At 38.0% G+C, this 67,626-nt stretch overlaps 2 protein-coding genes across 2 annotated transcripts; one reads left to right on the top strand and one right to left on the bottom strand.

The window, feature by feature from the left end:
- Positions 1-7,906: 7,906 nt before the first annotated feature.
- Positions 7,907-20,562, bottom strand: LOC121368508. Its single transcript, XM_041493245.1, has 4 exons — positions 18,888-20,562; positions 17,524-18,794; positions 10,208-10,299; positions 7,907-7,940 (listed from the first exon to the last, which is right to left on the bottom strand). The coding sequence occupies exons 1-4, from the start codon at positions 20,560-20,562 to the stop codon at positions 7,907-7,909; spliced, it is 3,072 nt and encodes a 1,023-aa protein (XP_041349179.1).
- Positions 20,563-22,638: 2,076 nt separating this feature from the next.
- On the top strand, positions 22,639-31,165 carry LOC121367557 (dual specificity protein phosphatase 6-like). Its single transcript, XM_041491808.1, has 3 exons — positions 22,639-23,388; positions 23,956-24,339; positions 28,950-31,165. Exons 1-3 carry the CDS (start codon positions 22,998-23,000, stop codon positions 29,318-29,320), a joined length of 1,146 nt encoding a protein of 381 aa, XP_041347742.1. The 5' UTR covers positions 22,639-22,997; the 3' UTR covers positions 29,321-31,165.
- The last annotated feature ends 36,461 nt before the right edge of the window (positions 31,166-67,626 follow it).

Below are 67,626 nucleotides of genomic sequence, written 5' to 3'. Positions count from 1 at the left end.
GTCGGAGGATAAAAAAGAAGAACATATCAGCATGCTGAGTAGAAGATTTATTGAGGTAGTGCATTTCCTCCTGGAAAAAACCCACCAAGTGGCTGCGTTAGAAAAAACGTAATTGGAAAATCATTTTAATAATTACAGTATATGTCGAGTGGCTTTTCCGGGAACCCGGAGACAGGGGACAGTGACACAGTCTGAGAGCCAGGGTTAACAACCAATATACTCAACGACTGTTTAGGACAATTTTGCAAAGTACGGGTGTACATAATTAAAGGAAACTATTTAATCAGATGCACAATGACACACATCCACTGCCTGTACACCCAGTTTTAAATTAAAGAAAAAAACATACCTACCCAACAGTAAAAGTTTGTTTTGTTTAACGACACCACTGGAGCACATTGGTTAATTAATCATCGGCTATTGGATGTCAAACATTTGGTAATTCTGACTTGTAGTCATCAGAGGAAACCCGCTTAATTTTTCCTAATGCAACAAGGGATCTTTAATATTACTTCCCCACAGACAGGAAAGCACATACCACATACCACGGCCTGAGTCCACTTGTGGTGCACTGGTTGGAACAAGGAAAAGCTCAAACAGTTGAATGGATCCACCGAGGTGGTTCGACCCTATATAACGGTGGATGAGCGACAAATCTCCTTGAGTAACTTTAGCCTCGTTCCGTTATAAATAGTTCTTATTTACAATCACGCCTCTCTCCCCCGACACCTCATTTCCGCTGCACTAGTTATATAGTGCATTTAATTGAACTATGTTGACCAAATAATTTATTACATGCACGCAATGATCTGGGGATTTTATATCATTCGAAATCAGCATTTCCAGTAACAAATTCCATAGTCGTTTTTATGAATGACAAGCACACAAAGCTTAGCGTCGATTTCCTGTGATATACCTGTCAGCGCACCGCCGCTTGAATGGGCTACATCCGGGGGTCAAGGCCCAGTGAAGCGAGGTTAACGACTGCAGCATAAGGTGTTTTCGACATTACTGTCTTCCCGGGTAGGACAAATATAGCGTGGCCTGGGGGAGAAGTTCGGTGCAGAAGTTATGATAACAGAGTTGCATTAAAGCATTCGGAACAGGTCATGGAATGCTGATTGGAGCATTCCACCTGTGTGCGTATTTACCTTTGCCTTAAAAATGTTTTGTTTTATATTTTATTGTTTTTGCCTCTCTCTCTCTCTCTCTCTCTCTCTCTCTCTCTCTCTCTCTTCTCTCTCTCTCTCTCTCTCTCTCTCTCTCTCTCTCTCTCTCTCTCTCTCTCTCTCTCTCTCTCTCTCTCTCTCTGTGTGTGTGTGTCTTTCTTGTGAGGGTTTTAAAAATATGTTTTAATCCAATCTAATTAAAATTAGCTCCACTATTACATGTGGATCTAACACCAGCCAGTTGGAGCTCATGTCCACCAATCAAAACCTTACTTGCAGAATCCTGCCAGTGATTTAAAAATAATTTGAAAACATTCCGAATTATCCTGAGGGTATACGATATGTTTCATGTGAATTACGAATGCCTTATTTAGACCAGTAGAACTAATTTTAATGCTAACAACACTGCGTAGTCCCCAATGTCCAGGTAACATTTCGTCTGTAAATAAAAATTTAAATATTGACGAATCACACTTCGCCTTTTATAACGTTATTTGGGAGCATACAAATTCTAAAAATATCGGGCGAGTCTATTTTAGTAGCCGCAGTACAGCGAACCATACCAATACGTACGGGGTGGGTTATCAGTCTTCAATTTTACATTAAAAATTATTTATTTATTTATAAAAAAAACCTAACTAAATCAGTCTTCAGTTTTACATTACAAATTATTTATTTTATAAACTAAAACATGTTTTAAGGCATTCGTAATTCACACGAAACATGTCGTATACCCTCAGGATAAGTCGGAATGTTTACAAATTATTTTTAAATCACTGGCAGGATTCTGCAAGTAAGGTTTTGATTGGTGGACATGAGCTCCAACTGGCTGGTGTTAGATCCACATGTAATAGTGGAGCTAATTTTAATTAGATTGGTTTAAATGCTATGTACTATTAGTAAAACTGAACAACAAAATCAATATCATATTCAAGCTCATATTGCCGCACAAAACAGAATCTGTAGGATATTTTCTCTTTAGAAAGGCTATTCATCCTTCCGTACACCTGCATGACAAAGGCGTACCGGTATTCTTCATGTCACATAGTTGAAGAGAGATTTTAATCGTCGATATGGCATGCACTCATTAATCACTGTCACTACTGTGATGATATCAGGTGTTTGCGAAAGGTAAGTGTATATTACCCCATAGGTAGTCTCAGAAAGCTGATTACGATAGACCACAGAACATTCATGTGATAACAACATGCCTAGTAAGTACACCGTGACCAGGTTCGATCCTGATGTCCCAGTGTGCGTTACAAGAGCGATTCACGACCACTGGCTAAAGAAGTAGAAGAAAAACGAAGAACACGGAGAAGGAGAGAAAAAGAAGAACTGGAAGGACATTAAACTGGTTTGGATGTTGATTCCATTCATATGCAGTAATGTATTATACTATTTTAAAATACGTCCAACAAAATGATAAAGTGAGGCAGAGAGGCATACAAAGCAATAGTGATTAACAAAGAAAACCCTCGCCTCCTTACCCTGTTACTATGTTGAATCGTATAAATACAATATGCTGTTAGGTGCTGTCTAGAACATTCTAAATGACACAATATTGCACGTCTGTAACAATGTCCTCTCCTTTATTCAACGCCAGGTGAACGAACAGGAAAATATCTGGGTTGTCATGATCTGGTTTCAGACGTAAGGTTTCAAACATCGATCACAGACAGACTTTTGTCATGGTCAGTTATAAAAATAAATCGTACAGACACTAATTATTTAAACAAAAAAACACTATTTGTTTTAGACAAACCGAGGCAAGGAAAAGACATGAATGGAATATGATTCTTTCGACACTTGCAATATGGCAACTGCAATAATTAGCTTAGACTGTAAAAGAGAGAATCCTGCTGCATCCACATATGCTACTCTTGTGTAGTTCCATATTTTGAACTTTGCCATGTCTTTGGTGAAACTCTTGCACATTTATTATTTTTTCATAGTGTTTTCATACGACAGCTGTATTGCAGTACTCATAACGGGTACCACCAGTGGGGCAGTATATGCTCATCTTTCGCGAACACCCGATATCATCACTGTTATGACAGTGATTCACTAGTGCATGTCATCACAGATATAGCAATTTCAAATGAGCTCAATCCGATGATAGTTTTGATTTAGTAAACTATTCTTGGAGTGGCAGTCCTCTTTTTGGTGGTGCACGAGGGGCGCAATCTCCAGAAAAGGATCTTCTCAGCAGTGACTGTCTCCCAGTAGAGGAGACACGAGAGATTCATAGAATGAATAACCATTTTGCCAAATGCCCATTCAACTCTGCATTGTGCAGAGATACGGCTCTGATGATGTATTACGGTTTTGTCGTTCAGATTAAGTAAAAATAATTTGTATTAGCCATTCGGTTGAAAATACATTGGTTCGCCAGGACATCACGCACCATCTGATTATTGGATTTATACACGCATGTCATAATGTTTTTCCTTGTAAACATTGCCATGGACCACCTAGTTAAAAACACTGAACACTGTGTAATAAATACGATACTTAAGTCGCTACCACTTCCTATCAAGGTCATGTCCTTGGAGAAAGACCTGTTCGTTTGTCACTCAAGCCATACAGGGCGTGGCCTTATAACTGATATTTATTTCAGCCAGGACATAAAATTGGATACGAAAGAAAAGTCCAGCAAAATGACCAATCTCACGATTTTAGCAGTAAAATCTGCAGTTCACTACATTAGTATTACGGGGATGCGAACTCTTGTACCTGCCAAGCTTAAGTCTGGTGGCTTAAAGGGACATTCCTGAGTTTGCTGCAATTTTAAAGATGTTATGGACTAACAGATACTTTTTAACGATTGTAATTGCATATCAAATATATTTTTCTGCATAAAATATTAGTGGCTGTATATTAAAGGTACTTCTTATTGTTCTAATATTGGTACTAGGTTAAATTTAATTTAATTTCCTAAAATATAGTTTTTTCGTACGTACGAAATTATTTGAAGACAAAATCCACTTTGGGCTTCTTAGAAATATTAAGACGACCAGAAACACATTGAATATAAAGACACTGATATCCTAAACAAGAAAATATATTTAATATGTAAGTTTAATCGTAGAAATATTTTATTAGTCGGAAACATCTTACAATGCAGCAAACTCAGCAATGTCCCTTTAAGCACTTAAGCACTTGTGTTAGGTTTTCTCTCAGGGTAATTAGATACGCCTGCAATGATATTATCGGTCATACGGTAAACCGATGTGCGAGCTTAGATAAACCTTTATCTTAAAGTGAGGAAATTTCCGAAGGTGATAAAGCTGCTCCGAGATGACCGTGTGGTAAATCCAAGGACAGCTCTACTGCTTGACTGAATCAGCATGCTATTTTGATGCATTACCATCAGTGATATAGGACACGCCCTGTAATTTTAAAGGTGTAGTCCCAAAAGTCGCCAAAATAATACTAGTATTCATTTCTGTTTTGAAATGAAAACATACCTTCAAAAAAAGATTTAAAAAAAAATCAACCCAAAACGAAACAAACAAACAAACATACGGAATATATATATATATATATATATATATATATATATATATATATATATATATATATATATATATATATATCATAACTCCTTGAATTGAAGCCTAGGCTTTGATTTTGTTTTCGCGACCCGGTCTCTATTCAACGCAGGCCTTTTTTGTAGGATAATTTGTATGTACTCATGCAATACTATCGTTTTTAGAAAGAAATTAGAATCAATTTATATATGAGACCAGAAAGTTGGTATAAAAACCAAATGCTACATGAGTGACCGTTAGATACCATTCATATTTTAAGACATTCTTTCAAAACGTATTTAACTAGCGAAATGAGTCGTAAGATAATAGTATATGACACAAAAAAAAGAGTAAAGTTTGTTTTATTTACGACGCCACTAGAGAACATTGATTTTTTATCTTATCATCGGCTATTGGACGTCAAACATATGATCATTCTGACACTGTTTTTTTTAGAGGAAACCCGCTGTCGCCACATAGGCTACTCTTTTACGACAGGCAGCAAGTGATCTTTTATTTGCGCTTCCCACAGGCAGGATAACACAAACCATGGCCTTTTTTGAACCAGTTATGGATCACTGGGCGGTGCAAGTGGTTTACACCTACCCACTGAGCCTTGCGGAGCACTCACTCAGGGTTTGGAGTCGGTATCTGGATTAAAAATCCCATGCCTCGACTGGGATCTGAACCCAGTACCTACCAGCCTGTAGACCGATGGCCTAACCACGACGCCACCTAAAAACAGGTTTAAAATAACTAAAACTAAAACCTATTTACGACACTTGCGCATGCAGTTAACTTGTCATGGGTTTCAGGTTAATTTATATGTCATAGAACAATCAAGTTCAATCATGTTTATTTCATTGAATGGTATGGCTGTGACGACCGGGTTATCATCTTGGAGCAGCCAATCATATGTCTTGTCTTTATAGATACCTCACATATGTATGTTATTGCATTGTGATATTTACATAAAATGGTGTTCTTAACAAATGGTATGTAAGAAATGAACATAGGGTATCAGAGAGAATATATTTATACAAGGGATTTGAGAGAATAATCTATATATGATATACAATACCTAAAATAAATGTAAATATCACATCAGATATTTTTGTTTAAACAAAACACAAAACAAAAAGAAAACCAACAAAACAAAACAAAACAAAAAAAGCAACAAAACAGTATGTGCAATAAGTAATAGTTCCGATTGTAACGTGTCTGATGTTAGTGTAACACTGCAATTATGTACAGTTTGCTCATTTAAACCACGTTAAAGGCATATTGTCACAGACCACTGACCTATTACATGGCTTAACAAAGTATTAGTTAATATATATATATATATATATATATATATATATATATATATATATATATATATATATATATATATTTGATTTGTCCCTAAATGTAACTTTATTTAACCATCTACGTAACCACCATACTCCACTTATTAATGATATTTTGTAAAAATAATTGAATTATGGCAATGGTCCATAATTCAAAAACTAACATTTCTGAGAGGGTTGACATGGATTTCACTCCATCATGTTGTAGTTAAAGTGATGCAATAGCTAGATTTGGTCTGTAAAAAGTAATGTAATTTTGATTTATTATTCAGTTTTAAAGAAATAAGGTCCTTAAATCTGTGACAGTATGCCTTTAATGATAATTTTGCTGTCTATTTCCTTGACGTCTACCTTTCCACTACGTCCTACTCATTTGTTTGCGTTTTCGGTTTTGTTTGCATCAACACTGAATACATTTAATAGATGTTAAACGACGAATCAGGCCTCACTTTATTACTGAGTTGATTAGAAAGCCTTGGGCACCAACTGAATGCTGCTGATTTTTAATGGATGCCAATGGCCGATGGCCATATTTGACAGGCCATTACGCGCGACATGAGGTCATGTAGGTAGACTTGCGCACGCAAACTAGGCCTTTTGGGATACTACCGAAAATTATATAAATACAGACAGAAATAATGAATGAATTAATGAAATAATGAATGAAGTAATGAATGAATGAATGTATGGATGAAATAATGAATTAATGAAATAATGAATGAATGAATGAATGGTGAATGAATGAATGAGTGAGTGAGTGAATGAATGAAATAATGCATTAATGAAAGGATGGATAGATGAATAAAATAATGGATGGAATGATGAAATAATCGATGAATAAATGAATGCATGAATGAATAAATAAATAAATAAATAATTGAATGAATGAATGGTGAATGAAGCAATGAATGAATGAATGAATGAATGAATGAATGATTTATTTATTAACAGCAGAAAATCGTCTACTGGATATGAGACAAAGGTATATATGAAGGAATGAAAGTCAATACAGTTATAATCAAACCACAGATTGCCTGTTTTGTTGAAACAAACCAGGAACAAACTATTAACACTAGAGACAAAAAAGAAAAAAAAAAAAAAAAAAAAAAAAAAACCCCGAAGAATTTTTTTTTACAAAAGGGGCATAAACTTGTATGAGAGCCAAGGCGTGATCGATTGAACTCTCACCATGTTACAAGCTCACGGCGGTACCGGGCTCAGAGGTGTAGTGGTTAAATGATAGGCAATGGGTTCGCGACTCAGTACTGGCTCCCACCGGGACCAGAGTAGTTTTTAACAGCTTAGTGATGAGATGCAATGAGGTCACTATAAATACATTGGCTTCTCTTTCACTAACCACTGACAACTACCCATGAACCTCTGTCCTTGACAGAGCCCAGAAAACGGAGGTGTGTGCCCAGGATAACATGTTTGAACCTCAGTTGAGTAAAGCAACAAAATATATTAAAATGAAATAAAATAGTATGCAGCGACGCCAAATTGTACCAACTTCCACATCCCTTTCCATAAAAAGATCAGCATTATCAAATAATATTAAATAGTTATTACGCAAATAAAATCAGTGTCCTAAAACTAATACATCAAATTCCGTGGTATTGTGGTCTGTCTGTGGGAATGGACATATGAAAGATCCCTTGCTGCCATTGGGAAAGCTTAGCGGATTTTCTCTGATGACTATATGTCAGAATTCTCAAAATTAATGTTTGACATCTAGTAGCCGATGATTAATTACCAAGTGTGCTCCAGCTGTGTCATGAAACAACACCAACTCTATTTTACACATATCAATTTACAGAATTCATTTATACGTCTATTTATGAACAACACATCACTAGCTCTCATCATTAACAACGAACTCTGCAAGTCTAGGACAAAAACAAAAATAATGTCATTAAACGACTAGGAATCGCCAACAGAATCTGTCAAACGGTTGGGAACTTGTCATTCATAACGTGTGCCCACCAGCAGTGTGGACGGAAAGAACGCGGGTAATACTGGCAAAGAGCTGATGAATGGAAAGATCTGTCATCACCAATCAATGGAATGAGAGAGAGTTAAATTGCAGACTCAGTCAATTAGCCCCTGCGTGTGCTGTAACCTCACCGTGGTGCAGGGGTGTAACATTCTCTTCGAGAATGGCCAATACAGCACAAAATTGAAGTTTTGTGTAAAATTCAGTATCCGCAAAATTCTGTGATATTTGTGTTTTTGCACAGTTCTTTACACTGTTTTTGTTTAAGTCTTGAATTTTTATATTGATGTTGATCATCACTTTATTTATTTGCATTACCATAGTTTGACACCCAATAGCCGATGTATTTTTCGTGCTGGGGTGTCGTTAAACATTCATTCATTCATTCAGTCAATTAGCATGACGTAGCCCGGTGGTAAAGCCCTTCGCGTGATGCGCGGTCGGTCTAGGCTCGATCCCCGTCGGTTGATCCATTTGGCGGGTGCTGGTCGGAACCCCACCCTGATCAAGCATTTGTTTTTCAATACATTGTACGAGGGAGCATGTCTCGAACCCCCCCCCCCACCCCCCAATAATTTGCTCGCCACGATCTAGAACGTCTCCCCCTGCTAAAATTCTTTCAAACACACCTGTTTCCATCCAATGCACCACGATTAGTATATCAAATATCGTGATATATGCTGTCCTGTCTGTGGGATGGTGCATATAAAACATATCTTGTTAATAACGGAAAGATGAAGCGGGTTTCCTCTCTAAGGCTATATGTCAAATGTTTAATATCCAGTAATCGATCATTAATCAATCAATGTGCTCTAGAGGTGTCGTAAAACAAAACAAATGTTTAATATCCAGTAATCGATCATTAATCAATCAATGTGCTCTAGTGGTGTCGTAAAACAAAACAAATGTTTAATATCCAGTAATCGATCATTAATCAATCAATGTGCTCTAGTGGTGTCGTAAAACAAAACAAATGTTTAATATCCAGTAATCGATCATTAATCAATCAATGTGCTCTAGTGGTGTCGTAAAACAAAACAAATGTTTAATATCCAGTAATCGATCATTAATCAATCAATGTGCTCTAGTGGTGTCGTAAAACAAAACAAATGTTTAATATCCAGTAATCGATCATTAATCAATCAATGTGCTCTAGTGGTGTCGTAAAACAAAACAAATGTTTTAAACAGCCAGTCAGCATCGTAATTGATATCGGTCATGCGGTATGCAACGTAGTTAATCACAAACAGCGACCCGCAGAGCCACATGAACGAAACACCAAAGGTGTCTCTTTAAATGGAGTAATGTTTTGCGTAATAGACTATGCCTGGAATGCATAGCTTCCGTGACCCCATGCCAAGTGACTGTCAGAAGATGTTAGCCATGTAAATGACTCTTGAAAAACGCACACGTTTAATCCGAGTATATGCCAAGACATTGAGTAAAATACAATTTGTCAGTGTTGACTGTGTGCAGTTCATCAACATAACCGCAATATTTGCTATCTACTGTACAACGAATCAACAACACATTGTTGTGACCTTTACTAGTGTACACAGTCTATAATTTAATTTTGTTTTGTTAACGACATCACTAGAGTACATTAATTAATTAATCTTAACCTGTTACATGTCAAATATTTGATAATTGTAACACACAGTTTTCTAAGGAAAACCCCTTTACGTATTTTTATAGACCAGTTGCATGAAAAAACCCTACCACAATACGTGCATGAAAACTTGTAGCAGGTTTCCTATGGGTTAGAATGTTAAAAGTTAAAGTTTGTTTTGCTTAACGATACCACTAGAGGACATTGATTTATTAATCATTGGCTAGTGGATGTCAAACATTTGGTAATTCTGACATATCGACTTAGAGAAGAAACTGTTAGAAGCCAGAATTTTTTTTTAATGCCCTTTCCGACAGACAGGGCAGCACGCACCACGGTCGTTGATAGACCAGTCGTAGAGCACAGGTCGTGGCGAGATAAAAGAGACAATTAGAGAATGGTTCCACTGAGCAGGTTCGATCTTGCGACCAAAGCACCCGATACAAGCGTTCTACGAACTGAGCTAGATCCCGCCCCATGGATTAATATGATAAATGATGATTAATTAATCAATGCACTCTAGTGGTGTCGTTAGCCAAAACTAAATTTACTTTAACTCGGCTGAAGCCAGTACAAGGATGTGAAACCAATACACATCAGATCTGAGTCCAACCTTGAGGTCAACGACCATACGAACAAACACCTAGGATCCAGGAAAAACAGGCTGATCAATTAGTTTATGTCCGATGGATTCGCCGCAAGTGGGTTTCTACAGGAACTTGGTTTAAATTTTTAAAGAAATATTCTGTTTCCTCTCAGGAGATCAGTTCAGGAAAAGACCTATCCAATGGCTGAGACCTCAGCAGCACGTATGCCCCGAGCATATCAACAACCGCTGTGAGTTCAGTAGCATGGGTTCCTCCAAGGTAACAACCACTGTGGCTCTACCAGCGAGAGTGTCCCCAGGGTAGTGACCACGTCCGCCACTTATGAATAATGAGATAGGCTTATTATGCGAAACGCCCAGAGATCATGCGTTCACAATGTACACAGTCGACCTACAGGATGTAAACACAAAACGAAGGCAATACATGTAAACTAAAACAAAACAATGACAACATGGACATCATTTACATAGAATAGTCGTAATTATACAGACCTCGCTATGAAAAAGAATTGAGGGGAGTAATTAATTGCTCCACTAACATAAATTATAGGGAGCATTGACATTTAATTATTTTGTAGTACTATGTTTTGTTTAATTCACAGGCCAAGGGAGCTAAAACTGTTCTCCTTAAACTAGATTAAGGGGAGTCATGGGGAGCAACAGTGATAGCTCCCCTTAAAAGGCGTGGTCTGATTATAAGTAATTATGCATAATGCATAAATACTATTACCTACATTTGTATTTGTGTAGATACGAGTATATCTATGAGCATTCTAAATGGGTCTACCGCCTGTTTGCCAATCCACGTCGTTTATCGAATAAAATTTAATTTATCTGACATTAAAGGTGTGGGACGCAGGGTAGAGATAATGCACGGGTGAATTCGCGGATGGTTTGGAATCGATCCCCATCGGTGGGTCTACTGGGCTATTTCAAACTTTAATTGTCATTAAATTTAACCGGCATTAATTTCATCAGTAGATTCCGTTTAGTGGTTTCAAATGACCTTTCGTTTGGCTAATTATGTTATACGTAAAATAATCTGGCATTAATATTTCTATATATATATTCCAATACAATTATATCTGTGTCTATCATATTTTGTTAAATACTATCAGCAAACTGATAAAAATATGTACTCTTTATTAATTAGTAAAACATACAATGCATCCCCTAAATTCTTTGAATTAAGGAGCGGGACGTAGCTCAGTGGTACAGCGCTCGCCTGGTATGCGATCGATCTAGGATTGATTCCCGTCGATCGGCCCATTGGGATATTTTTTCGTTCCAGCCAATGCTCCACAACTGGTGTAACAAAGAGCGTAGTATGTACTATTCTCTCTGTCGGATGGTGCTAATAAAAAATCCCTTGCTGCTAATCGAAAAGAGTAGCCCATGAAGTGGCGACAGCGGGTTTCGTCTCTCAATATCTGTGTGGTCCTTAACTATATGTCTGACGCCATATAACCGTAAATAAGTTGAGTCGTTAAATAAAACATTTCCCCCCTTCCTTCTTCTTCTTTGAAGTAATTGAAATAAAGTGGCAAAAATATAGCAACGGTATATATATACAATTTATTACGTGTGAAAACGTTTCAACTGGTGAAGTTAAATATCCTGTGTCCGCGGACTGAAACAGACGGGATGTCATTTGTCACCGTGGCGCCCCCTAGCGATACGACAGCAGACTGTGAAGAATGGGCGTTGGAACTATTTTTAAAATCATCAAGATGAAACGGAAAACGTGACTGGTCATACTTGCAAAACTGTTGCAGTAGCGTCAATTAAGTTTTTAGTTTGTTTAACGACACCACTAGAACACATTAATTTATTTATCATCGGCTATTAGATTTAAGCATTTGTTAAGTCTGCCATAGTTAGGAAACCCGCTATATAGTTTTCATTAGTAACGAGGGATCTTTTATATGCACCATCCCACAGACACGATAGCACATACCACAGCCTTTGTTACACCAGTTGTGGAGCATTGGCAGGAACGAAAACACATCCCTTTGATACACCAATCGTGGTGTACTTGCTGTGAAAATGGGCCCACCGATGGGGATTGATCCTAGACTGACCGCGCATCAGGCGACTGCTTTGCCACTGGGCTACCCCCACTATTTATAATAAACCTGACATGTTTTCAAAATCAACATGTACATGCGTAGCCCTTCCTTTACAAGATAACAAAAAACAAACTGATACTTGAATCAAAGGACAAATCGTATCATTATCAATATTCTGTTGGGTGTTGTTTTGTTTTCATTTGATAACATGTTTCATTCTAAAAATTTCTAAATATTATTTTACCCAGGTCAAATGTCCTAATAGGGCACAAAACATTTGGCTAAACACTGATTGTTGGCGAAATTAGAATGTAAACACTCCCTCATAACACGAGCGTCCATAATTAGAATCCGAGCTGTACCACAGCGTACACTCGTAATTGTATCCTAGTACTTTGAAAGTGTGTAAAACTAATAACAATATTGTTTTAAAAATAAACGGTGAATTACAGGTCAAAACAGGTAAGTCTTTTAAATGGTTTAAGTAGAATGAATGAATGAAGGAAAGAAAAGTTCGTTTTGTTTAACGACACCACTAGAGCACATTGATTTATTAATCATCGGCTATTGGATGTCAAACATATGGTCATTTTGATACAGTCACAGAGATGAAACACGCTACATTTTTTTCCATTAGTAGCAAGGGATATTTTACATGCACCATCCCACAGACAGGATAGTACATACCGCGGCCATTGATATACCAGTCGTGGTGCACTGGCTAGAGCGAGAAATAGCCCAATAGGCCCACCGACGGGGATCGATCCTAGACCGACCGCGCATCGAGCGAGCGGTTTACCACTGGGCTACGTCCCGCCCCTTAAAGGTGCCGACCCTAGTTTGAGCCCATGCAAATAGACACTAGGTTTAGTTCATCTACAACAGTGTAACGCATCTGGATAAGGTTACAGCAGAGTAAAACAAAAGTCTGTGACGATGACAAAGTGAAATACACTTAAAAAACAGACTAGAACTCGACTCCATAACCGATTCTTCTTAGACGCACGTGCGTTTTTTAAAATATGAAACATGCATTTTGCGATATTAAAAACACCAGTATGACCAGAAACACTTCAGGTGTACGGAAATAGATGATCTAAACAATAAAATCATTGTAATGGCTGATTTCAGTAATCAAAAAACGGCTCTAATTGTGAAAATAATGCCATAGTGCTTAAAAACTAGGGTCTGTCCCTTTAATTCGTTCGTCCATGCTTCCTGATAAATTGTGGCGCTTGTGTTGTATTACCGCCTTCTCCTACGTCTTGTAATGTCTATTGAACTCCATATAAAATTAACTAAAATCAGTTTACTACTATAATAGTAGTATTCATAAATACATGAACAGTATAAATGAGTTGTGCAACGTATTGTGGTTCATTAATACACGAACAAACTAAATGATACGTCAATGATAGAAATGGCAATTTGTTCAAATAAAGGAGTATATACTATTAAACAAATCAATGTAGCACACATATAGTAATTATATGTAGATAAATTCTGATATCAATCAAGACTATGAGGAATAAATGCATATTAAAATTAATTTTGCTCAGTGATAAACACTGAAACAAATTATATACAGATCATATCATAAAATATCAGTGCTCTCCAAACCGTTTCAGATCAGCATATATATCATATTATGTTAAATAGCAGTTTGGATGGGTTAATGGGTAATTTGATCCCGCTCATTAAACAATTCTGTGCAAAACTGACCAACTATTGGGGACAGGTCTGCAGGACAGTCACGAATGAAGAGTAGTCTTTGTAATTATTTAAATTTAAATAATGGACATTGTTGACTAACATAGGCGTACGGCAGTCCTTCCCCCTTGGCCCCTGTCTCGTACGCTTATGTTGACTAAGATTTTGATATAGCAAGTCTCTATGTTTTTTTGTAAGTCCAAAAAGAAAACCAAACCAGGTTAGTTTAAGTTAGAACAGGTTTGCTTGATTATGAAGGCCAGGGTCTGAGGAATGATAAACGGTATATATCAACCTATAGTTCCTTTGAATCTCAATATGTGTTAGTCCCTTTTTTTTTTTTAAACACCCACCACACCAACAACAAAATTTAATATTATATTCGCATTTTCTCTGGAGTTTGGCATATTATTACTGTGGTATTTTTTCAGCGATGAGGTTTATGCGTAGGAGCCGAGAGTTTGTCAGAATGACCCAAATATACATAAGCCAATCTTGAAGCTAGAACGAACAGGTAGGCCAGGCCGGCAGACCGTTTGATCCTCGCCGTAACCTCCTGGCCCAGAACTACAAGGCTCTGTTTACACGCTGGCTAACAGTACACTGGCACGCAGCGAACACGGAATCAGTGAATGGGCGAAATGTGCTTCCATTCGGCTTTCCTCGGCGATATTCTAAAGTATGTGTTTGTCTGCAAATATGAACCAGTTGTTAACAGGTGAACGCTCGCTAGGTACTGGTATGACAAAACCAGTTAGGATACCACGTAACGGATAAGAGAGAAAAACAATGATGGCGATGGTAAAAAGAAAAACAATGATGGCAATGATAATAAAAAAGTGATGGTTGTGGTTTTGTTATTTACCGGTTAACAATGCAAGGGCAAGCGCAACGCGTTTGAAGTTCTTTCAAACCAGTTTTTTTCTCTTCAGGAAATGTAAAAGTTATCCCGAATACTCTGCCATTCAAAAGTTTTACGGATATTTGAACTATTATAATCGCTCTTTAACCGTCCAAACGTCCGCCTAGCTCTCGAACAAGAGATAGTTGGGCTATGTGTAAATATGAAATTTAATAGTACGTAGCTGTTTGTATATGTATTGATACAGTGAGACTACATGCTTGTATATTGCAAACTAGTTTTGTAAATTGTTGTATTTGGGCCGATGACTTACACATAGAAGTCAATAAACCATTGGCATTTTATATTACTAGTGGGTGTGCAACTGCAAGCACGGTAAATATGTTTTACTTGAAAAAAAGGCATTTAAATTTCCTTCATTAAACTTTTTTTTTTAAAAGACATGTAAGAAATAGAACACTACAATCGTATCCAACGTATACTACAATTATTTATCTTATATAATAATTTAACAAACTCGTTTAAAACGTTTCTGACTCGCTTACGCTCGTAAGATAGGTTTTGAAACAGCTCGTCAGATAAATGATATCGAACGGCCAGTCACGCAATATTATGTATGAGTAATACTCTGCGGTTATTGAACTCGCACCAGGTATTGCAAAAGCACGAGTAAACTTCGTGAAGTTGGCCGTTGTATACGTGTTACCCGCTGGTAAAGTCTCTTGGCTTATTACACACATTGAACAAACATTGTATCGAGGTCAGCGGTATTTCCAGTTCACCTATAATGGTGTATTACAGTAGATATCATGTTATATCTTTACATACTTATAATATATATTATATATACATAGCTTTATACATATACGTTCAATAGCTCAGAACGTACCGTGGCAAGTCTGCAATTAGCGGGCGATTCAGTGCCACAGGTTCGAGTCCAAGCAACGGCATGGGACAATTTGTGAGGCCAAAACGGATTTAATTATCCCCTGCGCCAGTGCGTTAATATCTATGTATGTAACAGTCAACCTGGACATACATACAATATATAGATATTCATACATACATACATACATACATACATACATACATACACACACATAGTGAGACATACATACATACATACATACATACATACATACATACACACAAACATACATACATACATACATGCATATGACTGAGTTAAAGAGCATCCTTTTTATGGATGATTCAATAGCTCAGAAGGTATCGTGGCAAGTCTGCAATTTACGGCCGATTCAGTGCCATAGGTTCGAGTCCCAGCAACGGCAAAAAGGATTTAATTATACTCTGCGACAGTGCGTTAATATCTACGTATGTAACAGTCAACCTCGACATACATAAAATGTATAGATATTCATACATCAATACATACACACACGCATACATACATACATGCATGCATATGCTTAAGGTTCGAGTCCCAGCAACAGCATGAGAGACAATTTGTTAGGCCAAAATAATTTTATCTCCTGTGCCAGTGCTTTAATAATTATGTACATATTAGTCAACCCCGATACGTAAGTGCCAGATTTACCCACACATACAATGCATGTAATTGCTGGCCACGTGGTTTGTAGACCCCTCGTATATCATCGGTTAACTGAACATTATTTTAAAAATGTCTTTGTGACCAAATGCTTTTCGTGGTGGTTTGGGAACTGCAGGCGATTCTGTGCCTAAGGTTCGAGTTCCAGCAAGGGCATGAGAGAAAATGTGTGTGGCCTCTGGTTATAGTGGTGGTCTGAGAACAGCGGGCATACTTATAATGTATCCCATTGAGAAATATCTCGTTCCAACTAGTGTACCACGACCGGTATATCAAAGGCCGTAGTGTGTGCTGTTCTGTCTGTGGGGTGGTGCATATAAAACATCCCTTGCTACTAATGGGAAAATGTAGGGGGTTTCCTCATTAAGACTATATGCCAAAATTACATTAAAATGTTTGACATCCAATTGGCGATGATTAATAAATCAATGTGCTCTAGTGGTGTCGTTAAACAAAATAAACTTTATCATATAATATATAGGTTTTTATACATATATACATACATATGTATGTGCATGCATACATTTATCCATAGATACATACGTACATACTTAGAGATATACATGTCTTAAAATTTATATATTTAATTATTTACATAATTCATACACAAATGTCACTCGCTCAGTTGTAATAATGTTTATGTGAAAGATATTTCAAAAGGTTATTTTCGGTTGCCATTTATAGCAGGATGTGTCCCATACAGCATTATTAACCTCTAATAATGTATGTAATGAAGCTAGTTGAGCCGGAAATCTCGCACAATTGCTGTATTATCTATTAAGGCCGTGAACTTTATGAATGTACACGTTCGCTCTGTGATTTTAGTAAATTATACATGATAGCTGTCAGGCATGTGCCTGTTACACGGTAGAAAGATTTCAATGTTCATTATACATTTTAGGTGTTTGTTTTGTTTTAAACAGGAGAGTAAAAAATCACAATCCCCACCCCCCCCCCCCCCCCCCAAAAAAAAAAAAAAGAAGAAAAAAAAAAAGAGTTAGGATTGGACGTAATTGCACCGCTGAAAATGTCAAGGAGGTGAAAATCACCCTTTTGGCAATGTCGAGGAGGTGAAAATCGCACTGTTGGCAATGTCGAGGAGGTGAAAATCGCACTCTTGGCAATGTCGAGGAGGTGAAAATCGCACTGTTGGCAATATCGAGGAGGTGGAAATCGCACGCTTGACAATGTCGAGGAGGTGAAAATCGCACGCTTAGTAATGTCGAGGAGGTGAAAATCGCACTCTTGGCAATGTCGAGGAGGTGAACGCACTGTTGGCAATGTCGAGAAGGTGAAAATCGCACTGTTGGCAATGTCGAGGAGTTGAACGCACTCTTGGCAATGTCGAGGAGGTGAACGCACTCTTGCCAATGTCGAGGTGAAAATCGCACTGTTGGCAATGTCGAGGAGGTGAAAATCGCACTGTTGGCAATGTCGAGGAGGTGAAAATCGCACTCTTGGCACTGTCGAGGAGGTGAACGCACTGTTGGCAATGTCGAGGAGGTGAACGCACTCTTGGCAATGTCGAGGAGGTGAAAATCGCACTGTTGGCAATGTCGAGGAGGTGAAAATCGCACTGTTGGCAATGTCGAGGAGGTGAAAATCGCACTGTTGGCAATGTCGAGGAGGTGAACACACTCTTGGCAATGTCGAGGAGGTGAAAATCGCACTCTTGGCAATGCCGAGGAGGTGAAAATCGCACTCTTGGCAATGTCGAGGAGGTGAAAATCGCAATGTTGACAATGTCGAGGAGGTGAAAATCGCTGTTGACAATGTCGAGGAGGTGAAAATCGCACTGTTGGCAATGTCGAGGAGGTGAAAATCACACTCTTGGCAATGTCGAGGAGGTGAAAATCGCACTGTTGGCAATATCGAGAAGGTGGAAATCGCACGCTTGACAATGTTGAGGAGGTGAAAATCGCACTCTTGGCAATGTCGAGGAGGTGAAAATCGCACTCTTGGCAATGTCGAGGAGGTGAACGCACTGTTGGCAATGTCGAGAAGGTGAAAATCGCACTGTTGGCAATGTCGAGGAGTTGAACGCACTCTTGGCAATGTCGAGGAGGTGAATACACTCTTGCCAATGTCGAGGTGAAAATCGCACTGTTGGCAATGTCGAGGAGGTGAAAATCGCACTGTTGGCAATGTCGAGGAGGTGAAAATCGCACTCTTGGCACTGTCGAGGAGGTGAACGCACTGTTGGCAATGTCGAGGAGGTGAACGCACTCTTGGCAATGTCGAGGTGAAAATCGCACTGTTGGCAATGTCGAGGAGGTGAAAATCGCACTCTTGGCAATGCCGAGGAGGTGAAAATCGCACTCTTGGCAATGTCGAGGAGGTGAAAATCGCTATGTTGACAATGTCGAGGAGGTGAAAATCGCTGTTGACAATGTCGAGGAGGTGAAAATCGCACTCTTGGCAATGTCGAGGAGGTGAAAATCACACTCTTGGCAATGTCGAGGAGGTGAAAATCGCACTGTTGGCAATATCGAGAAGGTGGAAATCGCACGCTTGACAATGTTGAGGAGGTGAAAATCGCACTCTTGGCAATGTCGAGGAGGTGAAAATCGCACTCTTGGCAATGTCGAGGAGGTGAACGCACTGTTGGCAATGTCGAGAAGGTGAAAATCGCACTGTTGGCAATGTCGAGGAGTTGAACGCACTCTTGGCAATGTCGAGGAGGTGAATGCACTCTTGCCAATGTCGAGGTGAAAATCGCACTGTTGGCAATGTCGAGGAGGTGAAAATCGCACTGTTGGCAATGTCGAGGAGGTGAAAATCGCACTCTTGGCACTGTCGAGGAGGTGAACGCACTGTTGGCAATGTCGAGGAGGTGAACGCACTCTTGGCAATGTCGAGGTGAAAATCGCACTGTTGGCAATGTCGAGAAGGTGAAAATCGCACTGTTGGCAATGTCGAGGAGTTGAACGCACTCTTGGCAATGTCGAGGAGTTGAACGCACTCTTGGCAATGTCGAGGAGGTGAATGCACTCTTGCCAATGTCGAGGTGAAAATCGCACTGTTGGCAATGTCGAGGAGGTGAAAATCGCACTGTTGGCAATGTCGAGGAGGTGAAAATCGCACTCTTGGCACTGTCGAGGAGGTGAACGCACTGTTGGCAATGTCGAGGAGGTGAACGCACTCTTGGCAATGTCGAGGTGAAAATCGCACTGTTGGCAATGTCGAGAAGGTGAAAATCGTACTGTTGGCAATGTCGAGGAGTTGAACGCACTCTTGGCAATGTCGAGGAGGTGAACGCACTCTTGCCAATGTCGAGGTGAAAATCGCACTGTTGGCAATGTCGAGGAGGTGAAAATCGCACTGTTGGCAATGTCGAGGAGGTGAAAATCGCACTCTTGGCACTGTGTCGCAAGGAGGTGAACGCACTCTTGGCAATGTCGAGGTGAAAATCGCACTGTTGGCAATGTCGAGGAGGTGAAAATCGCACTCTTGGCAATGTCGAGGAGGTGAACACACTCTTGGCAATGTCGAGGAGGTGAAAATCGCACTCTTGGCAATGTCGAGGAGGTGAAAATCGCACTCTTGGCAATGTCGAGGAGGTGAAAATCGCCGTTGACAATGTCGAGGAGGTGAAAATCGCTGTTGACAATGTCGAGGAGGTGAAAATCGCACTGTTGGCAATGTCGAGGAGGTGAAAATCGCACTCTTGGCAATGTCGAGGAGGTGAAAATCGCACTGTCGAGGAGGTGGCACTCTTGGCATGTCGATGTCGAAGAGGTGAACGCACTCTTGGCAATGTCGAGGTGAAAATCGCACTGTTGGCAATGTCGAGGAGGTGAAAATCGCACTGTTGGCAATGTCGAGGAGGTAAAAATCGCACTCTTGGCACTGTCGAGGAGGTGAACGCACTCTTGGCAATGTCGAGGAGGTGAACGCACTCTTGGCAATGTCGAGGTGAAAATCGCACTGTTGGCAATGTCGAGGAGGTGAAAATCGCACTGTTGGCAATGTCGAGGAGGTAAAAATCGCACTGTTGGCAATGTCGAGGAGGTGAAAATCGCAATGTTGGCAATGTCGAGGAGGTGAAAATCGCATTTTTGGCAATGTCGAGGAGGTGAAAATCGCATTCTTAGTAATGTCGAGAAGGATAAAATTTTACTCTTAGTAATGTCGAGAAGGACAACATTGTACTCTTGGCAATGTCGAAGAGGGAACATAGCACTCTTGGCAATGTTAAGAAGGGGAAAATCGTCCTTTTGGCAATATTTTATAGTTATTTTAGGATACCTCCCCTTTTTTACTTACTGTACCCTGTTATTTTAGACTTTTGTTTACTCCCTAGTTATTCCAGGCTAGTTCTGGTGTTTATTTATTTATTTATTTATTTATTATTAATTTGTTTTAAAACTAACTGTTACCTAATTTAATCTAGCTCTGATTTTGTTACTAGCCATCTACAACATTCATAACTGTCCGAATGGCCGTCTAGCTCTCCAACAGCAGAGTAATCGCGCTACACTTGCTATACCCGAGTTATTTGTGGCTAGCTCTGCTTCTTTTTAATTATTGTACCTAGTTATTTTAGCCTTGGTGCTGCCCTTTAAAGATCTTAAAGGGACATACCCTAGTTTCAACCCGTGAAAATTAACAGTAAGTTTAGTTAATCTACAAACCTGATAAAGTTACAGTTGAGTAAAATATGAGTCTGTGCCTTGAAATGGTGAAATATCCTCTAAAAATAGACTAAAACTCGACTCCATAATTGTTACTTCTCAGACGCATGCGAGTTTTAAAAAATATAAGAAATGCAGTTTGTGATATTAAAAACACCAGGATGACAAAAAACCACTTCAAATGTACGGATATTAATAATCTAAACAATACAATCTAAGTAAAGTATGATGTAAGTCACCAAAAACGGTTATAATAGTCAAACATATGCGTTAGTGTTTAAAAACTAGGGTATGTCCCTTTAAGAGTACTTTACAACCACGTCCCGAAAGTCATAAATCAGAGAGTTTAGTAAATGCCGCTTATGTAAGATTTTGTTCATAAATAAAATATTGACAAACCTCTTTTTTTAGAACTGACGTTTCCCTCCTTTCGTTTCCTCTACGACACATTACTAAAATAAATGACCTTTACTGAGAATAAGGAAACCTGACGTAGTTTAAATGACGTTTATTACTAATTGCTAGATTTAAACATCAAGGATATAGTATTTGCACTACTTTAATGAGTTTATCAACAAGTGTGTGTCAGCGTGTGCGTGTGCGTGTGCGTGTATGTTTATGTGATGTGTACGTTTATGCAAAAGTGGTGTAATATAAGAACATACTATGTCTGTCTCTGTTTCTCTCCCTCTCTCTCTGTATCACGGTCTCTGTCTGTCTGTCTCTATATATATAGATGTATGTATGTATGTACGTATGTATGTATGTATGTATGTATGTATGTATGTATGTATGTATGTATGTATGTATATGTATGTATGTTTGTTTATGTGTGTACGTATGTACGTATGTATGTATGTATATACCGTGTGTAAAATTAATATATATTAATACACATACACATACATACATACATACATACATACATACACACACACACATACATACATACACATACTGTACTGTATATCATTTTAATCAAATACAATTTACACACTTCACTAAAGTCAGTCCCTAGAGCGAATTACACTTTTTTTAAATACATTTTGTATATTATCATTTACCTACTAAAATTGTCAATATTTTGGGACAATTTAAAAACAGCGTATTTATCTTTTATAATTTGACACTCCTAGCCCTATAAAGCAAGTACAACGGTATTCGTGTGTCGCAGATAAAGCCACAAGAAAATGGGTAATACAACTCGCCAGTAAATAGATATACCCCAGCGTGTTTGCTTTGCGGTCGGCCGCTTTTCCACAATGAATGAGCGCTGTTTCACTCCCGTATCTATTCACTAAGGTCAATCCCTTGGCAGCTTGCCAGACAGTTTGTAGCCTGAAGGAAGTGACGTAGTGGACTGTTCTATATTTAGGAAATAACGTAGGGAATGGAGGTATTGATTCATGACGTTATCCTTATTTGGTATGAGCGAGGGGCGGAGCTATCGTGACATTGCGCCATCTGATTGGTGGATCTCAGAGGGACTTATTTTGTTTACCTGTCACGCCGCGCATAAATTGATGGCAGCTATCTTACACAAGATACTGCTATCCTCGAATGCTTTCGTAGAACTAGGCAAAGGCTGTGCGCAAGGAGGGATTTGTGTGTTTGTTTGTGAATGGCCGGTACTCACGTATAAACATTTTCATTTTACACACGATTTTAATTAGTGACATGCTATAGTATATATAGCACACTTAGTAGTATATATTTCAATTCTAAAGGATACTAAATGATTGTTCGGTTGTGAGTTTGACTCGTTCGAGAGTTAAGGAAAGAAGAATTAGAAGATAGAAGAAGCTTCGACTTTGTGGTTTAGATATTGGAAGCACGGCGGAGTTTTAAAGAAACCCAGAGTCGAACGTGGATCACGGTATTGTATTCTAATGCCGTGCCTAGAAGTGATCAGCAATATGAACAGTGAGATAGGCGAATTCTGCAGTCCCGAGCGGCTGTGCCACGAACTGAGAACCACCAACAACGTCTTGCTCCTTGACTGTCGGGGTCAGTCCGAGTACCAGCGTTCTCACGTGGTGGGCGCCATCAACGTGACGCTGCCGAGTCTGATGTTGAAGCGCCTCAAGAAGGGAACCCTCAACATCAGCTCCGTTATCCACAACAATGAGGCCAAAGAGAAATTCACGAAATGCGCCAAGACCCACCACATTCTGTTGTGCGACGAGTGTTCCACGGACCTGAACGCAAACCCTTCCAGTACGCTAAATCTTTTGGTTAAAAAACTCAGACAAGATGGCTGCCATGCCTCTTTTTTACTCGGTAAGCAATTTGTGTATCTATTCTCTCTCTCTCTCTCTCCACCCCTACTTTTCACTAAAAAGAGCTTATTATTATCTGTTAATTTAGATGTTCTGGTCTAGTATAATAAGCCCATGACTCAGACGTAACAGGTGTGCTATGGCACATGGCTACGGGTTTAGTATGTGATTACAAACCGCAAGTCTGGTACAGTTAAGCGTGTCTTGTTGAATTATCTAAGAAGTATTACTTACCGTGTATCGTCCACCCTTGGGGTCTGAACGTTTTAAAACTGTAAGATTACAGTAATACAAACAACAGGTGTCTAATAAACACTGATAGTGTGTAGTCTGGTTGTTGCGTCACCTAAGAAATATTAGCTATCCGATATTTCCTCCTTTTGTGTCCATAAACGTTTTACAATGTGACAATACAAATAATACAGTTGTCTAACACACATTAATATCGTGTCGTATTAAAAAAATATCAATAATGATCACACAGTCACCTGTTTACTAGGTTTGATTTTAGGCGGGAAGTGTTTATTTAATCCTCATTATATTGATTTTTCTACGATTTTGTTGACAGGTGGATTTTCAACGTTTGAGGAACGCTTTCCCGAATACTGCATTCAACAGGAGAATACGGACAGTACGATTTGCGGTCTAAAGAACCTGCGAATCTCGGACGATTCAGCCTATGGCACGTCCAGCGAAAGTGACAGCGAGACCACCCCACATATGTCGCCCTTCCCCGTTCAGGTCCTACCTCATCTGTTTCTTGGAAACGCCAAAAATTCGGCAGACTTGAACCAGCTGAAAAACTTTGGAATAAAATACATTCTAAATGTGACTCCAAATGTGCCAAACATGTTTGAGAAGGACCCTTCTATAAAATACCTTCAGATACCCATCAGTGACCACTGGTCTCAGAACCTCTCGGCGTTCTTCCCCGAGGCCATTGCTTTCATTGGTAAGTACTATTTCTCTGTCTGCCCAGAGGCTCGTGCTCTTTATATTTATCGGTGATCTTTCCACGAAGCCATTGCTTTTAATGCCGAGTATCTGTCAACACGGCGATTAGTTTTATTGATCAATATTCTTCTACATGGTATTCTGTTGACGTTAGGGTGATTTAGCATCTTTTTTATGTGAAAGATTGGACGCTTTTACTGGGTAACATTAGTGAAATGGGTCAGTTGCTTTTATTGGTGAGACATACAGTCTATAAGATATTTAAATGGTTGGTATACTGGATCGTAGTTACAAGGTTGGTTTTTGTTTTCAAATGAAGGGTTCAAAATTAATTGTATTGCTTCATTTGGCAACTGGTCTAGGAACCAAACTAGCGACTACCAGGTAAACGATTGATTTGATGGATAGCTTAGCAGGTGCCGTTTCATATGACAAACAACAAAAAGAAAAAGAAAAGAAAAAGTGTTTTATTTGGCTGGTAGTGTATCAAGTGACACCGTGTTGTTTTATTTGAGAAGAAGTCGATTTTTATGGTGGAAAGTTTTTTTCTGTAGTTTTTTAAAGTTGTTTTGAATTCGTAGATTTTTTTTTTTTTTTATCGTTTAAGGTCGTTCTTACTGTATCGGTTAAACCATACAAATACTTTGTTGACAAAAGCTGGAGAACAGTTATATAACTAGTTGATGAACTCAATGTCTTTGACAGTATCTGTATTTGTGAACCCACAGTTCTGACAATCCCCAACTGAAGACGTCATTTGTTTATTCATTAGCGAATAGCTACAACAACAAAATAAAATCTAACGAAAAATAGTTGGTGAAATTTCAACCATTAAACACACTTGTAAACATTAGTCCAGTTATTCGCTAAAGTACTAAAGCATGTATTGTGTATTAAACTAAATACGTTTAACGAAGGGCAGGTAGAAAAAAGTGTGAAAAAAAGTAGTAACACTAATTGTAAGCTAGGGAAAGTATGGTAGCAAGTCAACCAACAAATTATCCTCGGTGTTTAGATTTTAGAAGTAAAATGTTGAAACCATCAAACACAACACACACACACACACACACACACACACACACACACACACAGATATATTTAAACTCTCTCTCTCTCACACACACACACACACACACACAGACACGCGCACACACACACACACACACACATATATATATATATATATATACACACGTAATCCATGTGGTACGCTTGTTCCGCACGAGTACCAGCGCTAATGTACTGGCGATAGAAGCTACAAACCGGTGCTTGTACTACCATCCTAGACAGGCCATTGATTTTCAGCTGTATAAATAAGTAATAAGTATGGCATGATAAACCAACGTAGACAGCCAGGCATCGCAGAAAAAACAGGAACGAACATTTGGCAATAATTACATACTGTGAAGATACAGTTATTTATTACAACGTTAACCCCTTTCCGCACCGCTTTCCACACACTAAACGTAACCGGTTCATACCGTTAATATTTGAGGTTAATCGATTCAATTTTGAACATGTAAACGATATTTCGTATTTGAAGTTTTTTCCGCCAGATTTATTTCTGAAACCTGTTATTGAAAATATCAGACCATTTTAGGATGAGAAGCACCACAGTGACGGGGAATAATGAATGGAGAAGGAAATTAGTTTCTTGTAGTATACTGTCGGGGAAACACTATTTATATAACATTTTGTACAAATGTTGCATAGCATGACAAAGGAATGAGCGATTTAACGTAAAGTGACATTATGACAGACCTGGGCAGAGTCGTATCTACATGTCACGTCTGTAGCAATAATAGGTCTGCAGGAAACAACAACAAAACAAACACACACAAAAAAACCCACCAAACAAATAATAAACAAAAACAAACCAAAAAGAAATAAACAAACCCCCTCCAACCACCCCACCCCCCAAAAAGAATAATAAATCCTCTCCTCTCATAAAACAGGAGCTTTTGTATTAAGTAACTACGTGTACCTTTCCCTAATACCAGTATTAAATTCCAGTTAAAGATCGAAGTTCACCATGACTTGTTGCTCCAAATGGTGGTAGCTATAGTGTATACGTTTAAACCAATTATCACTGATTCGACCGAAATGTGTATTATTCGTTTATTGTTATCTGCAACTAGTGTTAAGTTCTGTGAATGTATTGGACCAAACGTAACCCACCAGAGACAGACGCAGCAGTCGTTTTAGATTCACAGCCATATTCATGTGGAGTTTTGTTTACTGGGTAAATACGTACACCGTCGACCTCCATTCGGCATTCACGTGGCACGATATAGCGGTATGCGCGGAAACTCGACAGTTCGGAATACCAAGTAGGTCGAAACCTGTTCCCCACTTGATCACGTCGCCTGTGTTTGCACACCCCGCACCAAGCGAAACTATGTCCGCCATTTTAATCAGTTTGAATCTTGGCAGATCTGTTTTTTTGCGGCTATTTTCTTCCTGCGGGCATTCAGCTTCTGTGAGAGAGACATATCCCAGTGGTAAAGCGCTCGCATAATATGCGGTCGGCCTAGGATCGGTCCCCACCGGTGGGTCTATTGGGCCATTTGTGGCTCTGTCCAGTGCACCAAGACTGGTATATCAAAGGCTGTGGTATGTGCTGTCTGTGGGATGGTGCGTACAAAGACTGTGGTATGTGCTGTCTGTGGGGTGGTGCGTACAAAGGCTGTGGTATGTGCTGTCTGTGGGGTGGTGCGTACAAAAGATCCCTTGCTACTAATAGAAAAATGGAGCAGTTTTTCGCTCTAAGACTTTGTCAAAATTACCAAATGTTTGACTTGCAGTAGCCGATGATTAATGAATCAATGCGCTCTAGTGGTGGAATTAAACAAAACAAAAAGATGAATGTTCTGGATAGGTCAGTATAGGTTTTTCTTGAAATATACCCGTCCTTCTGCTACATAATTTATATATAAGATTCGTCAGCAGTGCAATTTATATATGTTCATTAATCAATAACAACCTATTATCTGACGTTATTACATATGGTGCAATTGTATCACGTTTAAAAATATAGTTCATAATATATTAATTTTATAATGCTCAAAAATAATCTGAAATAGACATTGGCGCAAGACAATGAACCCGTATCGGTTCGAAAATTGTTTTTCAATACAAAACAGTTTTGAAACACGGGAAATTGAGACACAATCTATCCTAAAACTGTATATGATGATTTCGTAATGGAATGCATTAAAAGTATCAGAATGATCCGAAATCGTGCAGTTAGAATAAATGATTAGCGTAATGCTGTGGGGAGTCATTTGTGTTCATTTGTCAGAATTGCTTATCGAGTTTTAAATTATTATTATACTTGTTTTTCATTATTATTATTTATTGATCATAGTTTCGTACCGGATATTAAAAATAATCCCTTGCTCTTTAATTGGTTTCGGCATTGCGTTTCGTCGTTACACGTGCATCCAGCTCCTGGCACCATTCATTCTGTAATAATTGTTTGGTTCATGAAGATAGCAATCTCGTAGTCTAACCACATTGATGGCATTCTCTTGCCACAAAGACGCCGTGTGCACGACCCCGTTACAACAGCATGGACCGATAAATCAGCTTTGTTCCAAATCCAGTATCACACACAAAACACAATCTCTGCAGGAAACGTCAGTGAACGTCATTGAAAACGGCAAAGGTAACTCCCAGCTGAGCGACGTGTCGGAATGTCGGCTAACCGCTCGTGGGATAAATTATACGGCGCCACCAGATGGCGTGTAATGACCTGCTTCCGGTGTAAAAATGCCCCCGGTTAATAATTGGCAGGATAGAGCCGTGTAATCTGTTACGTTCGTTGGCGTGTTTATGTGTATATATTTCACGTGTACTACCCGAAGGAAATGAATCGTGTGCACACATGCAATCAAAGACAAACTCGAGGGGGGAGGGGGAAGAAGAGAGTGAGAGAGAGAGAGAGAGAGAGAGAGAGAGAGAGAGAGAGAGAGAGAGAGAGAGAGAGAGAGAGAGAGAGAGAGAGAGAGAGAGAGAGAGAGAGAGATCCGATGTAAGGAAGAGACTACGTTAGTCATACACTATTCTTAGAACTAATACTTGATGGAATATAGATAAAAGATAAGGTTACTTTAAATTCTATTTATTCATATTGTGTTTATCTGAAAATGACTACTGCTAATTATAAAGGGATTTCTGCGTCTGGGCTAACAACGCACTCATTGTTTGTGATGCGACCTAGCAGACGGCGTGAAGGAAATGGCATTTCCGCGTGCACGCAAACATCCTGTGAGAGAAAGATAGAACTATCACAGGTGTTCGCCAGAAAGTAGACCGCTTCACGGCTGGAAATTCCACGCGGGCAAATTTTTTTTTAGATAACACGAAATGATAAAAAAAAATAGGAAAGAGAAGAACAATAAATAAATAAATAAACACTCCAGAAATAATACCAATGAACAAACAAGATGCAAAACAGAAAAATACACACACACACACACTTGAAAAACTTAGGTCAAAAACCATCAAGATCTTAATCCAGTGATGTTTCACTGAGGCAAAATCTTAATCCAGTTATGATTGTTTTGACATCAAGTCTTAACCCAGTGATGTTCTTGTGTTTTTCAGACGAAGCCATCAAGTCGCACCAGGGCGTACTCGTGCACTGTCTGGCCGGAATCAGCCGATCCGTGACGGTGACGGTGGCCTACATGATGCAGAAGAAGAGCATGAACCTGAACCAGGCGTACGATTACGTAAAGACCTGCAAGCCCAACATCTCGCCCAACTTCACGTTCATGGGCCAACTCCTTGACTTCGAGCGCTCGCTCGAGAAACGCCACGACGGCGACTGTGTCAGCTGTGACAACTCCACTACCGAGTGCTGCATCTGCTGCCGCGAAAACAACAGCAGCAGCAGGAACAACGACGACGACGAAGATTCATCCTCTTCTCCCAAAGACTCGCCCACAGAGGTAGCCGACTCGAAACCTACGTGACATTAAGCAAAAATGGCGAATTTCAAGACGAAAGGTCACAAGAGTTTTAAAATTAGGTCACCCTAACCTATATTTTTTGTCGAGCAGATACTGTGCGAAGGGTCTCAAGTGGTATATACTACTACTGACAAGTCGGTGCTAACGTGAGAGCACTGAGGTGCTTGAAAAGAAAAGAAACATGATGGGTGATTTGAGCTGGGATTGGACTCTCCCAGATTGCGAGTGTGAGGACAGTGAATTGATTACGAGGATAGCAGAACACCATACTTCCGAATAACTCCGTCGGAGTTATGACTAGTCTTTCATAAACATTTGCACTGTTTTATGCAGCGTATATATACACAGGCAGCTCTCGTTTTGGTACTATATGTTTTTATGTGAAGTGTTCATGTCATTCATACATAATAGTCATCAAGAAACGAAACCAGCATAATCATTACACACAGGTGTTTCACATTTCACGTACAGAATTACGTTACGAGTACAGTTACATTTATGGGTAGATTTACGTTCCAAGTAAAATTACGTTCGAGCGAGAATTTCGTCTCTGGTGGAATTAAATCGGTTACGTTCCAAGTCTCTACCCATTTATGTGTTACACATAAAACGATTTAGGTAATCCATTTTTGATTAGAATTACACTATAAATGTAAATTAGTTTCTACTTAATTATGTTCTGAACGAGTTAACTTATGCGTAAGATATGTTTTATCTGAATGTTTTTTAAAAAAAAAAGCATTTTGTTTGAATAACAATATGGCTAACTTAATGTTATGAGTGAAGTTACGTCATGTTCTGTTAATGACATCACATAGTGTCTGTCCTACTGAGAAGAAAAGAAGCATACAATACTTCTGTGTATTGTGAACATATTTTAGTAGACCATTTTAAAGGGGCGGTCAGTCATCCTAGTTTTCTTTCTGTGTCGCATAATATGCATTTGGGGCTACAAATACTCGGCAACCCAAAGCACACAGTTTTTATCCGAAATTGACAATCTGAAAAATATGTAAGCAATGGTTAATTTAATAAAAAAAAAAAAGAAATAGAAAACAATTGTAATAGCAGAAAGTATTACACAGTTTTAAAACTAGGGTCGGTGACTTTAATGGAATTTCATAATAGATGAGACTAGTGAGCATAATATTATACATAATTGTACTGATGGTCTCTCAAAATCGGCGTAGCCAGGGTTTTAAATTGGGGGACCACCCACATTGGGGATGGACACACTCAACCTATGAGTCGAGTGTTGTTCATATACCCCCTCCCCCGGTTACGCCAGTGTCTAAAAGACGTGTTGTTGTTTTCTTCTCAAGTTAATGGCATTGCTTGATAAGTGCTAGTGATAATAGTTGTGCTAATAATATATACATATAGGACTGTTCTAGACAACATATTGGAGGCAAATACGGGAGGTGGGTGTAATCGGTTTTTTTTTTAAAATACCTACCTCCCAAAACGTTTATTACATAATTTTGCATTGTTTCGTACTAAAACATGTCAGAAAACCCACAGGAATTAGAGAATATTACCCCATATAATTGAGCCCATATGGATAGTAAATAAAAGTACCCCCCCCCCCCCCCCCGTGCCCGTTTCTAGAACAGTCCTTGGTGTTTTCTTTAAGTGCTAATAATGCTAACGATGGTTCATACCGAGCCGTGTTGTTGGTTCTTGTTGGACGTTCCACTCGTTGGGTTCTGTCAATTTGGAATTTAATACTTGGTTCACTGTACATACACATTACGTTTTTCATTTCATAGTTACGTCGTTGATATAAATACCTCGTTTGAAATGTAATCATATTTTACTATATACCAGATTAAATTTATGTTTTCCATACTAAAGTGATTTTGTTGTTTTTGCGTTTTCCTCTGATATGGGGCGGGAGGACGACACCTTACAGAAAGTGTTTTTTTATGCTTACCATATTTAAAGAAAATATATACTGGCCCCTTAATTCATTTTGTTGAGTAAAGCATTTGATGTGTCAGCGTTCGAATTGTCCATATCATAAAAAGACAACAACCCCACTGAATACTGTCATGACCGCCAGTCATGTGACAGTCACGTGACAGCACTTGTCATAAAGTAAATTCCAGAAATTTGGTTTAAAGGGTATTTGTCGCAGGTACTACTGCGATTGAAAAGTTTGACACTGAAACCATCTTTTCGTGCTTATATCCAATTACGGTTTAAGCACGCTATCCTGGGCACATACCTCGACAGTCTGTCCAGGACAGTGGGTTTGTTGTTAGAGAGAAGTCGGCGTAGTGGCCTTACAACCACCAATTGCAACGTTTAACTCGATAATATTGTGGGTGGAAACCGGTACCAGAATGCGAACCCAGTATCTACCAGCCTTCAATTCGATGACTTGGCCACTACACCAGCGAGGTCGGTGCGGGGTCAGTATCGGGAACCAGCTGAATCGACCTTCCTACATCTCTATTATTTAGTTTAATTCATTAATTTCAACTTATGTTGTGCTTAGATCCAATTAAGATTCAAGCACGCTGTCCTGGGCACATACCTCAGCTATCTGGGATGTATGTTGAGGCCAGTTGGTTAGTTGTCAGTGGTTAGTGAGAGAGAAGTCTGTTATAGTGGTCTTACACACCTACCCATTGTGTCATTAATACTCGCTCTTTGCGGGTGTCGGTACCGGGCTGCGAACTTAGTCCCACTCTATCCTACCAGCCTTATATGCGATGGCCTAACCAAAACACCACCGAGACTGGCTTTATTGTAATGATCATGGGATATATTTCTATCTATGGTGTATTTGTTCACTGACATGTTGCATATAGCACCTTTAGTCACATGTTACTGATGTATGAGCTTTCATTTGGTGATTTGGCATACACGAACAAACATTATTTATTGAGAAATCCAGGTGTATGCGGAAGTGGTTCATTAATTCTCTTCAATTCTGTACCACGTGCACTTACGTCATCTACGTCATAATATCCAATGTTCAGCGACAGCGAACGACGCTAACGTTCGCAAACTGTTCAACTGGGACCTAATTCACTAAACTCTCGCAACTTTGCGATATCGCAGTGCAATGCTAAACGACTTGCAAAGAGGATGCTTTGTTGTCTAGCAGAGCCTAAGAGACCTTTGTGAATTAGGCCCCTGGTCCCCAACCGGCCTCGGTGGTGTCGTAGTTAAGCCATCGGACATAAGGCTGGTAGGTACAGGGTTCGCAGCCCGGTCCTGGCTTCCACCCAGACCACTACACCCTTTTCTCTCTTACTAACCCCTAACAACTACCTCACTGTCCTCGACAGGCAGCCCAGGTAGTTGTGGTGTGTGCCCAGGACAGCGTGCTTGAACCTTAATTGGTATAAGCACGAATATAAGTTGAAATGAAATAAATGAACTGGTCTGCGATGCGGCCATTTGGTTTAACGTGAAGCGCATAAACCAGTCAGGTGCACACGTTTATGTTCGGTCTGCCTGAACTCGGGTCTGGGTTATTATTCCTGCATGTGTATATGTTTAGTGCTATATTAAGATGAATGGTATTCTGGTAACAGTTCCGTTCATAACGATTAGCTCTGGGGATCACGAGGGAATGGCGAACAACGATATATATATATCTCCTGGCCTGACATGTGGCCTATATACAGACTGCAAAGGTTAATCACTCATGGAAATGCACTTAACTATATGGGCTAGTGCACCACGACTGGTGTATTAAAGGCCGTGGTATGTGTTATCCTGTCGGTGGGATGGTGCATATAAAAGATCCTTTGCTGCAGATAGTTTAAGTCATTGTGATGAACATCTGCAAATTTCGATATCACGAAGATAGTAAATATATGTGAATACCTGGAATATATTCGGGTCTTTTTGCAATCTATGATCACGATCAATAATGTGGGTGATTGAAATACCTAAAAACATCTTTATTTCGAATACACTGCTTAACTCGAAGTTTAAATTGTGGAGAAACAAGTACAAAATTATTTATCTTTTTATGGACATTTAATAGGCATCTCAAAAGATATCTCCAACCTTTTTCAATGTTTACTGTTTATATTTACATAATTCTTTAATACAAGTAAGATGGCTTTGATATTAGATATCTTGACATACTGATATATACATATACTTCACTAGCCACGTATTCTTGATATCTCGACGTTTATTAGTGCCGTCTGCACGGTTTTCAATAACATGTCATAAATCAGAAGCTACTTCATAGAGTTTTACTGTTGCGAAATGATTTCATATTAGCAGCAGTGCGCTTCAGTTTTCGTTTTTAATTAGTAAAGAACGAGCGTCAAAATAAACAATTTCCATAATACTCCAGTTTACGAACTAAATTCGAAACAAGCTTTGTACAGCAGACATATCGTGACTTGGCATCTATGGAGACCTTATTGTATTATCGTTATTTTGTACAGCAGACATATCGTCACTTGGCATCTATGGAGACCTTATTGTATTATCGTTATTTTGTACAGCAGACATATCGTCACTTGGCATCTATGGAGACCTTATTGTATTATCGTTATTTTGTACAGCAGACATATCGTCACTTGGCATCTATGGAGACCTTATTGTATTATCGTTATTTTGTACAGCAGACATATCGTCACTTGGCATCTATGGAGACCTTATTGTATTATCGTTATTTTGTACAGCAGACATATCGTCACTTGGCATCTATGGAGACCTTATTGTATTATCGTTATTTTGTACAGCAGACATATCGTCACTTGGCATCTATGGAGACCTTATTGTATTATCGTTATTTTGTACAGCAGACATATCGTCACTTGGCATCTATGGAGACCTTATTGTATTATCGTTATTTTGTACAGCAGACATATCGTCACTTGGCATCTATGGAGACCTTATTGTATTATCGTTATTTTGTACAGCAGACATATCGTCACTTGGCATCTATGGAGACCTTATTGTATTATCGTTATTTTGTACAGCAGACATATCGTCACTTGGCATCTATGGAGACCTTATTGTATTATCGTTATTTTGTACAGCAGACATATCGTCACTTGGCATCTATGGAGACCTTATTGTATTATCGTTATTTTGTACAGCAGACATATCGTCACTTGGCATCTATGGAGACCTTATTGTATTATCGTTATTTTGTACAGCAGACATATCGTCACTTGGCATCTATGGAGACCTTATTGTATTATCGTTATTTTGTACAGCAGACATATCGTCACTTGGCATCTATGGAGACCTTATTGTATTATCGTTATTTTGTACAGCAGACATATCGTCACTTGGCATCTATGGAGACCTTATTGTATTATCGTTATTTTGTACAGCAGACATATCGTCACTTGGCATCTATGGAGACCTTATTGTATTATCGTTATTTTGTACAGCAGACATATCGTCACTTGGCATCTATGGAGACCTTATTGTATTATCGTTATTTTGTACAGCAGACATATCGTCACTTGGCATCTATGGAGACCTTATTGTATTATCGTTATTTTGTACAGCAGACATATCGTCACTTGGCATCTATGGAGACCTTATTGTATTATCGTTATTTTGTACAGCAGACATATCGTCACTTGGCATCTATGGAGACCTTATTGTATTATCGTTATTTTGTACAGCAGACATATCGTCACTTGGCATCTATGGAGACCTTATTGTATTATCGTTATTTTGAATTAACAAAATAAATAACTATTTAAAGGGACAGATCCTAGTTTTTAAACACTAATGCATATTTTTCACCTAGACCCTAGTCTCAACATGTAAAAATGGACACTAAGTTTGGTTAATTTACAAACCTGTAACAAACTTGGATACAACAGAGTGAAACAAGAGTCTGTGACGTTGAAATACCCTTAAAAATATACTAAAACGCGACTCCATAATCGTTACTTCTCAGACGTACGTGCGTTTTTAAAAATATGAAAAATGCATTTTGTGGTATTAGAAACACCAGGATGACCAGAAACACTTCGGTTGTACGGAAATCGGATAATCTAAAAAGTAAAATATAAGTAATGTTTGATTTCAGTGATCATAAATGGCTCTAATAGTGAAAAATATGCCTTGGTGTTTAAAAACTAGGGTCTGTCCCTTTAATGAACCGAAAACGTGAATACTAAGAATTGGTTGTTGGGGTAAGCTGTAGCTGGTTTACAGGTCAAGCGCTTTTCTGTCTTGTCATGTGTCGCACGATTGATGGCTCTTGATGAACTAACGTATTTTCCTGCCCATCAAGTTCCTTACGAGTGGTGCATCAAATATTGTGGTATGTAAGGTCCTGTTTATGGGATTTTCACAAAAAGATCATTTGTTGCTTTTCGGAAGGAGTAACCTGTATGGCGAAAGCGGGTTTGTTTTCTGTCTGTCAGTCTGTCTTTCTGCCTGCCTGCCTATCTCTGTATCTTTTTATTCCCCCCTCTCATTTTCTCTATCTCAAATGTGAAAATCGTCACATTGATTTATTAATCATCGGCTATAGTATAGTATGTCAAGCATTTAGTACTGTTGACGTTAGATTAAAGAGGAAACCAGCTACATGTTCCCCATTAGTAGTAAGGGATATTTTATATCCACCATCCCATAGACAGGATAGCACATAACACGGCATATAAGACGGCATTACGTATACCAGTAGTGGTTTAATGGACCCACCGACACGGATCGATCCTAGAGTACTTAATCATAGGCTATATCCCGCCCAGTTAGACACCAAATGGGTGTAGTTTAAAATGCGCTGATGTATCATTAAACTATTCCATTGTTGTTTGAGTCCGGTATTTCTATATCACAAGTTAACTAATGTATTTAGTGTAAGTACGTTAAGATTTAACAAATATTTGGCGCTTCTTTGTAAACAACAACAAAAACAATGATGACGACGACAACGATGATGATGATGATAATGATGATGATGATCGTGATTATGATGGTGGTGGTGGTGAACATGATGATGATGGTGCTGGTGCTGGTGATGATGATGTGATGATGATGATGATGATGATCGTGATGATGATGGTGGTGGTGGTGAACATGATGATGATGATGGTGATGGTGATGGTGATGGTGGTGGTGGTGATGGTGATGGTGATGGTGATGATGATGATAATAAAACGCCCAACATTGTTACACAATAACTTACTAAGATATACATATTTGAATATTATTTGATTATCTGCAGATATCCAAACGCCACACAGTCGCGACACGACGGTAGGTCCTAATTTCGTGGCTTGCGGGCCCCTCGACTGGCCGTCCAAGACCTTCATTGACATTTCGCGGAAGCCCGGCAGGCTCGAGAGTTAGATCACAGAAATCGATCAAGTATTGAACAGGAAACGAGAAACTGCACCGCTTCATTTCGCCGAGACCTATTTATCCACCTACACACATCGATCCGAGGAACTAGCAATCACAGTTTAAAACATCGACCGACCGCCTCCAGCCCAAAGGGCTCGTGCACGTCTCAAGCGGCTATCGGTCTTTAATCGACTGGTGGCCGGTGTCAAGGCTAATTCCTGCCAGGCTAAGTTTTTCCCCCAAAGGAATACTTCTTGTATTGTACGGTAGATTCCTCATCAGATGTAATGTCTATTAAATCCAGTACAGCTTGTTATGTGAGGATGGAAGACAGACAGGGGAAATGGGCAAGATTAAATCGTATTTTTTAAACAGGGGAGCTTAAGGATGAAGGGTCTGTTACGGGGTAGAGATAAACGAGTCTCTAGAAAACAACCATAGACGGAAAGTCTCTCGTGCCATTAAGCAGATCGATATAGCTTAATTCTACACTTGGTGATAAATTCCGTTCCCTCAAGCCAGGTTCAGGGTTGGGGTTCCAGCACGAAAGCACCAGATCGAAGTAACACAGGAGAGAAAATATAACTGAAGAGAAAATTGGAAGTTATGAAGTTAAGATCTTTTGTTTTATCACAGCATGATGCAATTGTATAGACAAACAAATTAACTCATAACAATAAATCATTGTCCGATCCAGTAGTGACACCAAGTGTCCACATACAAATGTTAGTGGGTCACAGCCTCTAGTAGTAGGAGAGCACAAGCCGTATTTTTTGCTTTAAATGTGTAGAGAAGGTCCAAAAACGTAATTGTCGTCCTTGAGTGGGGTCGGGGTGGGGATGGGGTGGGGGGAGAAGGTGATAGGCTGGCACCCTTGCCTTCTCTGGTTCCTACGGGATGCTTATTAATGACAATCGTATTATTATTAAACATCTAACATAATGTCAAAAGTGGGAATCCATTTTGAAAAGAAAAAGAAAAAGAAAAAGAAAAAGAAAAACCACCCACGTAAAATTCATAATACTTTTTTTTAAAATGAAATCTGATAGACTGTTTTTCTTTGATTTGGACACTTTAGTGGATTCAAAGTTGTGTTAATATGATGCTTACGTGGGCATTAATGTATCGTTCGAACAAACGCATGTTTCGTTCACGTTTGCACTGGCAGGAAAGCACATACCACTGATTTCTGTTTTCTGATATACTAGTACCAGTCATTGTGTACTAATTATATAACCAAACAGCCACAGTTCAAAATATGGAGAATGGTTGTTAAACAAATAATCATTTCATTTTCATTTTATTCGAAATATTATAAAATATGTACATGGTGGCAAAGCGCTTGTCTGATATCGCGGTCGATCTAGGATCGATCCCCGTCGGTTTGCCCATTGGGCTACTTCTCATTCCAGCCAGTGCTCCACGACTGGTATATCAATGACAATGCTATTTGCTATCCTGTCTTTCAGATGGTCTATATACAAAATCTCATGCTACTAATGGAAACATGAAGCAGGTTTCCTCTCTAAGACTCAATGTCCAAATTACCAAATGTTTGACATTCAATAGACCATGATTAATAAATCAATAAATCGTTAAACATATTAAACCTTAAAGGGATATTCCTTTGTTTGCTGCATTGTAAGATGTTTTCGACTAATAAAATATTTCTACGGTTAAACTTACATATTAAATATATTTTCTTGTTTAGAATATCAGTGTCTGTATATTCAATGTGTTTCTGGTCTTCTTAATATTTGTAAGAAGCCCAAACTGGATTTTGCTTTCAAAAAAAATATTTTAGGAAATAAAATGAAATTTAACCTAGTACAAATATTACAACGATCAGAAACACGTTTAATATACAGCCACTTAATATTTTATACAGAACAATATATTTGATATGTAATTACAATCGTTAAAAAGTATCTGTTAGTCGATATCATCTTAAAAATTACAGCAAACTCAGGAATGTCCCTTTAACTTTCAATGTCCGGACTCGATGTGCCAAATACAATGACACTAGGTACAGACGTTCAAGCTCGCCCCAAAGTAAAGTACGTATTGACCAGATCCGTACTCTTTGTACTGTTTGTTCCCCAGAGAGCCTATATCAACGCAGGACTACTAATATAGTTAGTAGCGCACGTCAACAGTCAGTAATATTGTTACAGTATCTCATAAATACAGATGCGCGCCCCCTGCTATCACCGCCAGCCAATTATATTGCACCGCTGGTGACGTCACCACAGCCCATATCGCGTAGCCGATGTCCATTAGATATCCAATATAAGACTTCCGAGGGAAGCCTCCTCAATTAATTAGGGTTTAGAATTGAGTTGCGTTATGCAAAGAGCACCGACACCAGTGTTGTATGTGAAGTCGTTTTATTGGGGGGAAAATGATATCGATTTTTATCAATAGTACATAGCAGATTGTTTTGATACACCGATATGGTTCAAAAGTAGAGTTATATGTTACATAGCCAAGGAGTCTTAAAGCCGCACACCCTAGTTCCATCCAGCAAAAATAAATTATAATTTGGTTAATCTACAAACCTGTAACACACTTAGATTACGTTTTTATCAAATGGAGTGAAAAAGCAGGTTTTATATCGATAAATACCATAGGAATCCCCATGTCCCAGTTGCTCGAAATAATTTTGAAAGTTAGTATTCTGATGTCACCGGTAGATGTCGCTCGAAGCACAACAATGCCTACGTCACGACAAATTTCACAGAGTGCGCACAGACTTGGGGTGCGTTCTTTTCACCTCTACTGGACATGTTCCAACTGTTCTGTCCTGGTTGTATCCCCTCACCAGATATCATAAGACTTAGCAAAATTATTGGTTTTAAGGGTTTGTAACGTTTTGTATTGAGACACTTACTTGTCTGAACTTTATTGTTACTGAAAATGTTCACGAACTGTGAAGAAAAATCTCACAAATGAACAACAACAAATCGGATGTTGATTGCGCGAACCGTGCACGAGAAAACAAAACGAACCAAAATGATAACGGTCACGTGGTATACCAACGTCTGTGACATTGAAATGGAAATATCCCGTCTAAAAATAGATTAGACCTTGTCTGCTCAACGATTTTTTCTCAAACATGCGTCCGTTTTTAAGAAATACGAAAAATGCATTTTGTGGTATTACAAAAACCAGGATTACCAGGATTACCAAAAAACACTTCAGGTGAATGGAAATGTATATTCTAAATAATAAACGGTAAGTAAAGTGCAATTTTATTTGTGAAAAAATGGGTTTAATAGCGAAAAACAACACCGTAATGGTTAACAACTAGCCGTAACTAGGGTGTGTCCCTTTAACTCACAGTAATCTCAACATTTTGTCTATACACTGAGAAAAATGAAAATACTGGTTATTTGACACGTCTAACATATTGTTATTTCGAAAAAAGGAAACCTATTGCCGCCATATAGGCTAGGCCTACTGATAAAGCAGGAAGTGCTGTTTTATAAGCACCTTCCCATTGACGGAACAGGACGTATCACGACCTTTGATGTACCAGTCGTGGAGCACTGGTGTTGGATGTCCAGTGAGGTTGATTGATCTGTGACTAAACACATCTTTGGCGAGCAGCCTCCTATAGTGAGAGAAAAAACTCTAGTCAGGACAATAAACCATTATTTGTGATTAACAGCACATACCACGGACTTTGATACAGAAGCCTTCGAGCACTGGTTGACCAATCGCACTCCCAGCTAACCTACACTGTGGTGCCAGCTGTATTAAGTATAAAGCAGTGCCACACGTATCGAGTATGCAATGGCGCCAATAAACTCCAGTATATAGTATCGTCAACAGTATCGAGTATTTCAAAGTAGTACATACCACGTGACTATCAGAAAAAAAACCCCGTAATTCCCAAGAGATCATTGGCTTATTCTGATTGCTAAGCGTGGCAATTCAGTAGTTTCGCAATACATTTCTGCTCATCAAAGCGTTCAGAAAGCAACTGTAAATGTCATTTTTAGAAGCCTGTTATTAAGTTATCCAGACATCGGGGAGAAGTTATTTATTTTAAATTTAGATTATTTGCTTCCTTGTAAAGGTCACACTGTCTCCTAGGTATCATGCTGATGAGTCATCTGTGTTGTTTTGAAAATAATTGATCTTCGTAGATTTGACCTTAAAACGGGCAAGCAAGAGACACAACAAGAAAGCATTAATGAGCACTGTTGTTGCTGGATATTTGAGACTAGCTAGCGTGATGCCAAACAAAGGTGTGTTATACATTACGTACACTGGATTTCAATGAATTACATGTTTGTGAAGATAATAAATTAAAAGATTTAATGAACAAAATACATAAGAAAAAAAAAGCATTATGAGTAGTGCTATGTTGAAGTCTGTAGAATATTTTAGATTATAACTAAATAATAATAATAATAATAATAATAATAATAATAATAATAATAATAATAATAATAATAATATGTATAAATATATACTCGCGAAAAAAGTTCCTGTGCACCAAATAATTGGATTTAAATTATAATTTACTTGAAATCTTGTTATATAAATTTCAGTAAACGAACATGTAACCACTCATTTCAATATTCTAGCGGTGTTCTGTCAATTCATGTTTTGTGATCATAAGTTGCATTGCTAGCATTCTTTGTCACGTGCTCTTGTTTGATGTTATTTTTCTTATCATTGGACTATTGTATAGATTCTCATCACGTAGAAAAATACTTTGTTGGTATCTGATCGCCGTCAGTGTGATGCCACGCCTCCAAGAAAATGAACTTCTTCTAACCATGGGTATGACTGAGGTTAGAATGGCACAAACGTTGTTGCTAGTCATTTTGGTGTTCATTGGTGTTCATCAGAAAACTATGCAGTGTATGCGGAGATGTTCTCGACAGTTTAGGGATACTAGAGATCCTCCATGTTTAAGGTATAAACACGTGACGTCACGTTATCAAATTGTCAATATGAATCAGGTACACATATGGAATCATTTCAAAATGACAAGTTTAACATCCCTATCAATCCCTGAGTTAAGGCCAATGAGTGGAAGAACTGTACGCAACCGATTAGGTGATCACAAAGTACTACCATGACCGTACATCAAAACGTTGTTCTGCTACATCGTCACCGACGACGCACCAACCATTGTGTAGACCGTACTTTAGGTTCTGAAAACAGGTGAGGATCACTGCACTTTTAACAGATAAATAGTACATCTGTGTAAAACACAATATTTATTTTTAAATTTTTAAAATGTCTCACTGAAATTTTAATGATAAACAGGAACGTTTTTCCGTGAGCATATAAAAGGCGGGAAAGAAACTATACAGTGAACTACTAATACCAGTTCATTCAATGCGGCTTCTCGCTTGTTTTGATTTTGTAAAAGATGTAAGATAGATAAAACGCAGTTCCATGTATCTTATTTAGAACTCAACATCCATCATAGATTACCGTGTTCCTCGGATTCGGGAGGACTCTCAGTATTGATTAACACACTGTGAAGGCGGTTCAAAGTTTTGGTTCTCTGTCGGACATATTAAAGGGACATTCCTGAGTTTACTGCAATTTTTAGGATGTTATCGACTAACAGATACTTTTTAGCGATTGTAATTAGATACCAAATATATTTTTCTGCATAAAATATTAGTGGTTGTATATTAAACGTGTTTCTGATCGTTCTAATATTTGTACTAGGTTAAATTTCAATTTATTTCCTAAAATATCTTTTTCCGTATATACGAAATTATTTGAAGACGAAATCCAGTTTCGGCACCTTACAAATATTAAGACGACCAGAAACACGTTGAATATACAGACACTGACATTCTACACAAGAAAATACATTTAATATGCAAGTTTAATCGTAGAAATATGTTATTAGTCGGAAACATCTTACAATACAGCAAACTCAGGAATATCCCATTAAGTAAACTTGCAGACCAGGCGTTTTTTTCAGTAGTTAAGTGGCAGTTCCAAGATTATCCTGGTCCAACTAGTGGTGACGGGAAATTGCTGGGTGCCGGACGCCTTTCGTGAATTTTCCGTTTGCCGGATGTGTGTCGTGAAATATCTTTGTACCTGAGGCGTGACTTCCGATGTCTATGTGACGTGAGATATCTATATACTGACACGTGACGTGAGATCCATTTACTGCGTATCCATTTAATCTTACTATAGTAATAAAGACAAATTATTCAGACCGTGCAATAAAAAACAATCCTTTATTGAACATATGTGTGATACAAAATCTCGCTCGCGTAATAGAGTTTACGCGAATTAAGTCATGTCCCTAGCCAACAATGACGTCATGCTCGTTGTCAGAACGCTCAGCGTTCCGTCAATTCCATAAAATTGAACCAGCTTTCCAGACGAAGTAAATTGTGTTATTTAATTAAACTTGTTAATCATAATATAGAAGTCTCGCAGTATAATATTCTTGCGCACTATAAACTCGTGCAATAAACAACATGGCAAAACAACTGGTATGTGGTTCTGTCTATGTATTAACGCGTGACATGCGATATGTATATGCAGGACGCGTGACATGAGATATGTCTATGTGTATACATGTCTATATTTTGAACGCATGACGTCATATGTCTATGTGTTGGACACTTGATGTCCGATGTCTATATGTTGTACACGTGACGTCAAATGTCTCTATGTTGGACACGTGACGTCAGATGTCTCTATGTTGGACACGTGACGTCAGATGTCTATATGTTAGACACGTGACGTCAGATATTTATATGTTGGACACATGATGTCAGCTGTGTATATGCTGGACACGTGACGTCAGATGTCTTTACGTTTGACACATGACATCAGATGTGTCATCAGATGTCTATATGTGGACAAGTGACATCAGATTTTTTTATATGTGGGTTACCTGACGTCAAATATCTACATGTTGAAACGCATGACGTCAGATGTCTATATGTTGGACGCATGACGTAAGATGTCTATCTATGCGATGGATACGAGACGGAAGATGTCTGTGTGACAGACGCCTGACGGACACCGGCGATATATTATGTCGGTTCATTATAATTGATGTATTTGTCTGTTTAGTACTATATTATATATATTACTATATCTTTAAAGGAACATTCCCGAGTTTGCTGCATTGTAAGATGTTTCCGACTAATAATATATTTCTACGATTAAACTTACATATTAAATATATTTTCTTGTTTAGACTATCAGTGTCTGTATATTTAATGTGTTTCTGTTCGTCTTAATATTTCTAAGAAGCCCAAACTGAATTTTGTCTTCAAATAATTTCATACATACGAAAAAACACTATTTTAGGAAATAAAATGAAATTTAACCTAGTACAAATATTAGAACGACCAGAAACACGTTTAATATACAGTCATTTTATATTTTATGCAGAAACATATATTTGATATGTAATTACAATCGTAAGTATTTGTTAGTCGATAATATCTTTAAAATTGCAGCAAACTCAGGAATGTCCCTTAAAGTCGGATAGTGAGCGTCAATAACGTCTGTTTTATCAGTGATAATTATATTAAGTATAGTGTAAACGGGTCAGGATGTAGCTCAGTTGAAGCACCCATCAGTACATCAAAGATATTGGTATGTGTTGTCTTGTCTATGGAAAATATCATGTATAAAATATATCTTCCTTCCATAATGGTAAGAGAAGCGTATATGGCGACAACGGGTTTCCTTTCTTTTTCTCTTTGAACTAAATGTCGAAACAACCATATGTTAGACACAGGTAATATAAAATATGCTGAGATGTCGTTTAACAGATGTTGCTATCTTTTTCTATAGATTAATCTGATGAGTTAGATATATTTGATAAGCGGTGTGTCCAGGAAACGTCTTGATTCAACTTGAACCAGATAGTATGTTACCTGTCATGTTATAATATTTTACTTTCCTATACTGTCGTTAAACATACGTTCGTTCGTTCGTTCACACGTTCTTTCGATCATTCATTAATTAATTCATTCATTATCTCTGACATTTTACATTCACGTGAATCATCCATTCATTCATTAATGTACCTCTGACATCCAACAGTATCTATATAACTTCCGTGTTGGGGAGTAGTTAAACATTATTTCAATCATTTTGTTAATTATAGCAGGCTACTTTCATGTTCCTCGTATGTCTAGTGTGTAATAAAATTCTCCTCCATTTCGTTCTGTTCTCTTCTAGTTTGGTCGGCTTAATGTTTTTCTATTTTTGCTGTATTCAATGCATCCTCTATGCGGTTTTAGGTTTGTGGTTTTTGTGACTCTCTCTGTGTGTGTTTTTCTTTCTTTTTTTTATTAAATATTACTTATCTGCACAAATCGACAATCAATAGGTTGACGTCATTACAAAAATAGGATACGTTGCCATGGAAACAAGAAATATAGCGTCAGTGATCTGTGGAGGGTACTCCCACATCTCCCTCCCACGCATGTTCTAAAAGAAATAGATCGCGTCTGGTTGTTGAACCGCACTATATTAAACATGTATCCACTACCGACTGGGGACTAACCATTAACCTTTTTTCTGGACAAACAGCCAACACAGGTGATGTGTTTTACCACAATAGCGAATCTGATTTTTAATTTAATGCAAATACAAAACTAAATTGAAAGGCCAATACAATTATTTGATAATCAAAACCACAAAGTGACAATTAGCAGAAATCGAACCTACTGCACATATTTCTCGTTATGAAACTTTGTAATGAGAAAGAGAGAAAGAAATGTTTTATTTAACGACGCACTCAACACATTTTATTTACGGTTATATGGCGTCAGACATATGGCTAAGGACCACACAGATTTTGAGAGGAAACCCGCTGTCGCCACTACATGAGCTACTCTTTCCGATTAGCAGCAAGGGATCTTTTATTTGCGCTTCTCACAGGCAGGCCATGGTGATGTCGTGTCAGTAGTAACAAATGTTCCAGTAGCCGATGATTAGTTATTCAATGTGCTCTAGTAGCGTCGTTAATCAAAACTATAGTGCTGGTTGTGAATCAGTCCAACGTGTTAAAATTTAATTACAATTTATAAAATTGATTACATTGGATTAAAAAAGAACGGTGACGAGAATTTAACACACTTTATTCGTTGGTCAGTGGTAAAGGGCTCACTCGATACGCGGTCGGTCTGGGATCGATTCCCTTCGGTGGGCCCACTGGGCTATTTCTCGTTCCAGCCAGTGCACCACGACTGGCATATCAAAGGCCGTGGTATGTACTACCCTGTCTGTTGGATGGTGCATACAAAAGATCCCTAATCGGAAAGAGTAGCCCATAAAGTGGCGACAGTGGGTTTCCTTTCTCAGTATCTATGTGGTCCTTAACCATATGTCTGACGCCATATAACCGTAAATAAAATGTGTTGAGTGCGTCGTTAAATAGAAACATTTCCTTCCTTCTTTCGTTGGTCTAATTAATAATTATTTACAGTAAAGAAACATTGAGTGGTTATTTTGAGTTCATCGAGAGAAATCGACCGTACGACCCATGGCACCTCAGACGAGCGCTTTACCACCGACCGACATCTAACACCACACTGAAGAAGATTAAGCGCAAAGTACCGCATATTAAAGGCGCAGACTAAAGTTTCAACTCATAAAAATGGACACTAAGTTTAATTAATCTACAAACCTCTAACACATTTGGATAAAATTACAACGGAGTGAAACAAGAGTCGGTGACTTTGAAACATGGAAATATGCTTAAACATAGACTAGAACCCTAATCCATAGCCATTACTTCTCAAACGCATGTGCGTTTTTAAAAATATAAACAATGCATTTTTGGGGTATTAGAAACACCAGGATGACAAGAAACATTTTGTTTGTAAATAGATAATCTAAACAATAAAATATAAGTAATATTTGATTTCAGTGATCATAAAGGGCTCTAATAGTGTTTAAAACTAGAGTCTGTCACTTTAATATATTCCTTAAACACTCGTTGGTGAGAAAGAAAGAAAGAAATGTTTTATTTAACGACGCACTCAACACATTGTATTTACGGTTATATAGCGTCAGACATTTGGTTAAGAACCACACGTTGGTGAGAACACCATTGGTTATTTTTGATACCACATACTATATAACAACACATACACGTTTGATAATACTTTAACGACTGGATTCTCCTTGCTAATCATCTTGGCCCCGTTCCACGAAACGATGTTAGCATTAAGATCACCTTAAGAACATAACTACCTCATACATTTAAGATGATCTTAGCGGTAAGCTCGCTTTGTAGAACAGGGCCCTGCTCACCCAACTATTTCATCCAATCAAAAAACAGAAAAAAGAGAGAACCCCCCCCCCCCCAAAAAAAAAAAAAAAAACCCCACAAAAAACCCAAACAAACAAAGAAACGCAAAATCGAGACTGATTACACTGTGACGTATTGGTTAACTTCACACTGATTTTTTGTGTGACCCATAAGTTAATTACAAGCGCTAGTGTCGTAAATAGGTTTTAGTTCTAATCTATTTTGAACCTGTTTTTTGTTTTTCTAGGATATTTAAGAAATAGAATTCGTGTCCGTTAAATACCATTTATCTTACAACCGTAAAAACGTAGATCCAACTGGTTTTCGCTCGTTAGATACTTAAAAAAACCCTCGTTGTAAGATAAATGGTATCTAACGACCACTCATGTGGTATTTTTTATGTACTACCTGAGCTAATCATTAAACTGCTTATTAAATAAGCGTTTTATTGATGTTAACATTATTAGCAAAGGTAATTGCTTTCGTGATGTTCAACCTGCAATCTGATTTGCAAACGGAGTTAAACTTTATATAGAACCATTAGTCAGTGTTTCATGTTACACGATCCCGAAGACAAAGACATACATCTATTTTATCTCAAATGGCGCCGCCATCATTAGCGAAACAGTGGTCGTGTTAGAAACGTTGACAACGCCATGCCGCGGGTGTCAGGGCACGGCGTCGTGTTCGCGTTCTGGTAGACCATCGATTGTGTTAATGCCATTGACATTTAGTAGCATATAGTTTAACAACCTTTGTGCACTGGCTGGAACGAGAAATAACACAATGGACCCATCGACGGTTAAAGAGTTCGTTAAAGTTTGTTTTGTTTAACGACACCACTAGAACTCATTGATTTATTAATCATCAGCTATTGGATGTCAAATATTTGGTAATTTTGACATATAGTCTTAGAGAGGAAACCATCCCACAGACAGGATAACACATACCACGGCCTTTAATATACCAGTCGTGGTACACTGGTTAGAGCAAGAAGTAGCCTAAAGGGCCCACCGACGGAGATCGATACTAAACCGACCGCGCATCAAGCGAACGCTTTACCACTGGGCTACATCTCGCTCTATTTTATGCAGAGCTACGATTTTGAAATGATTAATGATTTGTTCGTTCAGATTAAGTAAGCAGTCACCAGAGGGAGGATTCAAAAGCTGACTTTCACAGAGTATTGTAGTGAATACGGATAAAGTCATTAGTCACCAAAAACCGGCATGCGACGTGCGGTATAAGTTTTTTTCTTTCCTAAAATCCGACGAATCCTATTCAGTACATGCTCCCGGTTTACGTCGTGTGGGTGCGGTATATAATGGTTTATGATTTTGCCGCTGCCGCGGACCAAATGCCGTGTGAATGTAAAAGAGGCTGAATGCAGCTTAAAATTTGTTTTATTTAACGACACCACTAGAGTACATTAATTTATTAATCATCGGCTACTGGATGTCAAACATTTCGTAATTCGGACAGGTAGTCATCAGAGGAAACCCGCTACATGTGCTTCTAATGCAGAAAGTGACCTATTATATGCACTTTCCCACAGACAGAAAAGCACATACCAAGGTTTTTGACCAGTTGTAGTGCACTGGTTGGAACGAGGAAAAATGGATGGATGGATCCACCGAGGCGTCACAAGAACGCAGCTTTGCCCATTCTATGATCTTAAAAACACATTATTCCAAATTATAACATCCGATACTGTGCCGCCATCTTGAAACAGCGTTTAATAATGCCATGCCTAGCAATGGAGAAATAGACGAGAATGAATGATTGGATGAATGAATTAATGAATGAATGGATAATTAACAACACCATAGCACGAAACATACATCACCTATCGGGTGTCAAGCGAAGGTAAGTATATGAATGAACTAATGATCAATAGTAGTTTAAAAATGCATAAGTTACATTAAAACACAATGTTAATAACTATGTGAAAAATAAACATGTCACAGGGAGGTAAAATGTAAATTTGGAATGATATGCAAGAACTCTATTTACTATCTTGAACAAGTTCTGTAATTGGTTTCAGCCAGGTGTCAGAGTACCAGATATAGGTGAACTTGAGACTTGTGTGGACTTCACTAAAATTAGATTGTTATTGTGTGTGCGGAACTCGAGTAGTCAGGGATGCCTGGTATATCTGAAACCAGCTAATAAATCTTCCATTATCTTCGATTAATTGTCAACGTGATGTGTTGTGTATTCGTATATATATATATATATATATATATATATATATATATATATATATACTGTAAATCATGAAATTAATGCGAGCAAGTAATTAATGCGAAAAATGCGGCGAACACATCGACGCAATAATAACTTGACGCATTTTGTTTAGTCTCATTCCCAATACAAAAATTTTTTGCAGGATTTTACTATAATACTTCTAAATAAAATAAAACTTTTATAATATAAAGATGAAACAAAATACAATTTTTTTTTGTTTGTTAAATGTCGTTTTGTGAATACTTCAAGAATCTTTCTTTCGTTTCGAAGTTGCCATTCTATTTTCACTTTCCTGGAATATCATAGCGGTTATATAATACAGTGATGTTCCAAATGTTTTGTTTTTAAAAAGTTCATTTTGCGATGTGAGTATTTTTCAAATGTTCTTACACTTCTGGATTACTGTATACATTTAAACTGTTTAGAACATTTGTGAAATTATCATCAACAAATTTTATTACTAAATATATTCCTTCAAAAATGAAACAGTAGAAAATTATATAACCGCAACCAACAATCCGTGCATATTTCTTCAAACCATTTGGCTCGACCATATACATGGCATTTTAAGTTAGACTGGTCGCAAGTTGTCACTGTTGCAATATATCGCATTTGTTAACGTCTATTCCTGTGCTGCGCATCAAGTGTATAAAATCAGTCTAAAACATTTGTTAGAATAATACGTCTGTGTTCGCGTGAAATATTGTACCCTGCAATAGCGACCCGTTTACCTTTTATTCCTACTGGTGGATTAATTAGAAGCAATCACCACACAAAAGTGCAAGGCATAACCTTAACAATAAGGTGTAGTTATACTAATTACACTACTTTCAGTCATTAGGGCTGCCTGGTCGACCCACCATGCGATTAGCTTCAGATTATGTAGTAGGCCTAGCTGTCAAAACAACTACCGACTTCTTTTAACATGAAAGACGAAGCCCAAACAATATAATAAGAACACAACTGTGGTTTTTATGTGATGTGGACTTTTGCCCGACGCATTAATAAAAATACGCATTTTTGTTCACTCATGTACGGACGCAATAATATCATGACGCATTAATTTCATGATTTACAGTATATATATATATATATATATATATATATATATATATATATATATATATATATATATATATATAATATATATATATATATAGTAGTCGTTTTCGAGTTGAAAGACGCTATTTTATAGAGTGCTCAACCGTGTGGGAGCCAGATACATCGTTAAAAGTGTATGTTTATCTCTACATGACAGGCTTGTTTCGTGAGAGAGTTGAATTGCTCTCAGTCATCAGATGTTGATTTAATTACACCGTCAACGGAAAGCTGATGACGTAATGGACTCTGTGACGTCGAGGTTACGTCACTATGCAGGTCTATAGGTGATGTGTGGTATGCGCACAGAAGGTATTTGCGTCTGTGTCGACATGCTGTCACGAGTTCATTCTTGGAGTTTAGTGTGCTGGTTTCAGGTTTATACATTATGAACAGTTTTTCCTTCAGGCAGAGGTTACATCTTTTGCTCGCTGGAGAGTATGGCTTTGCTTTGGATAAAATGTTCCACTTAATGGTGTATGGGGTGAATCTATCCTTCAGTGTCCAAATGTACTGACTTAGCGCTGTTGCGTTCTTCTGTGTTGCGTTTTGAAAACTTGCTTGTTGTCATCGAGTGTATTAACGGTAGCTTGATATATTACTCCTTTCTGCAAGCATTTACCCTCAAGTGGACATTCAGCTCTTCGTCTACAGTTGCATTCTCTGGAGGGAACGGCGTCTTTGTCTCTGTGTTGTTGAAGTAGAGTTTTGTTATGCGCTGAAATTATTTTCCCAACATTAGGCATGCAGCTATAGCTAATTTTAACGGTGTTTCGATTTATAATTTTGTGGAGAGGGTTGCTTTTGGGAAAGCACTCATCGAGTAATCTGAGGAACGGGTGACCTACGTTGGTTTTCAAGTAGGAGCTGTATGGTGGGTTGTACCAGGTGATGTTCCTATTGCGGTTGTTTCTGCGTCTGTTGTTTTCTGCTGTTGGGGTGTATTTACATCTACAGTTTAACAACACATCAAGCAACCAACTACAACGAAAACTCGCTAAGGACATAAACACTATAAACCATGACAAGAAACTACTCGTACCTGCCGATAAAACCACAAACTTTTACAAGCTGGACACCACCACTTACAACAGACTACTAGATAGCAACACAACCAAAGCATATAAAATAGCGGCACAGAACTCAGAACGAGAGATAACCACTAAAGACAAACACATTGCAGAAAAACTAAATCTAGCAGACCGCATAGATACAACAGCAAAAAGTGAAGCATTTATCACGTTAAAAGACCACAAACCAAACTTCTCCAATAAACCCACCTGTAGACTAATAAACCCATCTAAACCGGAAATTGGCATAATAAGCAAAAAAATCTTAGAGAGAATCAACAGAAAGATTCTGAACACAACCAGAACAAACCAGTGGAGGAACACGTCAGACGTGATTAAGTGGTTTAAAGCAATATCCAATAAATCCAACTATTCTTTCATATGTTTCGACATATGTGATTTTTATCCGTCCATAACAGAAAATCTCGTAAAACAAGCCCTACAGTTCGCATCCAAATTCGACGATATTTCTAGCGATGAGATGGAAATAATATTACAAGCAAGAAATTCACTGCTATTTAACAACAGCAAAGCATGGTGCAAAAGAGGCAAACAATCACGGTTTGATGTAACTATGGGTAGTTATGATATAGCAGAAATTTGCGAAATTGTCGGGCTCTTTCTTCTTTCAGAACTACAAGCCAAATACGGCAACAATATAGGACTATATCGCGACGATGGCCTAGCCGCATTCAATGAGTCACCGAGAACCATAGAGATAATCAAAAAAGATATTTGCAGAATATTTGCAAACCATAAACTCAAGATCACCATAGTCGCCAACAAAAAATCTGTAGATTACTTAGACGTAACTCTAGATCTTGAAAAGAGCTCAGTCAAACCCTATATGAAACCAAACAACACACCTTTATACATCCACAACAAGAGCAACCACCCTCCAAATATCATCCGCAGTATATCAAAAACAATAAATAAAAGACTTTCTGATATATCTTCGAATGAGTGCATCTTTGAAGAAGCGAAACGCCCATATAAGGAAGCCTTACTCAAGAGCGGATATAACTATAACCTCAAATACACCCCAACATCAGAAAACAACAGACGCAGAAACAACCGCAATAGGAACATCACCTGGTACAACCCACCATATAGCTCCAACGTGAAAACCAACGTAGGTCACCAGTTCCTCAGATTACTCGATGAGTGCTTTCCCAAAAGCAACCCTCTCCACAAAATTATAAATCGAAACACCGTTAAAATTAGCTATAGCTGCATGCCTAATGTTGGGAAAATAATTTCAGCGCATAACAAAACTCTACTTCAACAACACAGAGACAAAGACGCCGTTCCCTCCAGAGAATGCAACTGTAGACGAAGAGCTGAATGTCCACTTGAGGGTAAATGCTTGCAGAAAGGAGTAATATATCAAGCTACCGTTAATACACTCGATGACAACAAGCAAGAAACATACGTTGGTTTGACCGAGAACACATTTAAGACGAGATATACCGCGCACACGAGTAGTTTTCAAAACGCAACACAGAAGAACGCAACAGCGCTAAGTCAGTACATTTGGACACTGAAGGATAGATTCACCCCATACACCATTAAGTGGAATTTTTTATCCAAAGCAAAGCCATACTCTCCAGCGAGCAAAAGATGTAACCTCTGCCTGAAGGAAAAACTGTTCATAATGTATAAACCTGAAACCAGCACACTAAACTCCAAGAATGAACTCGTAACAGCATGTCGACACAGACGCAAATACCTTCTGTGCGCATACCACACATCACCTATAGACCTGCATAGTGACGTAACCTCGACGTCACAGAGTCCATTACGTCATCAGCTTTCCGTTGACGGTGTAATTAAATCAACATCTGATGAGTGAGAGCAATTCAACTCTCTCACGAAACAAGCCTGTCATGTAGAGATAAACATACACTTTTAACGATATATATATATATATATATATATATATATATATATATATATATATGTATATATGATGTATAATGATGTTTACGACAACGCAACACATTTTAGTTAATAATTACACAGATAATAAAAAAGGAAACCTGCTTCCACCACCGAATGTGACATTGTTTCCGATTAGCAGAAAGGTGTTCATTATCGAATCTAATTCATATCTAATCGGAGATATTTAATACACATTGTACAAGAAGCTCATGTTGACATTAATAACTATTTGTGATTTTAATCTGTTGGATAGACAATGACTGGGATGTGAAATGATAATGTAACTAAACTATGTTGAAATATAAGAGATGATATCACGATCATCAGCAATAATGAAATGGACCCCAAAAGGTAAAATACAAATAACATATTAAGATAAACATAAATAAATACAAATCAGGGATTTATCCAGTACATTTTGTCAGGGTCCCCATTTCTGATGGGATTGGGACAATTTGCGCCAGTAAATCATACTTTGAATATTTGTCAGGTCACTGAGTTATGCAGTACACCACTGTTGTATTAATGTATTAGAACAAACATAATTAAGTATATATATATATTAAGAATTTTTAATCCAGAAATTGGGAATTTTCAGTGCCACTTTCTTTTGGAAAAGGGCTTATTTTCGGACCCACAGAATGGCTGGATAAATCCCTGTAACAATTATGTAAAGCTTAAATATCAGAAACGGATACAAGCACTAACAGAACAATATAGTCATGATACAGATACGACCAAATTAAACTGAGTTATTTTAATATTTTAATATAAAACTCATTACCATATTTATTGTGCTCTAAGGTGTTACTAAATTTCACAAAAATAAAAATAACATTGATACCATGTTTATTAACCCTAGACAGTCATTCAGTATTTTAATCTTTATAACCAGAGTGCACTGTTTATGGCACCAGATGTTTGTGACAAAAATGAACTTAATATTACATAGATAGGGCCGTACTGTTAGAGGGGGCAGATGCAACAGACGAACAAATGTGCCATTTGTAGTTTACAAGTACTATTTTGTTTATCTGAAGAAGACCAGGCGCGTGCGTGTGAGGTGGGGTGGGTGTGGTGGTCGTGGTGGAACTTCAGGGATCGAAACCCTCCTGCTCAAGCAATTTTGTTTTTAAATTATTTTCCGGGGGAGTATGACTCCATCCCCTTATAAACTTCGCTAACCACAGTCTAGACCCCCAACCCCCTGGATAATATTTCTTCACACTAGTTTGGAATGCCCTATATTATTGTCACAATTCTTTCTTTTACTACCCCCCCCCCTCCCCACTTAGTTATTTAATGCCAGGTACTACCACAGAACAGTCACAGTGGACCTGATCCTAAGTCCTGCTCACTCTAAGTTATGAGTTATGGGGACAGTTTGACAAACGACGTGTCAACGACAAGACATATTCCACAACGCCCTGGTTATTAATTGTTATACTGTCCGTCAATGGGATGAAACAATGCCTAACACGCAGACAGACGACGTAATAAAGAATCGTATTCTATCTGGATATCAATACCTTCATTAACTCACTGTCATTAAAGATCTTATTTGAAACAAGTTGGATCTAGTTCAGTAGGTAGGAAATAGATAGGTGATTATAATACCAGCAGAAATAGATTTCAATATTTTGAGTTGCGAAATAAGTGATTATACCTGCAGAAATAGATTTCAATAATTTTAGTTTGGAAATATGTGAGAGAGAGAGAGAGAGAGAGAGAGAGAGAGAGAGAGAGAGAGAGAGAGAGAGAGAGAGAGAGAGAGAGAGAGAGAGAGAGATGGGATGGAGGGAGAGCGAGAGATAAATTTGTGTTTGTGTGTGTGTGTGTGTGTGTATTTGTGTGTGTGTGTTTGTGTTTGTGTGTGTGTGTGTGTGTGTGTGTGTGTGTGAGAGAGAGAGAGAGAGAGAGAGAGAGAGAGAGAGAGAGAGAGAGAGAGAGATCCTGCTATATACCAGTAATATACTACTCGGACCAAAAAATAGTACGTGCCGCGGATTTTAATGAACCAGTCTTAACGATCATACAACACACACCCCTCTACACACACACACCTCAGGTTCCGCAACTCGGCTAAACCCGCCTCACCCACCCTATCACATTAGGTAAACCTGCAATAACAAGCAATCTACGTTTGCCGATATTAAAAACAAATTTCCCAGTTGTTCCTAAAACCCCCAGCAAACTCACATTGACATCCAGAGTTAAAAATACATTATAATTGGTACTGTTCTCAAATTGCGTTACGCGACCTCGTGGGCAGTGGATAAGTAGTAAAGGTAACGTGTCATAGTTTTAATAACCCATGTACGTCACCTTTCCCCACGTAATTAATTTAGCATGTATGTGATTAGTAAACTTGTAAGCGCAATGACGCTAGTGTGGGGGCGCGTCATTCGCCAATAATCTTAGAAGTCATTAGTGGGGCGAGATTTCCACCGTTCCATCACTTGCTTACAGTGAGACGAGTGGTGAGACAAAAACCTCTCGAATGTCAAATCCATTAAATATTTGCGTGTGTTCCAGCTGTAACACACGCGTCTCTCGAAATAGACAGGTTATGATTAAGTAGAAACAATCGTGTTTTCGAACGCATCCTATCTAATGAACGAGTCTTATGTAAGGTCAAGGCGACAGCAGTTAGATTATAATATTAGTCCGCTAAGAAGATTATGGGTGGTTCCTGAGTGCATCACAGAGGCTGACATGAACGTTTACAAAATTTAATATGCTTTATTTAAAGACACCGCTAGAGCAAATTCATTTATTTATTAATCATCGGTTATTTGATGTCAAACATTCTGACAATTTTCGAAGGAAACCCACTACATATTTTTATATGTAGCAAGGGATCTTTTATTTGCACCAAAATGAAGATGTGTTTGGTATTTTATACTTCTACTAGTTTAATATCTTTTATATAACGACACCGCTGGTGCAAATTGATTTATTAATCATCGGTTATTTAATGTTAAACATTTGGCTATTCTGACAGTTTTCACAGGAAACCCGCTACAATATTCTATTAGTAGCAAGGAATCTTCACCAAAATGAAGATGAGTTTCGTATTTTTTACTTACAAAACATTGTGAGTAAGGATTCCTGATATTTGCATTACCTAAGTGTTAAAGGAACATTCCTGAATTTGCTGCATTGTAAGATGTTTCCTACTAATAAAATAGTTCTACGATTAAACTTACATATTAAATATATTTTCTTGTTTAGAATATCAGTGTCTGTATATTCAATGTGTTTCTGGTCGTCTTAATAGTTGTAAGAAGTCCAAACTGGATTTTGTCTTCAAATAATTTCGTAAAATATATTTTAGGAAATAAAATGAAATCTAACATAGTACAAATATAATAATGATCAGAAACACGTTTAATATACAGCCACTAATATTATTTGCAGAAAAATATATTTGATATGTAATTACAATCATTAAAAAGTCTCTGTTAGTCGATAACATCTTACAAATTGCAGCAAACTGAGGAATGTCCCTTTAAAACCCCAGTAGTCGGTATCTTTATTACATTTGGTAATTATTCACTCGTAGTTTTAGACGAAACCCACAACATTTCCCCTTTAGCAACACGGTACCTACTATAGCACTTCCTCACAGACTAGATAGCAGATACCACGGTCTGATATACCAGTCGTGGAGTACTGATTCTGAAGAGAAAAGTTCCAATCAGTTCACCAAGGCGATTCAATCCTATGCCACAATCACCTCAGAAGAGCTCTCTATAAAGTTGCCGCAATTTTTCTTTTCCAATTCATATTTAGTTTAAATAGATAGCTATGATGAAGTTGGTTGGTGTTTGAAAATTGACCATGCAATCTATTTTGGAAGGACCCTAACGGTGTAGTATCAGCTATCTATGTATATTAGTGGATCAAGTGGGTAATTTCCCATTCCCTCTAGTGCTTCATAATTACTACTCCACTTTTAAAACCTGTTGACACCCAAGAGCCGATGGTCAATAAATCAATGTGCTATAGTGGTGTCGTTAAGCAAAACAAACCTTATCTTTTGTTGCTATTGTGTCTAGACGACTGTATATAAAAGTCATAAAAGCCTAATAACAATGTCAGCTAAATGAATACACCAAGACCAGTGTTGTCTATGCACTGTAGTTAGTAGTTAAGGGTTCAATTAATGCAGACTAACTGCGTTACAGTGGTTTTAATGAACGGCGCAGGAGGTTTGAGAAGACCAGGTGGTTTTTGGACTCACCTGATGCGCAGTCGGTCTAAGATCGATCCCCGTTGTTGAGCCCTTTAGGCTTTTTCTTGTTCCAGCTAGTGCAACACGTATGGTGTAACAAAGGCCTTGGTATGTACTATCCTGGCAATGGGATGCAGCATATAACAGATCCTTTGCTGTTAATCGGAAAGAGTAGACCATTGCGTGGCGGCAGCTGATTTCCTCACCCATTATCTGTGTGGTCATATAACCGTAAATAAAAATGTGTTGAGCGCGTCGTTAAATAAAACACTCCCTCATGCAATCCTTCTAGCTCAGTCGCTAGAACGCACGCCTGAGGTGCATGGGTCGTAGGATCGAACCACCGTACTGGACCCATTGTCTGATTGGTTTTTCCACGTCCCAATATCAAATGCCGTGGTGTGTGCTGTCCTGTTTGTGGGAAAGTGTATATGAAAGGTACAACATGAAAAGACTACGACTGATAAATTACCAAATGTATGACATTATAGCCGATGATTAATAATTCAAAGTGCTCTAGTGTGTCCTTAAACACAAAACATATTACAACTACAGTTTCTTCCTTCAGTAGGTTGGAATTCTGCCAAATGACACTTGAAATCGGCCCTTATATACATTTTGTTTTGTTTAACGCCACCACTAGAGCACATTGATATGTTAACAATCGGCTATTGGATGTCAAACATTTGGTAATTCTGACTCGTAGTTAACAAAGAATACCCGCTACATTTTGTTAATGCAGCAAGGGATCTTTTATATGCACTTTCCCACAGACAGGAAAGCATATACCGCGGCCTTTGACCAGATGTGGTGCACTGGTTTTACCGAGAAAACCCCCAATCAGTTTAAGTGATCCACTGAGGCTGTTCGATCCTGCGACGCAAGCACCTCAAGCGAGCGCTCAACCGACTGAGCTAAATCCCTTATATAACCATTATAATTAATTATTTATTCAGTCGACGTTTCTGCTAATGGACTGTAGGTCCACGAGAGTGTCATGAGCCCCAATATAATTTAAACATTGCTGAATCGGTTCAAGGCGTTTACCGTTCACATTCAGATCACGCTGTTATAGCGCACGCCTGTCATGGGCGCACGGTCTCACTACTGCCAGCTCTTTCGTTCAGAACAGGACTTGCTGAATGGTAATACAAAACATTGACGTTACTACAGAACAGAGTGGTTTAAAGTCTTAACTACGGTTAATTGGTATTTCAGTTTTCATGCGAGTCCGCAGAGAGTTCTAATACAGCTAACCGACAATTGGTATTTTTAGATATTCTATATTTAAAGAGTTATTTTGTTCTCACTTAAAAAATGATTTAGCCACACAAAACGCACTGTCATTCATTATTCCCGTGATATTTTGAAACTGTTGCCGGGAAATGTAAATTCATGAAGATATCCTATGGATTTACAGAACATGTACGTAACCAATGTTCGTCATCTACATACGAAACAGGATGGAATGTGTGGAGGCAGTTATAATAATATCGATAACAGATGATGTTCGTAACCAACGTTCGTCCTCTAAATATTAAAACAGGGTGGAATGTGTGGAGGCAGTTATAATAATATCGATAACAGATGATGTTCGTAACCAACGTTCGTCCTTTAAATATTAAAACAGGGTGGAATGTGTGGCGGAAGTTATCGTAATATCGATGACAAACATTTTTGTACATATTGTCGTCATTAAATAGATAAACGAAAGAAAGTATATTTACTCTGCTGTTACATGACAAGCTAAATGAGGATGATTTTAATGGAGCTATTGTTAGGAAGACAGTTATGGGCGATGGCACGGCAGCACGTTGAAACTGGGTCCCTTATTACTCCACAACATCGGGACATGTTTGTAATTGGAGTGGTGTCCTTGGTCACCAAGTGCTGGGGACATTAAAAGAGTACCGAGATCAATGACCCTGCACAACAGTCAGTCAAACCCAATGGTACTGTCAAACAGTCTATCAGAATCAATAGTTCAAACAAAACCTTTTTAAAAATGAACAATCTGTCAAAACCAATGGCACTGCAAAAACAATCTATCAAAATCAATTGGAAAAATATATCAAAATCAAAATCAAGAACACATACAGTACATCAAAAACTAAAACGTAAAACAATATTTCAAAATCAATGATGCTGAAAAACAAGCTATCGAAATCAATGGTACTCAAAAAGAAATCTGTATAAAACAAAGGAACTCCTAAACAGTTATTGCAAAACAATATTTAAAATTAAATGATACTGAGAAACAAGCTATCAAAATCAATGGTACTACAAAATGGTCTATCCAAATCAATGGTACTACAAAATGATCTATCCAATCAATAGTACTACAAAACAATACATCCAAATCAATGTTACTACCAAACGATTTTTCAAAATCAACGGTACTGCAAAACAATATATCTAAATTAATGGTACAGCAAAAGGATTGATCAAAATCAATGGTACTGCAAACAATATATCTAAATCAAGGGTACAGCAAAACAATATATCTAAATCAATGGTACAGCAAAAAGATTTATCAAAATCATTGATACTGCAAAATAGTCTATCAAAATCAATGGTACCGCAAAACAATTCAACAAAATCAATGATACAGCAAAAAAATGTAGAACAATCTGTTTGTTTCCAGCCTGGATCTGCAGATTCTCGGAACCAATGAGAAAGCAGGACACAACCCAGATGAGCTGTGGTATTTGCAACTCAGACTTACCCTTTGACGAACACACGTCCACGTGTGAGTATTAATGGTACCTAACATGCCGAAACCACGCCACTTCACCGACACGGACGCTACGTGTTCTATTTTTACATCTTATGACATTAAACAGGAAATAGTGCTGGTCGCCGATATGTGCGTCAGTCGGATATTCTAATGTACGACAGGCTCTAGGCTCAATTCCCACTGGATACAAGCACTGGATTATTTTCATTTTCAGGCAGTGCTCCAAGACTGATATACTGATGGAACAAAATGGATCTCATCAACACTAATATAACAGGAAATAAATAAGGGATCTCACCAATACTGTCAGGGACGATAAAAGAGATCACACCATCACTAACAAGAAACAAATAAAGGATCAACTAACAGGAAATAAATAAGGGATCTCACCAATACTGTCAGGGACGATAAAAGGGATCACACCATCACTAACGAGAAACAAATAAAGGATCAACTAACAGGAAATAAATAAGGGATCTCACCAATACTGTCAGGGACGATAAAAGGGATCACACCATCACTAACGAGAAACAAATAAAGGATCAACTAACAGGAAATAAATAAGGGATCTCACCAATACTGTCAGGGACGATAAAAGGGATCACACCATCACTAACGAGAAACAAATAAAGGATCAACTAACAGGAAAGAAAGAAATAAGGGATCATAAAAAAGTGACAGGAAAGAAAGTAATAAATTATCAAACCAACACTAACAGGAAAGAAAGTAATAAGGGATCACACCATCACTGACGGAAAAGAAAGTAATAAGGGATCACCATCACTGACGGAAAATAGTGACTGCAGCCATAATGTCAGAACTGCTACATCAAAGGTATGTGCTATCCTGTCTGTGGGATGGTGCATATAAAAGATCCCTTGCTACTAATAGAAAAAAAATGTAGCGGATTTCCTCTCTATGACTGTGTCAAAATGACCACATGTTTGACATCCAATAGCCGATGATTAATAAATCAATGTGCTCTAGTGGTGTCGTTAAACAAAACAAAAGTTAACCGTGTCTAACATCACTGGCATTCACTCCCACCTTACATCTGCGTACTATATTCAGACATTATGACGCTAACAGTGACTGGTATTTGGTCTACAGTAACAGGTGATCCCTTATTTCTTTCTTTCACTATACATATTAGAATTGGCATGTTCTTCTTTGATCAAAGGAGACAGAAGATACGAACGGCGGAATGGGAGTAGGGTATGAAGTGTACGACTGGCACAGTTTATATAGCAGCCGGATTGTAGTTTCTTCTATTCAAATTGAAATATGTAAGAGAATGTTCACAAGAAACCGTAGATAATTAAATATCATGCCTAGATTGGTGGCTGTGTGTGTGTGTGTGTGTGTGTGTGTGTGTGTGTGTGTGTAAATTCCACAGTTATTTATTGGAACACTCTAGCAAAGCTTCTACGGACTCAATGTTTATAAAGAGATAAAAAACAACAACAAAAAACACACACACACCCCAAAAAAAGAAGAAAGACCCCCCCCAAAAAAACCCAAAAAAAACAACAACAACAACAACCCAAACAACAAAAAACAAACAAAAGAAAACAAATAAAACTAAATAAACACCACCACCACCACTAACAACAACAATAATTAATAACAATAAATAAAGCAATGCATTTTCAAGATAAATGGTCTGAGTAGAAATAAAAATATCCATTGAAAGCCAGTTTTTGTTTCACCACACATATTCTACTTCGTTAATATACATTTTGGCTGCTAGCTGATATTCCCACGTGTATGGAAAACCACATGCAAACTTGAGATGACAGATTCGTGCATGTTTGCACGTTTTATCACCAAACGTTTACATAAATCCTGTTTACGGGGAAGTCCATACTTTATCATGTCAATGTTTTCACATTCTTTTGGACTTTTACAAACTGTCTGCATCGGCGAAAGCTATTTATAAATCCTTATAGCAGCACGTTTGATTAATGAAAGTAGATTCTACTCGATTTGTCATGAGATATTTGTTCATGTATCATTTTCTTCTTTTTTACCCTTCTTATCCATGACACATAGTCTGGATTCTTTCCTCAACTTGCCGTATATATGTCGACATGAAAATCCAAGGAACAGATACTACGTCTAATGCAATTTGGTTCATAAAAAGACATAGACTATTAAATCGTTAGCTTTTGTTTCTTTACATTTGGTGTTATCTATTTATTGTAAACACAGTGCTATTGTATTTCATATATAGATAATAATACACGAGTGGCCGTTAGATACCATTTATCTCACACCGAGTTGTGAGATAAATGATATCTAACAGACACGAATGTATTATTCTATTTCTTACATATCCTCACCAGGTTTTAAGCAAATAAAAAAAAAAAAATTCGACTAAAAGATATTTACAACCCTTTGCACTTGTAACTCACTTACGCGTCACAGACACATGATTATCAGGTTAACTGTACGTCACCTTGTAATCGATTCCCATCATGTTGTTTTTCATTGGATATATGGCATTGGTGACCTGGTCATCATCTTGGAGCAGCCAGTCATATGTCTTGAAATTGTTAACACACGTGCGTGCGTAAACAGGGTATGTGTTATCATAAATAATGCATGGTGTTCTCACGAACGGGTATGTAAGAAATTGTATTTCATAATATTATATTTGTCACTATTCGGATTATGTGAAAGAAAAACATAAATATGAAGATGACTAATGCAAGTGGCAAGTGAAAACACTAAATATGCACCACGGGGATGATTCCCACGGAACTATATGCAGATAGCCACACATGATTGATATATTCTGAATTCAATCAAATGCATTATATTACTTTAACCATAACGGCAATATCAGCTATAGAATAAAACATACTCGTAGTTATTCGATAGGTGAATCGTGCATTTGCAGTTTTTCAGTAATAACAGTAATAACAGCTGTTAGGTTTATATATTGCACCGGCCACGGTGGTGTTGTGGTTAAGCCGTCGAACATAAGGCTTGTAGGTAATGGGTTCGTATCCCAGTACCGGACCCCTCCTAGAGCGAGTTCAATGAATAGGTGCTATGCCACTTGACACATTTTTCAGTAACAACTAACCACTAACTCTCTATCCTGGATAGACAGCACAGGTCCCTGAGGTCTGTATCTAGGACAGCGTGCTTGAACCTTAATTGGATATAAGCTGGAATAAATGAATGAATGAATGAATTATATTAGAAGATAAATATCTATAACATATAAAACTATTTTCAGGATATTTAGCTGCAATTTTCAAACATTTCTCACGATAGAAAAAAATGTTTTAGAATGTTATAACATGTAGTACACATAGGTCAAAAACCTTCAACATATTGCGTACCACTTGTTGAAAATTATTTATTAGGGCCAGATTTAGGCTCACCCTCTATTTCGAGACCCTTGTGGGTTTCTCTCTTCATTTACATCGCTAAAAAGATGTGACAATAACAAATTAAAATTTTAAAATTCACTGAACCAATATCAGTTCCTCCCCTCACGGGCGGGATCTAGCTCAGGCGGTAGAGCGCTCTTCTGTGGTCCTTGCGTCCTAGGATTGATTCACCTCAGTAGACCTATTCTCTGGTTGTTGTTTTCCCCCCGTCTCAACCAATGCCCCGCGACTGATATATCAAAGGCCGTGATATGTGCTGTCCTCTCTGTGTGAAAGTGAATATAAAAGATCTCTTGCTGCTATTGGACAGAAATATAGCAAATCTTATTCTGAAAACTGCGAGTAAAACTTGCCAAATGTCTGACATCCAATAGTCGATGATTAATTAATCAATGTGCTCTAGTAATGTCGATACACAAAACAAACTTTTTTCCTGCCCTCATATTTTGGTGTCGGCAGTGCTGGGATGCGAGTGTATGAAGCAATCAATCAAAGACGAGCGAGCGCTGGCTGACACAGTTCCCACGGTTGCCGTTGCAATAAACTTGCAGATAAGTATTCATCTGGCAGAGGCTCGAGTTCGCTGAGAGATGCTCGGAATACTTACCTTGACGTCAGCGCTTCCTCGCATATCAGTGTTCAGTGGTTCTGATGATTAGCGCTTTTAAGATTCGCACAGCCAAACCTCTTACTCACAGGCTGCAGCGTGTTAGGTTCTGTACAGAGAGTTCTGCGTCGTTTGTGTTAAACTCAGAAATTCAAAGGAAGGATATCTATCGTCACAGAAGGGTGTATCGTCCTGGGAAAAAGATGTCCTATGATATCCTCTGACGGTGATCCATGAGAGCGACTATTGTGATATTGTCAAAACATCCATTGGACTCTATTTTGAACATATATACTTGCTTGTGAATGCTATTAAAACATCCATTGGACTCTATTTTGAACATATGTACTTGCTTGTGGATGCTATTAAGGTTTTGCCATTCAGATTCCACAAGACTGCATTCTGTTGAACTGCTGGAATGAGAGACATTTATTTCTTTACCCGTCTGGCTCTTTTCCGTTCCAAATCTATTACGACCCTCTAAAAGGATCAAAGTCATTCAGGACAATAGCAAAATACAACATATGATGACACATGAACAGAAAACAAAACCATCAATATATCAAAATACGGGTGAAGTAAACTTTGAATATATTTTAGGAAATACCCAAACAGAGTATGAGTCTATGTGGCCTCTTTGAACTAACCCTAGATATATATATCTCTCAATAACGTCCTTCTCCCCCACCACCACCATCACCAACACCACATCCTCTCAGTCATCACCATCATCATTATAATAATAATAATCATCATCATCATCATTATCATCATCAACATCAACATCGTCAACAACAACAACAGCATCGTTGTCATCATCATCATCATTACCATTGTCATAATCATTATCATCACAATCATCATCATCATAACCATCATCATCACCATCGCCATCATCACCACTACCATTACTACAAATATCACCACAACCACTATTACCACAAACACCACTACACTTGCCCCCAGCACGGACAACAATTTAGGAATGCAGCATCAAACAACGTAAATTGACCATGAACTTTCTGAGATAACGTGCAGCAAACGATTTTCCTCCACTGGGATCGGATTAAAGCGACATGTACTATTATGCCAATGAGTCTGGATAAATGTTGCCATAAACATGGCATCTGGCCAATTAGGCCAACAACAGTTTAATGCAGAACTCGGTTAGTGAATTAATTGTACTAACAGAAAAAAGCGAATATGTATCTTTTCTGAATACTAAAAAGAGCGTTAATGAAACCTAATTAAAATTTAGCATTGCTTTTGTTGTTGAATATATCTGATCTATATCTGACAAATCTCTGACTGAATTGAAGGCCACAAATCTATGTTTGTAGTATTTTAGATGCACAACACCTGACGGTAAAAGCTGCATTCTCGATTTACTATAATAGCATTTACTAATGCAAAATACGAACACAACTAGCGTGTTAACAAGCTCGTGTATTATAGTTATTGTCAACTGTCTTCATACGACAGGTATCTCACCGGTATTGGTGTTGCATAGATGATCAAACATAGGCAAACAAGTTAACGTTTGTGAAAAACACCATATAAAATATATCAACCAAACTATGACCCATAAATATTAGTACTACAACCACTAACTCAAAATATTAACTGAAGAAAATGGTATCTTTCATGGCTCATTTTCGGTATAACCAGATATTTTTACAAAATATGAGTTTTTGCAGGTACCCCATACATGTTTCATGCACAGGGCTACTTGACACAGCGGTACTAGATGAAATATGAAATAAAATTGCATACATTTTTTGCCCAGATGAAACTAATTTGTTTACAACCAACACACATTTATCACCAATCTGAGGACTTGTGGTGTTAACTTCTCTATCAAAAGTTCGGTGCATCACGGACTTTGACCCAGTCGGATGTTATTTGGTTTAGTACTACCAGATATATGATATGGCATTCAGTTCTAGATGCAGAAATCAGCCCTGTTTTTACTCCATAATTGTGGGAGTTAGTCCGTTTCCAGCACTGCACAACCTAACTGGATGAATGAATGAATCAATCAATTAATGAATGAACGAACAAACAAATGATTAAATGAATGAATAAATGCATCAAATACTGAATGACTGAATGAATGAATGGATATTTAACGACATTTCATCACGAAAAACACATCAGATACTGGATGTTAAACAAAAGTTAAGTGTATAAAAATACAAAAAAATTATTAAAACAGTTTAATGAGCTGTACCATATATATATATATATATATATATATATATATATATATATATATATATATATATATATATATATATATATATATATATATATATATATATACATTTTACAATTTGGACTAAATTTAGTATCTCGTAACAATTTCAACAAAAGATCAGGTCAAATCGAAAAGATTCCTCCACATTTCTTCCACCAACTACATATCTGTTCTAGTTTTCTCAGCTTTAAACAGTGCTCTTTCAAACAAACCTTCTATTTTCATTTTAGTTGTGAAAATAAAGTTCATATTGATATGTAATAAATCGATGTAATAAAATAGAACCCATTGTTATGATTTTGTTTATGTGCTACAATGCTATTGTTCCTTTGGATGGCTTTGATGATTTTCAATACGTTTGTCTGATACGTCGGTTTGTTTTCAAGTATGGATTTATACATCAGTAACAATAGCCTCTATTAGAAACATACTTATCTGCCCTTGATTTGCATGTGCGCTAAGCGGCCCGGATATCCACTAAATTATTTCCGGCGCATTTACACACGTACTATTCAGTTTTGTGTTTATTTTGACCTTTATAGCTCATCCATACAAAACTAAAACTTATTTTACGATGACTGTATAATTTACTTACAGTGAAAAACAATAAATTATAATGCCACAATTATAATGCATTTGTAGTTGGAATACTTATTGTTGTATATATCCTATTCGCATCCATTTTTGTTTCATTAGTAGGTATTTCAAATAATAAAAAGCCATCACGCTTCCATTCCACTCAAAACAAAAATTACACATCACGGACAAAGCGCAGAATAATAAACAAAACACTACATATTAACAGTGGTATAGCAAGGGGGAGGGGCACGGGGTCCATGCCCCCCCCATAATCATACATTTTCTATTTGTTCTTATGTATTGTATTTTATAACATCATACATACATGCAAAGCGTGGGTTAACCCCTCCGCCCCCTCCCCCACCAATATAAAATCTTGTCTACGCCAGTGCATATTAATGGATCATTATTCATCATGTTCTCTGCATCTAGCTCTGTGTACAAAACAATTTCTTATTTGTCAATCTGTATTTTTGTCTGTTTGTCTCACTTTACTGTCCGTACTTTCACCCAAAACACGGCCACCCATCCATTCATCCATTTATCTACCC

The sequence above is a fragment of the Gigantopelta aegis genome, chromosome 3, assembly GCF_016097555.1.
Source record: "Gigantopelta aegis isolate Gae_Host chromosome 3, Gae_host_genome, whole genome shotgun sequence".
In the NCBI taxonomy this organism is placed as follows: domain Eukaryota; kingdom Metazoa; phylum Mollusca; class Gastropoda; order Neomphalida; family Peltospiridae; genus Gigantopelta; species Gigantopelta aegis.
The sequence above is the reverse complement of the archived record's forward strand: the minus strand, read 5'-3'. Positions and strand labels throughout refer to the sequence as shown.

Excerpts from the sequence above, each read along its gene's own strand:
- LOC121367557 (XM_041491808.1), top strand. The coding sequence starts at position 22,998 with ATGCCGTGCCTAGAAGTGATCAGCAATATGAACAGTGAGATAGGCGAA. Across the intron at positions 23,389-23,955 it reads CCATGCCTCTTTTTTACTCG|GTGGATTTTCAACGTTTGAG; the intron begins GTAAGCAATTTG and ends TTTTGTTGACAG. Across the intron at positions 24,340-28,949 it reads CGAGGCCATTGCTTTCATTG|ACGAAGCCATCAAGTCGCAC; the intron begins GTAAGTACTATT and ends TGTGTTTTTCAG.
- LOC121368508 (XM_041493245.1), bottom strand. The coding sequence starts at position 20,562 with ATGCGATTTTCACCTCCTCGACATTGCCAAAAATGCGATTTTCACCTC. Across the intron at positions 18,795-18,887 it reads CCTCCTCGACATTGCCAAGA|AGTGCGATTTTCACCTCCTC; the intron begins GTGCGATTTTCA and ends GACATTGCCAAG. Across the intron at positions 10,300-17,523 it reads TCCTCGACATTGCCAAAAGG|GTGTTTGTTCGTATGGTCGT; the intron begins GTGATTTTCACC and ends CCTGGATCCTAG.